This window comes from Pinus tabuliformis, chromosome 1_1, assembly GCF_031772625.1.
Source record: "Pinus tabuliformis cultivar Carrire ecotype Pingquan chromosome 1_1, CPIR1, whole genome shotgun sequence".
NCBI lineage: Eukaryota > Viridiplantae > Streptophyta > Pinopsida > Pinales > Pinaceae > Pinus > Pinus tabuliformis.
Window position 1 is genome coordinate 118,085,692 of NC_142297.1, and position 72,089 is coordinate 118,157,780.

The following is a 72,089-nucleotide window of genomic DNA, read 5'->3' on the forward strand; positions in this document are numbered from 1 at the left end:
TCTGTTTATCAGATACAAAGCAACGAAGATATCCTTCCAAACATTTGTTTACTATCTCAGTTTGCCCATCAGATTGAGGATGATAAGATGAGCTATGAGCTAACCGAGTACCAAGACAAGAAAATAATTCTGTCCAAAAATTTCCAGTGAAAATGGGATCTCTGTCACTTACAATAATCTTTGGGTTTCCATGTAGCTTTTGAATTGTTTCCATAAATGCAGTAGAAACTGTACTGGCTTTAAATGGATGTGATAATGCACAAAAGTGTGCATACTTGGTAAGTCTGTCAACTACCACCATGATGACACTCTTTCCCTCAGACTTGGGTAAACCTGTGATAAAATCCATTGAAACCTCTTCCCAACGTTGGCTTGGAATGGATAAAGGTTGTAATAGACCCGGTGTCTTAATTGTTTCAACTTTATTTTGTTGGCAAACCAAACATTCCGCCACAAACTTTTGAATATCTAATTTAAGGCCATCCCAAAAAAATTCCTTCTTAACCCTGTGGTAAGTTTTTAAAAATCATGAGTGCCCTCCTAAGGGAGAAGTGTGCAATTCCATAAGAATCTTTTGTTTTAGCTGGGAATTCTTACAGAGGTATAAGCGATCTTTGTACCATAACGAATCATTTTTCCAACTAAATGTATCAGACGTACTGGAATCTTGTTGTAGCTTTCGAATAAGTGCCCACACTTCTTCATCATTCTTCCATTCCTCCCTTGCTTCATTTATCCAATCTGGTTGGATAATAGAAATGGCGCACAACAATGCTTCCACATCCTCATCCTTTCTTGAGAGTGCATCTGCCACCACATTTTTCTTCCCTTTTTTGTAGATGATTTCAAAGTCATAACCTAACATCTTTGTGACCCACTTTTGTTGCTCTTCAGAGGATAATCTTTGTTCTAAAAAATATTTAAGGCTATCATGATCGGTTTTTACCTTGAAGTGTCTTCCCATTAGGTAGGGTTGCCATTTCTTAAGTGCATGCAGTATTGCCAACATTTCCTTCTCATAGATAGCTTTGCTTAAAAACTTTCCCTTGATTGGATGACTTTCAAAAGCAATAGGTCTTTCATCTTGCATTAGAACAGCACCGATTCCATTTCCTGAAGCATCACATTCCACAATAAAGGTTTTTGTGAAGTCCGGTGTAACTAAGACTGGTGCTTGGCACATTGCCTCTTTAAGATGTTCAAAGGCCTTTGTTGCTTCCAGAGTCCATGAAAATGCATCTTTCTTCAATAATGTTGTTAGAGGCGCTGCTATTCTTGTAGGAATTTACAGGGTAAGTTCCTCAGAAAGAACACCAAAAGGACACCGCTCACAACCAGATCACAGATCAATACACCAGTATTTTTGACGTGGTTAAAACCCTCAAAGAGGGAAATAGTCCACGGCCTGTCCCAACGTGGGTACTACAGGCAATTTATTAATCAAAGAATGAAAATTTACATAAGCTTCTCTCATGCATGGATTACCCGAACAATGACCCTCCATGCGCTTTAAATAGAACTCATGGACCAATCGGGTGTCAAGCCACGGATCAAGTGTTGGTAATACCGAGGTGAGAGTGAACCGTCGGATCACTACATATCGTGACCGTCGGATTGTAAGTTACAAAATGTACAACGGTAAAGAAACAAACTTTACCTAACTCTACACTAGACCAAGTTGAACTTAACTATATCCTATGTGTCGGAATATCCTAACATCCCCCCTTAAGAACAACTTGGGATAGGATTGAAGGATTTACAAATATGACACAATAGGAGAAGGAAGGAGGCACTAGAGCCTATCCCCCTTAGTGACAACTTCCTGAACTCCAAGCATATATCGAAGTTTAGTGAACTTCGCCTCTATGAGAGCCTTTGTGAAGATGTCTGCAACCTGATCATAGATCAATACACCAGTATTTTTGACGTGGTTAAAACCCTCAAAGAGGGAAACAGTCCACGGCCTGTCCCAACATGGGTACTACAGGCAATTTATTAATCAAAGAATGAAAATTTACATAAGCTTCTCTCATGCACGGATTACCCGAACAATGACCCTCCATGCGCTTTAAATAGAACTCATGGACCAATCGGGTGTCAAGCCACGGATCAAGTGTCGGTAATACCGAGGTGAGAGTGAACCTTCGGATCACTACATATCGTGACCGTCGGATTGTAAGTTACAAAATGTACAACGATAAAGAAACACACTTTACCTAACTCTATACCTAACTCTACACTAGACCAAGTTGAACTTAACTATATCCTATGTGTCGGAATATCCTAACAATTCTCCCATAATTCTTAACAAATTTGCGATAATACCCTGTCAACCCAAGAAATCCTCACAGATGCTTTATGGATGTGGGGATTTTCCATTCCTTAATGGCTTTAATTTTTCTAGGGTCTACCTTAACTCCTTCATGAGATACAATATGACCCAAATATTCCACCTCCTGGACTCCAAAGAAACATTTGGATCTTTTTGAATATAATTGTTTCTCCTCCAATAGTTGTAGCACCTTGTCAACATGTTCAACATGATCCTTCCAAGACTTGCTGTAGATTAGTATATCATCAAAAAATACTAACAAAAATTTTCTAAGGAATGGTTTGAAAATTGAATTCATCAAACCTTGAAATGTTGAAGGTGCATTGGTAAGGCCAAAAGGCATGACCAAAAATTCATAATGACCCTCATGAGTTCTAAATGCCGTTTTCGGAATGTCTTCAATCTTCATTCTGATTTGATGATATCCTGAACGAAGATCCAACTTGGTGAAGTAAATTGATCCATGAAATTCATCCAGTAATTCATCAATGACAGGAATGGGAAACTTATCTTTAATAGTGAGCTTGTTGAGCTCCCTATAATCCAGACACATGCGCAATGATCCATCCTTCTTGTGCACCAATACTACTGGAGTAGAGAAATAAATTTGACTTGGTTGAATTATACCAGCCTCTAGCATTTCTGCAACCCTACGTTCAATTTCACTTTTTTGGACATAGGGATATCTGTACGGCCTGATGTTTGGAGGAACACTTCCTGGAATCATATGAATAGCATGATCATGATCATGCATAGGTGGGAGACCTTTGGGAGTCTCAAATACCTTGGAATGATTGTCTAGGACTTTTTGGAGATCTGGAGAAATAGATGATTCCGATGTGGAAACATCTAGCGAACATAATTGTGCAATTACACCTCTTTGCTCCTTTTTTAGAAGTTTGTCATACCATTAGAGCTGATTATCTTTCCTGGTTTCCCTGCAATACCCCTTAATTCAACTTCCTTTCCTTCCGCAGAAAATTTGATGAAAAGTTCTTGAAAATTAAAAGCTATTGTACCCAAGGATTGTAGCGATTGGACTCCTAGTACAACATCAGCACCTCCCATTGGAATGGAAAGCATTGGGCTAGTCAATACATATTCTCCCATTGATAGCTTGATATTATGGCACCTTCCAGAGCAATTTATTGTTCCTCCATTTGCAATCATCACTTGACACTCTGGTGCTGGATATAGGAAGCTATTCAAATCTTTTGCTACCCTATAATGAATAAAATTGTGGGTGCTTCCTGAATCAATCAACACTATTACCTTTTTCTTCTTGATTTGTCCTTCTATCTTGATGGTTTGAGGAGTGGTAATTCTCACCAATGCATTACAAGATATGGTCGGATTTATTTGTTCTTCATCTACGCTTTGTTCCTGGAGTATATCTTCTTCTTTTGACCTTTCTTGCTCCTTTTCTTCTTCCTCTTCACAATCTATGTAGAATAATTTCTTCTCAGCACACTTATGACTTTTAGTGTATTTGCTATCACAACTATAACAAAGCCCTTTTGCTCTTTTTTCTTCCAATTGTTGTGGTGTCAACCTTATAGGTTGTGGAAGACTAGGGGCAACAACACTTCCGTCTTTATAGTTGTGAGTGGTATGCTTCCTGGTTGCCATAATTTTGCTTTCCATTTTTCTTGCTAACCTGAATGCCTTCTCTAATGAATCAGGTTCCCAAAGGCGAACATCATGTTGGATATTATCCTTTAAAGACCCTATGAACACATAAATCCTATGCTCCTCTGGAATATCTTTTACCCTTATGTTCAATTTTTGGAACTCCTCAATGTGCTCCATTACTGAACCCTTTTGTTTGAGACTTATCAATTGGCTAAAAAAAGTGTTGCTTTTTGTATCTTCATAATGTGCTATCAATTCTTCCGTAAAAATTTCCCAAGTGATAAATTTTTTATGAGAGCAAATCCATTGATACAATACAAACTGATTTGGTTCCAAATATACAGTTTCCATACGTACCTTTTGTGTGCTTTGCACATTATTGAGATCTAAGAACTGCTCCATCTGTAATATCCATGTGGCGGGATCCTTGCCATCAAACTTCCTCATATCGATTTCTGGAATATGGTGGGTCTTCGATCCAAAATTAGAGTCTATGGAATCATGATTAACATTACTTTTGTTCACATCATGAGTTTCATTTACAACCTTTTCACCATTAGTAAGTATTTCTTGTAGAAAATTTGTCAAATCTGTCTTCAAATCTGCCATGTCTGTCTTCAAATCTGTCTTCAAATCTACCATCGAATCATCCATCTTAGCTTCCATGCCCTTTATCTTAGATTCTACTCCATTTATCTTAGATTCCACGCCATTTATCTTAGATTCCACGCCATTTATCTTAGCTTCTGTTAGCTTTTGTGAGCGTGACATTTGTTGCACTTGTTCTTGTAATTTTGATATATCATGTTGCATTTCTTCCTCTTCTTCATGAGTCATGCTAGAGCTTTCAGGTTCCTTACTAGGTGTTTGCATTTTCTTTCCTCGGGGAATTAGTTACCGATAATAATGCTTTACTATGCCCTTTGAATTCCGTTAAACCAAGCTTACACAAAAATTTAAAAAAAAAACTACACACCTTTTTTCACTTTGTAGAAGCCTGATATTGAATCTGATGTATCTCTGTAATTTTGGATCATTCAGTTCTAAAATTGTGACCTGTAGTAGCCTTCTGCGTCCTCTTTCCAATGCCACAATTCTGACCCAAATTGGATTCTCCAAGGAAGAGTTATGTGAAATCTCCCACAGTGACTTGCTTCTAGACTAGTTCAGTAGAGCGAACTTGTACGACATGCCACGAGTCACTGTTTCAACCTTTGGATCTGAAACATGCATAAAAGAAACTACAGTCCATCCTCTTTCTGTACCTTCTTACGAAATTTCAATCCGATCCCCAGAGAGAAAGTTATGACGATTTTTCCCAGGTCACCTGTTTTGAATGTAATTCAGGAGTCTGCAAAAAGACCAACTTCCTCAGATCATATCTCCGCAAATAACACGCGAAAAGCTCTGAAATTCGGACCCAAGGTTCAACGCAATTTCTTCTCAAATGGGTTTTTTTTGCGACTTCTGAAACGTCACAGAAAAAAGTTATAGCGAAAATGCCACGATGACCTGTTTGGAGTAGCGAAACCCTAAAATCCAAAGCTCTGATACCAAATGTTATGAAACCAGCTCAAGAAAAGATAGAAAAGATAGATCAACCCCTTAGAATTCAGCCTCTTCGAGGGGGCAACCTCCTTTACATTACATAAATGAACAATTCTTCGATGATTCAAATGACAAAACCTCCTTTCTATATATAGGAGTCTAAGGAGTCACAATATAATCCAGCCGACCTAACAATAATAATATAAAGCCACAAAAATAACAATAGAGGGATTCTATGGTGCACAGAAATAACAACATGGGGGTAATAGGGGCACAACAATATAAATAAGGGGTATAACTATAATAGTAATGGGGTAATCACTAGTATTATAGGGACCCAACAAAACCATTCTTCTAGGATCTGAGGAATACCAGAACAATGTCAAAGAAGATGGTCTCACATACAAATTTTACAAGGATATCAAATTTTTTTAGGCTTATCAGATGGTTTCTCATTAGAAGTTGCATTCGAAGCAATGGTTGCCTAGTTGCCCCCTTGCTGAATTTGCTTCTTCTTCTTCTTCTTCGTAGACACTTGGTTACGAGTACCAATACTTTCACCAGTTGAAGAGGAAGAAGGGGAGGAAGAAAAAACCAAGGAAGAAGGCAAAGGGTCAACTTTAGGATCAACTGAAGGTTGATTTTGTCCAGTTGGAGGAGTGCTCAATTGTGGAGAAATCACGATATTTTGAACCAAGGAGGTTGAAAACAACCATACTGGCAAGCCAATGGTAAATCCCGGAAGGGACAATGTAGCCATATAAGGAGCACCAATATTTTCGAAAGGAGGAAAAGGACTAGGATTCTCATCAAAAGGAATTCCTTGATCGGTGGACTCTAGAGCTGTTTCCATATGTCTCAACCTAAGATCAACTAAGGAGTGAGCATGGAGGATGTTATCCACAGTTAATTAATTTATTTTAATCAAATAACATAACAAAACAAAAGAGGGATAATCTAGGCAAAAGGATTACCAAGCAACTGTGAACTGCGATATACTCCCTCAGTAAACCAAGGAATTAACATATGTGCAGGCAATCTCCCTGAATGCTATGTGTTGGAAAATACTTGGGGGGGGGGGGTGAATTAGTATTCCTTAGCAATTAGCACTTTTAAATATTTTCAGAGCATTAATTAATCTTCAATTATCATTAATTTTTATGTAGTAATAACAGTGAATAAAAGAACACATGAGGCACAAAATGTTTAGGTGGAAAACCCACTTCGGGTAAAAAACCACTAAATGCTTTTCTAATAATTCTTTAATCTCCAAGTCTAATTGAAAAGAAAGATCCAACTTCCTATAATCTAGAAACGAATTCTTCTCCAGCTCCCACTGGATGGACGATCCAACGCCTGAGATTCTTCAGTAGTCAACTGAACAAATGCCCCAACACCCAATGAGATACAACTCACCCTAGCACCACCCTACCACCTTGAAGTTTTCACAAGCTTGAACCTGTTGGTGACTTCATGCACCAGTCTAGCACCACCTTACCACCCTATAGAAGAATAAAAGAAGAATGGACTCCCGTACCAGGGAAAATGTTCCACTTTACAATAATGTAGAAGAAGAAGACTCACTAGACCATAACCCCAACTATGACACAACCAGCTAATGATGAGCCTAGACCTCCCGAAACTGCCTCTTCAGCTCTTGGTGGATAGACACTTGTACAAATTTTACAATGATGATTTTACAATGACTCTGTAGAATGATACTTTTACAATGGTTATATGCAGTGCTTCCCACTTGAAGACTTCATGTGGTGAACTTCTTGCTGTTGTTCTGCACCTTGATTACTGCTCTTGTCATGCTACCCCTTCTCACTCTTTAGAACATTAGGTTATGCATTGAGTTTTCTCTTTGATGAATATATAATACTTGCAAAAAATCTTCAAAGAAATACCCATGAAATGATAATAGCAAAACTTACCTCATCCTCTAGAACATATGTCAATGCTAAAAAAAAACAACAAATTATAATACAAAGAAACTAATGAAATTAGGAGATGAACATGCATATACAAAAGATACTAACCTGTAGCTTACCTTTGTTGAATCATTTCGCTGCACCTTGCTCTTTGCTACCCTAGAAAGTTTGGTCCTTTGCACCCCTTGACAACACTTGTTCTAGTTTTTCTTTCCTTCTATGAGCACTATATTGAATCTGATGTATCTCTGCAGTTTTATATCCCCAACATGTGATCTTTGGTCCTATAGAAACCCTCTAAGTCTTATTTCCAATGCCACAAGTCTGACCTGATTTTGTCTCTTCAAGACAAAGTTATGCCCAACCTCTCACAATGACCTAATTATGGACTAGTTCAGTAGAGAGAAATTGTACGATGTACCACGTGTCATTGTTTCTTCCTTCGGCTCTGAAATTCATATATAAAAAACTACAGTTTGTGCAATGTCTGCCAATTTTTATCGAATTACAATCCTCTTTTCTGAGAGAGAGTTATGACGTGTTTCCCAAGGTCACTTCTTTGAGATGAATTCCAGCAACCTTCAAAAATCCTAACTTCCATAGATGATATCTCTGACAATATAGCAAACCAAGATCTAAAATTCAGTCATGAAGCTCATCAGGATTTCTAATCAAATTGGTTTTAATTCCAGAATCTAGGACTTCGCAGAAATGAATTTATAGTGAAAATTCCACAATCACTTCATTTGGAGGATATATGAGATTTCCTTTTATAGAGTTGAGAGGGGCTTCTATAAAGAATGTTGTAGGGATTTTAGGAGCTTAAAAAATGACTAATTATCGACTATTCAATGACAAAAACCAATTACAAGTGCCATGCCACAACCCCATAGGGTTTTAACCCACTAACTGGGGTTACTAACTTCAAACATGAATATCTCTCAAACCGTGAAGAATTACTTGCCATACCATATATCAACGGAAACATCTTGATGAGTGGAATCTATCTAGAAGATCCTTGACTCAAAATAGAGTAAGTTGTCAAGTCAAAATCCCCTTGCAAGATCAGGGTAGCCCCTGGTGCTTCTTGGGTTGACATCAATGACAATGTCAGATCATCTTTAGATCAACAATCTCCCACTTTGTCATTGATGGAAACACAAGTACTCCCCCTATGATCAAGGCACCTCTTCCTACTGTCTTATCTCCCCCTTTAACATCAATGGAAAAGGGTAACTCCCCTTGACACACAACCATCCTGTGGACTTGCACACACTTCCACTCCCCCTTTATTTTCTGAATAAGGAAAATCTAATGAGAACTTGGGAGAATCCCAAGCTATTGGCTAAGATATTCAAATGCTTCATGAGGTAAAGGTTTAGTGAAGATATCAACGATTTGTTCTTTTGTACCAACATATTCAAGTTTGATATTCTTTTTAGTGACCTGTTCTCTAACAAAATGATATTTTATCAGAATGTGTTTTGTTTTTGAATTCAGGATAGGATTCTTGGATACGCTGATGGGACTGGTGTTATCACAGAAGATGGGAATAGGCTCACTAAATTATACTTGAAGATATTGCAAAGTTTGTTTCATCCAACGGACTTGAGTACAACAAGTTGTCACTGCAATGTATTCTACTTCTGCTGTAGATAACGAGATTGAGGTTTGCCTTTTTCTGAATTGTGATACGAGACAACCACCTAGATAGAATGCCGCTCCACTAGTACTCTTACAATCATCAATGCTTCTTGCCCAATCTGCATCTGTAAAGGATTGAATAATGAGATTGCTTCCCTTGGGATACCACATGCCATATTCTATTGTGCCCTTTAGATATCGAAGAATTATTTTGACAACAATAATATGTGATTCTTTTGGTGCTTCTTGGAATCTTGCTACTTGTAGAACTGCTTGCATAACATCTAGTCGGGAGGCTGTTACATATAGAAGACAACCAATCATAGATCTATACAACCTCTAATCCACATCCTTAGATGAATCGTCTATGCTCAATTTACAACCTGTTACCATTGGAGTAAGGAAGGGTTTTCAATCTTCCATTTTGAATTTCTTGAGAATTTCCTTGATGTTCTTGGCTTGACATATAAATATTCCTTTCTCTTGTTGAGATATTTGAAGCCCTAAGAAGTATGTCAATTCACCAAGTAAAGACATCTCGAACTGACTTTGCATCTTTGTAGCAAATTTCTTACTTAGTCAATCATCATTGCTACCAAAGATTATATCATCCACATATACATCAATGATTGTTAAATTATCCTTATCTATTTGTACGTAAAGATTGCTATCAGCAGTACCTTTCTTGAACCCTTGTTGACATAGATATCCATCAAGACGAGCATACCATGCTCTGGGAGCCTTCTTGAGACTATACAGAGCCTTCTTTAACCTACAAACATAGTCTTCTCTTTCTGATAGTAGAAAACCTTTAGGTTGTTCGTTGTAAAGTTCTTCTTCTAATTCTCCATTCAGAAATGTTGACTTAACATCCATTTGGTAGACTTTTATTTTTCTTGAGCATGCATAGGTGATAAGCATCCGGATGGATTCCATTCTGGCAACTGGTGCAAATGTTTCATCGAAATAAATTCTTGCCACTTGTGCATAGCCTTTGCAAACCAATCTTTCTTTGTTTCTGGTAACCTGTCCATCTTCATTCAATTTGTTCCTGAACACCCTTTTAGTCCCAACGACATTTTTATCTTTTGGTCATGGAACTAATTCCCAGGTATTATTCTTCTCTATTTGATCCAATTCTTCATTCATAACTACTACCCAATGTTCATTCTGGTTGGCTTCCTCAAAACTCCATGCTTAAAGGTTGCTAGAAAAGCAATGTGAGCTTGTTGTGACGAATGAATTTGTCGACCTTTTCTTGTTCCAATTCCTTCATTTATGTCACCAATGATTTGATTTGATGGATGGTTCTTTCGAATCCATTCTTTTGTTCTCTTTGGAGGAGCTTCTTGTTTTTGTTCTTGTATATCTTGTTGATCATTATATACTTCTTCCTGGTTGACAATTGCTTCTTGTTCTATAATTTTCTTTGTACCTTTTTTAGCCTCTGTCTCAAGTTTCAAAGATTGTAGATCCTCATCATTATTTGTTAGAACACTATCTTCATCAAATGTAACATTTTTGCTCTCCACTATTTGTTTTCGTCTTAGATTATAGCATTTATAGGCCTTTCTTTTGCATGAGTAACAAACAAAGATACCTTCATCAACACGTCATTCAAACTTACCCAACTTTTGATCTTCTCTTTTGTTATAACATTTTCTTCTGAAGATTCTGAAATATTTTACATTAGCTAGTTTTCCTTTCCATAATTCATATGGGACCTTATTGCAATTATTTATGAGAAGAATTCTATTGATAATGAAGACTATCATATCAATTTCTTGAACCCAGAATTTTTCATCCAATTTTGAGTCCTTCAGCATTGTTCTACCCATTTCTTGTACGGTTCTGTTCTTTCCTTCAGCAACTCCATTTTGTTGAGGTGTTCATGCTGTTGAAAATTGTCTTTTTATTCCATTTTCATCACAGTATTGCTGAAATAATTTGGAAGTGAATTCTCTACCATTATCTGATCTTAGACACTTTATTTTTAGGATTTAAGACATCGTGGTTTATATCTTTTGACTTAGTTACCAGAGAATCGATAGTAAAAACCATTTTTCTGTCAATGTTTCAAATCCCAACCGAGATCCATCATTAGGAGTTCTTGAATGCTTGATAGTAGAAGAGCTTAATTGAGGGATTAAATAGTAATGAGGAAAATTTGGTCACAGTTTATCTTTAAATCAGTTTCATTTTCGACCATGTCCTTGTAGATCTTAAAGAACTCAAATGCTTCAAATTTTTTCTTTAGGAAACTGGCGGCTGTCATCCTGGTATAGTCATCTATCATTAACATGAAATATAATTCTCCATCTAAGCCTTGTGTTCCCATAAGACCACATAGATCAATATGTATCAATTCCAATGGATGTGATTCAAAGTGTTTTTTTGTTTTAAATCCGCATTTTGTCTGCTTGCCGTGCCAACAGGCCTCACATAGTGTGTTGGAAGGTTTTGAGATTTTCAGCATTTCTCATACTGCTTCCTTTTTGCTTATCCTGACAAGATTTTCCAAGCTTATGTGACCCATTCGTTTGTGCCATAACCAACTTTCATCTTCTTTAGCTAGTAGACATGATTTAGTTGCTTCATCCAAAACATATATGTCATTTGGAGCTTGACTTGCTGTAGCCACAATTTTACCATACCTGCCTTTCCTAATTTCACATTTTGTGGAGTTGAATAGCATTGTGTGTCCTTGATCACACATTTGTCCAACACTGAGCAAATTGTGATTCATGTTTTCAACCAATAAAACATTCCTGGCTAGAGCATCTTTGCTTCCAAGACTAACGATACCTGATCCTATAACATTTGAAGATCCATCATTTCCAAAGGACATGGTTCCATCCTTCTTCTATTTCAGAGATACAAATTTCTTTCTATCTCTAGTCATATGCATTGAGCAACCACTATCAACATACCACACATCTTTTTTGTTTTGAGCCTTGAGAGCGAGAGCACAATTATCAGTGTTCTTCCTCTTCCATGTTCGTTCGTTCTGTGGCTTCGAATATTCTTCTCGAGGATTTTCAAGTCTCCAGTCTCTGTCTATGTGTCCAAAGTTTCGACATTTGTAACATTCAATATTAATTCTTAAATGTTCAAATCTATTGATGTTTCGTTGAGCCCTGGGAGGTTCATATTTGACAGATTTAGAATTGTATTGGTTCCTAGGGTATGTGTGACATTGTACAGCTTTGTGACCAAATTTTCCACATGAATAACAATAACCATGAAAAATATGTTGGTACCTGGATGGAAATCTTCGTCGAGGAATTTTCTTCCAAGGCTATTCTTGCGAATCTTTTCCAATGAAGTCCACATGCCTGTCAGATTTCATAGGTTCATTGTATTTTGTTGTAGAAGGTACTACTTCTTCTTCTTTGTAACCGAGGCCAGTTCTGTCATTGTAAGATCATTTATTATTGATGAGTTCTTCCAACACCCTTGAGCTATTGGCATAGTTTTGGACAATTTTCCCTTCTTCACTTCCTTACACAGTGAGACTACTTCGAATTCTAATAATTTCATTTCTCAGTTACTTTCTTCCAACTTCTTTTGAAGTGACTCTTCAATACATTTTTGTTCTTCAACTTCAATTTTGAGACCTTGAACTTGTTCTTCAAGAGTGTTGGAATGGATCTTCTCATCCTTGAACTCTTTTATAAGCTTGATTTCCTCCTTAGAAAATTATTCTATGGTCAACCCTTCTTCTTTGTGGTTTGATACCTCTTGTTTATTGTGCTTGGCCATAAACAATATTCTCTCATTGGCTTCTTCTTCACTGTCACTGTCTTCATCAGATGATGAGCTATCTTATTTAGAGAGAAAGCTCTTTTTGAATCCTTTCTTCTTGCATTGCTTGTTGAATTTCTTAAATCATTTCTTTCCTTTTGAGTTTCCATCACTTCTGTTTGGACATTTTGCTGCGAAATGCCCAACCTCACCACAATAGAAACATATCAATGGAAGTTTACCTTTGAATTTTCCCTTACCAATTTTTAGTTTTCTCGTAAAGTAAGCATATTCTCCATCTGAAAAACCTTATTCACCATCTTCCTTTTCTTCAAACTTGTAGGTGCAGGTGCAGATATGTGCCTTTGAAGGTTGTTTGCCCTTATTGGTTTTCTTAGATGTAGCGAATGCATTTTCTAGATGCGAGGTACCCTCTTCTTCATTAAGTCTCATTTCATATGCTTTGAGAACTCCATGTAATTCCTTGTTGCTGAGTTTGTCTAGATTTGCACTATATTCTAAGACCGATACTTTGGGTTGAATCTTCCTCGTAACATTCTAAGAATCTGTCGTATAGTAGTCTTCTCGTCAATACGCTCTCCCAATCCTTCCAAAGTGTTGGTTATTTCATCAGCGTGTTGGAAATATGCAGCAACGTTGTCATCTTCTTTCATTCTGAGTTGCTCAAATTTTTCTCTGTAGATTTGAATCTTTGCTTCTTCGACATTTGAGTCACCTGCATATATATTCTCAAGCTTGTCCCGTACATTTTTGGTGGTTTTACAATGCAACACCTTATGATAAGTAGATTCCATAAGTCCATTGATAATAGTATTCTTTTCTTTTGCATCATTTACTAAATTCTTCTTACCTTGTTCATCCGCAGTTGGTGTAAATCCATTTTGAAAAGTGTCCTATACTTTGTAACCTTGCACCAAGAGATAGACCTCCATTCTTCCTTTCTAGAGTGCATAATTATTTTCATTGAATAGAGGTACACCATTCTTGGTATGCTCCATGATCTCATTGTAGTTGTTAAATTGCTATCGAAGGAACCAAGCTCGGATACCAATCGTTGGAAAATACTGAGAGGGGGTGGGGTGAATCAGTATTCCTTAGAAATTAGCACTTTTAAATCTTTTCGGAGCATTAGTTAATCTTTAATTATCATTAATGTTTATGCAGTAAAAATAGTGAATAAAAGAACACAGGAGGCACAAAAATGTTAGTTGGAAAACCCCCTTCAGGTCAAAAATCGCTGAACGCTTTTCTAATAATTCTTTAATCTTCAACTCCAATTGAAAACAAAGGTCCAACTTCCTAGAATCTAGAAAATCATTCTTCTCCAACTCCCACTGGATGGACGCTCCAACACTTGAGATTCTTTAGTAGTCAACTTAACGGATGCCCCAACACCCAATGAGCTACAACTCACCCTAGCACCACCCTACCACATTGAAGTTTTCAGAACCTTGAACCTATTGGTGACTTCATGCTCCAGCTTAGCACCACCCTACCACCCTATAGAAGAATAAAAGAAGAATGGACTCCCGTACCAGGGAAAATGGTCCACTTTAAAATGATATAGAATGATGTAGTAGAAGAAGACACACTATACTTGGTATAGACATTTTTGGGCACTGCAACCCCAAGAATAAATGTCCAAAAACCAAGGGCTCCTAAGTCCCTAAAGGTGTTGTTCCAACCCCTAAAAGAACAAAGTCAACTGATTACAGCTTCTCCCAGAAGTTCTCCATGGAAAACTACTCAGAACTGGTCAAAACTGGACCATTTCACCTGCTCCATAGGCAAAGTGTATTGCATCTCACCTGAATACACACAGTAGGTGCGTTGCATTTCAAAAAGCCCTTCTATGGGGTGCGATGGGCGAGAAGGGACAAATGGCAGGGTCAATCTACAAGGTGGAGAAGCATGGAATCTTCCAAAAACTTCTCCTGTGACACTTGCCTCTCTGAATTCGACCAGGGATGAGTAAGAGATCATCAATCTCCAAGTGGAATCAAGAACTATCAAAGGGGAGACACTAATCAAATCTTAAAAGCTGACTCACTCCCTTGCAGACATCTATATATGGATCCCTCATCCCAGAGATCCGGAGGCTGGAATTTTGTATCTTGTAAGGAAGTGTTGTTGGTTTATTGGTGCAATATCATAGTGTTGGGTGATCTAAGCTTTTCATGAGGTGAAGAAGGGCTTCTTGCTGAGAGGATGATGCTGGGTCAAAACAATTGGTTGTAACTCTCTTGGCTCTTTCTTGATTATCAATAAAGCTATTGAAGTTTTCCTCCATACTCTTGTATGATTTATGTTTTATGCATTTGTATGGTTAATATACATCTGATCCTATATTGTTTATGTTAATAGATCTATGTTCTCGTATAGTGTTATGCTACTTTGATTCTACAGGTACTCTATGAAGCTGGGTATACAAGAAATCAAGTAGCAAAGGACTATCAGAAGAGAGAGGAATCGAACAAGGAATCAAGCTCAAGACATAGGTTGGTCTCCTTTATTCTTTTCCCATCTATCTCTCATAAAGGAAAACGAAAGTAGTTTTAATTTGTTTGTTTCCAAGGCAGCTACCAGCTTTAGTGGGATTAGCAGTTCAGCATAGACACTTTTCCCTGTAACAAAATGGTGACTCCACTGGGGAGCGAGTAGATTGTTTGTTCATCTACATTTGTTTACTTTATAAACTTACAGACGGAGCCTGAAGTCAAGCCAGCTAGCCTTCGAACTGCATTTTCTATGCAAGTGCAAAGTAGATCAATGCTGCTTCAGTCAATCACCAGGTTTTGTTTATGAATTGAAAAATTGATTTACAAGCTCTCTAATTGCCCTTGTGGTGGCTCTAGTAACCTCCTTAGATCTACCCTTGTGATTGATTTACTGATTAGCACTTGCTCGGCCAAAATTCCTGAACTGAACTGCAAATTGTGACCCGGAACCCAATCAAAGTCTCGTCTCTGGTCCAGCGCACTGTCTGTTCTGTGAACTTCAAATGCAGTGAACTTCCCGAGTGTAGCAAGTGCGTTGCATTTCAGTTTCAATGTGTTATAGGTGCGCTGATCAGACAAGGCCTTGTTCCTAAATTTTGGTTTCTGTGTTCATTCTTTTCAGCTCTATTCAGGAGTTTTGCTGCCTGTAGTCAGTACACCTATGTTTGAAACCCCTTTCCTTGTTGTTATTCCGCCTCCATTGTGCAAAGAACTGTAAACGTTTTTATGTATTTTTTGAGTCATTTTCAGTTCTCCTTTACAAAGAAGTAGCGTAATTGTATTATTGTTTCTTGATTTGAAAGTGTCGCAAGTGTCGTCTTCAGTCATAGAAGAGAATCTGATTGTTCTTGATAGTCGGTTACCCCGTTACTCTTGCATTTGATCTGAATTAGTAGTTTTTCTAGTGTCGAAAGCAAGTTTTCAATTCCAAATCGCAAAGTGTTGTCACTGTCCTCATTTTTTCTTGGAAAGAAACTTGTTAGTAATTGTCGCTTTGAAAAATAATTCAGATTTGCACATTAACTTTCTTTTTATCATTCACATATTAAGAAAGCTGAAAACAAATACATGCATGTGCATTTGCATTTGGACTGTTTGTTGGTTTGATTTAGGACAGTGCATATAGTGTGTGCTCTTTTCTCTATGCTGAAAGAACGCCATTTCTCTTTCCTTAGTAGCTAGGATTTTCATTGCACAAAGAAGATAAAACGACTATTTATCATCTTAGATTGCATTTTAGGAATTGTACATCTACATCACGCGGTGAACCTGAAAGGAAAATTTCTTAAGCAAGATCAACTATAAAATAAATTTAATGAATCTAACAACGCTTTGGAACCTAATGCACAACATCTAGAAGTCTAGGCTAGAGACGTATTCCGGCATCGTAAAGCCTGGTAACTGTTGTTTTCACTGTTGGTTGGGTGATTCCTCCACTTTGAGACGATAAGTGCCAGTACGGACTTGTGCTCCCACGTACCGTCGAGTATATTTTGGGAGACCACAATAGGCTCAATCCTTTATCCATAGGAAGCTGTGTTTGCCACCCTATCGATCGCAATGCACTGAACACAGCATTCGGGAAGATTGACTACCGTACCGTAAAAAGTATTCTGCAGTTTTGCGATTGGTTTGGTAATCCCTCTGTCTAGATTTCTAGAGCAGTCCCTTTCGTTCCTTTTCAGACTCCTTAATGGAAAAGGTCCATCTGAGCACTTGTCACTTCAAGCTCATTAAAAATCGAAGGCGACTAGAGTCATCTTTTGTTTTTTCTCGACTCTTAAAAATTGAAAAAACAAGTTGTGTCAAAGCATCTAAAATTCATCTAATTCGGAAACATACTTCCCCTTGATTTTTAGTTGATCGAGTAATCCGCAATCGTGGAAGAAAGTCAATTGAAACCCCGTCGTTCGCGGAGGCTTACGAGTCAACCGTCTTTGTCTCCAGAATCAAAACTATTACGGACAAAGCAAACTTGTTTAATCGGTTCCAAATCTCCTGGTAAAGTTAGAACAAGTGTTCCAACACCATCAGAGACTCCGGTTACTCCAAACATTTTTGGTATCCCTGCCTCTACAGAAGAAGTTCAGCAGCCACCAAAGGACAGTAGCACTGATCCTAGGGTGAGGGTAAACACTTGTGTTATTGAACCAGTTCCATCCACAACTGATTCGGGGGGTGTTATTCCCCAAGCACCTGTCACTGCAGATTCCATACCTTCTTCGGCACCAGAAATATTTTATGGGCTAGATGGTCTACCTCTTCCACCTGGTCTGATTGCTATAGAAGAGATTGTGGAGGATCCTCCATCTAGTACTCCATCGCAATTTGGAGTCGGGATCACTCTGTATCCTTCTTCATCAGAAATTAGTCTACCACCATCGGAAGCTCCTGTAGAATCGCTAGGCAATCTTTTGGATAGACTAGAAATGTCTGAACAACCGTCGACATCTAGGACTGTGTCGTCTGACACAGTGACGACAGAACTTCCTGCCATCACTCCAACAATGTTCGCCGGTATAACATCTGTCCCACCTAGCTCTCAATCGCTAGAAAGGGCCCACTCAGGGGCTATTTCGACAGTATGGTCTGTTCCTGTTTGTTCATCCGGAATAGTATCCGGAAACTCTTATGTTGAGTCTCAAAAAATTGATCCTTCAGGGTGTCAATTTGGGCAGTCCGGTCCTCAAGGGCAAACAATTCCTTTAAGTACCGGATTACCGCCGTATGGGGGGCAGTATACCCTTTCATTGTCTCCTCCGGGAGGACAACCATACAGGAGTTCACAACAAAATTCAGGTTATGCTGGAATTACATCTAGTGGTTGGGTGCCGATACTGCCTCAACAACCAAGAGTTGTGTATTCAATGCAACAATGTTTACCTATGTCAAATATACCAACTACGCCAGCTATTGTGATGGTGTCGCAAGTACAAGCGTTGCCTGTTGTATGTCAACCTCAGGTTTCTCAGGTTGTAATGCAACAGCCCCTTGTCCCTGCAACTCAACCACAATCGCCAACTAGTGGAATGACACAGGCCCAAACAGGTACAATTACCCCACATCTTGGTCAAACAGTCAGTATTGGACAACAGAACATGGCTTCACAACCATGGCTGGTGCAATACCAACAACCGCAATTCCAACAAGTATACCAAGGATCTGAGCAACAAATATTTGCAAATAGTGGGCAGCTGTATATTCAAAACGGTCAAAATCAACCATTCTACAATGGTTATGCCCATCAACCTTACCAAAGTTACTAGCATCAAATGCATTATGCTGGTATGCAAAGACCAACTGCTCAGGCGATTCCATCTTATCCTGGGTATGCTTGGCCTAACCTAAATCAACAGTTACCCTTCGTGGCAACTTTAGAGTTACCGGATCTAAATCGGTTAACAAACGATCCAATCGCTTACGCCCCTTGGTGGCCAGCGATTCCGCATAAATTTCCATCAGATATTCCTAAATTTAATGGAAATCCGGGTGAAGATTCGTCGAATCATGTGATGACCTTTCATCTGTGGTGTTCATTAAACACCCTAAACGATTATTCGATTAGGCTTCACCTTTTTCAGAGGACGTTAACTGGTCTGGCAGCAAAATGGTGTATCGAATTATCCAGAGCTTCGTTTGACAACTTCAGTACCCTAGCCACAACCTTTTTAACCCATTTTCAGTTACCGATAAGGTACAAAATAGGAACGGAACTTCTTACCAATTTCAAGCAAACAACGGCCACTCACATATCCGATCATATTCATGAGTGGCGACGTCATCGTAGAATGGTAAAAACGTATGTTCCTGATCAGCTTTTAGCTGAATGGTTTATTAAGTATTTGTTACCTTCCATTACAGAAGATGTGACAAAAGGAGTCGTTACCGAAGAGCAAGTTATTGCTCGTGCGCAATATTTAGACTTGATTTACACTCAGTTTGGCACGCTCTATGATAAAATACCTAACGCTCCCAGACCGAAATTTTCGATCCCCCCTCCTCCTAAATCGAACAATGACTCTCATGACAGCAATGGTGTGATTGGCACGACAGACACGAAATCGACAAAGGCTACATCTAAAAAGACCCGTAAGATTTCCAGTCAAAATGCAAATGAAGAACTTCTCGCCTTGGAAGTAAATGTCGTGTCGACCGACAAGGGCAAACAACTGAAGCAACCAGGGGGCAAGAAGAAAAAGAAAGGGAGAAAAAAGAAGCATGATGAGTCATCTCCTGAAAAACCTTCTGCAAACCCTTCTGGGCAAAGGAAACCCCCTGGAGGGTGTCAGATATGCGATGAGGATCATCGGACAAGAGATTGTCCACATAAAGCTGAAGTTAAGAAACTCTTTAAGAGTTCAAAAACCTCAGTAGTATTGACTGATCCGTTTCCAAACTCGGGAACCAAACTGGTTGCTAATCAAAATGCTTCCCGATCCCAAGTGCTTATGTTGTCTATATCAAAGCAGCAAAATGATGCTTTGACAAGGAATAAAGATTACCGAAATCCACAGCTATCGAATAACAAGGCTAATGAACAACCTAGTAGTTCGACAACAACTTTGACCGAAGTTGTGCCACCCATCATTCCTAAACCAATGATAAAGCCGCCAAAGGGAGTAGTACACAAATCGACATTTAATCCTCATGCCAAAGTAGCACAGAATCATAACATAGTAGAGGACCTGGCCCAATCGTTGTCCGCTATGTCGACACTTGAGGTACTGCAAAATTGCCTCTCCCAAAAGCAGGATCTATTATCAATAATAGGTGGGATTGACCCAACAGATTCCAATCTTGTATCCTTTAATCACAAAGGATATGACCCTCAATTACCAGCTCAACTAGCTTTCCTTATTCAAGTGAAAGCCCTCAACAAAACTGTTCATCGAACAATTATTGATGAGGGGGCATCTACATGTATTATGTCGATGAGTTGCTGGAAAAATTTAGGCTCACCACCCTTGTCGCGATCGTCAACAATGTTAAAAGCATTTGATGGATGATCATACACTCCATACGGGATTTTAAGTAACTTTCAAGTTGAACTAGGGGGCAAAACAATAGAAATTGATGTTGAAGTAATCGACGGAAACCTCAATTACAACATCCTACTGGGAAGGCCCTGGATATATGCCATGGCCGCAGTTGTGTCGACCTACTTTAGGAAGATTGCATTTCCCTTTCAAGGAGGAATTACAATCGTCGACCAACAAACATTTCTCCCCAACAGTTCACAAGTTACAAGAAGCATTCCAATGATCCATGGAAGCAATCATTCGCTTCAAAATATCAGAGTAGGTCTCCTAAAAGACCCTGCCTTAATGGGTACTTTTGCCCTACCGCCTCCGATTAATCTGGCGGAAGTGGCCACAGTGGAAACGTGAAATATGAAATCTTCTATATCTAATGGATTCGGAAGATTCCTAAACATTTTGTCAGCATGGATCATCACCATTTTAGAAATATTGTAGCAATCAATTTTCTTAGCCTGGGGGGCAAACCCAAATCAATGCTCATCGAGTGTTTGGATAGATAGGTCTAAGGAATATGGTACCTCTTCAGATCCTTGGTCACATGTACATTCTACAGACAAAGGAATCATTCAGTCAATGATGTTAGGAGAGGCACCATGGAAAGATTACCACCATCACTCCCATCTTCCACATTACCACGAAGATTATTCCAGCAACCTTAATCATCTTTCAATTTTTGATTTTCTATCAAATACTGTAAATACAGTGGATACCGAGGACGGTTCTTATCTTGTGTCAACCTCATTAAAAAATGAAACAACTCCCTTTCCAAATCAAGTCTTTCAAAGATCTCGAAGGTGAACCTTCATTCCAACCACCGAGTTGAATGCAATGAAGCTTGGGGGGCATGCACCTTGATTTGCGTTATTATGCTGGGGGCATGAAAACTTATCATGAGTAGTGTTACCGCAGGGTTCAAGCTCGTTAAAAAATAAACCCACATCGAGCAGTTTTAACGCGGACTTCATGCTCGTTAAAAAATAAACATAAGCAATGAGAAAGTGTTTCTCCCAGCATTTAAGCTCATTTTAAAATAAAAAATGAACTAATTTCCGGTAAATAACCGTCGTGAATGTAGTACTTCAGCCTTTAAAGCCTTGGTCGTGTTCTCATCATCACCTCCACTCTGTATTGGCCGATCATTCACCTCCACTTGATTGTTTACCCCTTTTGAGGAACAGCTACGAAGAGTGATCCTGTTAGCCATCCTTGTAACACTGTCGTGATTGGAAAATTCCAAGCCTTACCTGGAATCAGCTGCTACCCGAATTTATCACTCGTTCCTCAAAGATGAGTCTCCTTTAAGCTCTTTTCAACTGAATCGTAAAATATGAAAAGATTTCCGAGCCATTGGCCTCTCCAGCTCATTAAAGTGACCGGAAGTGCTATCCCTCCTTTAGATTTTAATCTTTTTGGACTTGAGGGATTATTGCACAAAAAGATCGAGCGCTTGTTTTGTTAAGCTCGTTAAAAGTACCGAAAATTCATCCCTTCTGTATTATTTTATACTTTTTTAGACTTAAGGGATTAGATGACGAAAAAGGATTTTTGGAGTTTCCTTTACGTCCCTTTTCAGACTCTCTAAAATTGAAAATGACCGAGTTATCTTTGTTGTTAAACTCGTTAAAACCTAATAGCGACAAACTTGTCCATAACAGACAAGAACGAGTTTCACTATCGCTAGGCTCGTTAAAACATAGCGATGGGTTTTCCCGAAGGGAAAATTATAGAACAAGCATATGTTATCCTCCTCAAGCTTGACAAAAATAAAGAGGTACTGGTCAGCAATGACTGGGGAAAATTTGGGAAGAAAACTTGAAGAAACTTTGTTGGTAGCAAGTCGCCCTTGAACATGACACTTTCACTCCGCATCCTAGTCGGGTTGGGTTGTTCCATTCACCGGTCACATCACCATGGTTCCATCACACCATCCACATTTGGGGTTAATGCTACCAATCCATCATGTCAGTGTTTCTGTTATGTTCAAGAGAAGTCGCTCAGAGAATTCACCTGTGTCTCACCCATTGCAATACATTTACGCTCCATTCTTTCATGACCGCCACCCTAAACCTTATATCACCAGATTGTTTTCACCTCAATTAAAATAATTTTCTCTATTCCGTGTCATTGATGTGGGATTCATTAAGGCCCTCCTATGACGGATCGCTTCTTGTCGACATCAGCTCATTATCCAAGAAGTCGATCTAGGAACAACCCTTTCAGTACTTTGAAGCTTGCATGACTCAATGGCAAGTTTCTCACTTCCGGCGACAGGTTTACATCAATGACCTTCGACCGAAAGATTTTGCGTGGTGTTCGACGCCAAGTCCTTTATTCACACCACGTGAATTGTACTGTAGTACCTTGAGGGTCATCATCATTATCAGTGATTCCTCTCACACCTGTTAACGGCTTACATTAATGGCTGGTAATCAGGCGATGTCTTTCCATGTTCGACTCCAGAACATCTCTCACATGGATCAACTTGTACTTTGAGTGAAGATCGAATGAGATTGAAGACCCTGGATCTAGTTTCATCCATCTGGGCTGCGATATATATTTAGGAAAAAAAAGACATCAAATGTACATCATTGCTGCATAGATAATCATCCAATCTAAGGGATGATGGCTCTACCAGAATCATCAGTCTACACTCAAACGATTGTCTGTCTCATATACATGAAAATGAATTTATAAAGCTGAGCATGGGAATGCCCGCCTCAGCTAGATCATGAAAATATTATGAAGATAATGTATTGTATTGTATCTTATTACAAGTCTCCTTCCAGCTTGAAAGAACTTCAGATCCTCATGATAAAGCATTTCACCCGACATCAAAAAGATTAACGACCTCATGCTTTAGGGGGCAACTGTTATAGACATTTTTGGGCACTGCAAACCCAAGCATAAATGTCCATAAACCAAGGGCTCCTAAGTCCCTAAAGGTGTTGTTCCAACCCCTAAAAGAACAAAGTCAACTGATTACAGCTTCTCCCAGAAGTTCTCCATGGAAAACTACTCAGAACTGGTCAAAACTGGACCATTTCACCTGCTCCATAGGCAAAGTGCGTTCATCTCACCTGAATACACACAGTAGGTGCGTTGCATTTCAAAATGCCCTTCTATGGGGTGCGATGGGCAAGAAGGGACAAATGGCAGGGTTAATCCGCAAGGTGGAGAAGCATGGAATCTTCCAGAAATTTCTCCTGTGACACTTGCCTCTCTGAATTCGACCAGGGATGAGTAAGAGATCATCAATCTCCAAGTGGAATCAAGAACTATCAAAGGGGAGACACTAATCAAATCTTAAAAGCTGACTCACCTCCCTTGCAGACATCTATATATGGATCCCTCATCCCAGAGATCCGGAGGCTGGAATTTTGTATCTTGTAAGGAAGTGCTGCTGGTTTATTGGTGCAATATCATAGTGTTGGGTAATCTAAGCTTTTCATGAGGTGAAGAAGGGCTTCTTGCTGAGAGGATGATGCTGGGTCAGAATAATTGGTTGTAACTCTCTTGGCTCTTTCTTGATTATCAATAAAGCTATTCAAGTTTTCCTCCATACTCTTGTATGATTTATGTTTTATGCATTTGTATGGTTAATATACATCTGATCCTATATTGTTTATGATAATAGATCTATGTTCTCGTATAGTGTTATGCTGCTTTGATTCTACAAGTACTCTATGAAGCTGGGTATACAAGAAAGCAAGTAGCAAAGGACTATCAGAAGAGAGAGGAATCGAACAAGGAACCAAGCGCAAGATAGAGGTTGGTCTCCTTTATTCTTCTCCCATCTATCTCTCATAAAGGAAAACGAAAGTAGTTTTAATTTGTTTGTTTCTAAGGTAGCTACCAGCCTTAGTGGGATTAGCAGTTCTGCATAGACACTTTTCCCTGTAACAATACCATAACCCCAACTATGACACAACCACCTAATGATGATACTAGACCTCCCGGCACTACCTCTTCAATGCTTGGAAGATAGACACTTGTACAACTTTTACAATGATGATTTTACAATGACTCTGTACAATGATACTTTTAAAATGATTGTACACAGTGCTTCCCACTTTAAGACTTCATGTGGTGAACTTCTTGTTGTTGTTCTGCACCTTGATTACTGCTCTTTTCATGCTACCCTTTCTCACTCTTTAGAACTTTAGATTATGCATTAAGTCTTCTCTTGATGAATATATAATGTAGGTTTTAACCCTGTACAAAAATTACCTGCATACAAATTCTAAGAAAAGAAAATAAACAATGTGAGAGAATAACACATAAAGTACATATACACAGAGATTTTACCCTGGATCCCAAAACCGGGACTACCAGCTTGATTTTTCATTATGTTCATTTCAATGTTACAATACATATTTATAAATGTCAAAGCATCCAATACCATGGACCGAAAACCATTGCGTCCAAAACCATGGACTGAAAACCATTGCATCCAAAACCATGTGCAAAAATCATGCACAAAACCATAGGTAGGTCTGCCCAACCTAATATAGGGTCCTAAAAACAAAATTTTCTGGGGCACTACCCCGAACCCCATAGAGGGGGGTTACCTGCACCGCTCAAACCCACTGTGACCCCCCTGCTATGCAATCGACGCAATGAAGGGGGGGCTTCGCCCCCCCTCTTACCCCTTGGTTAACTACGTGGGCTAGTCATGGAAAGAATATAACACAACCCAACATTCTCCCACTTGTTGTTTTCTTTCCATAGGGGGCCACAAGAGAGCTTAGTCATTTATCCAGCCCTGCAATGCCCATTTTTTCTCTACACCAAGAGGAGTTCTCAGAGCTCACTGATTTTGTCAATGCATCTATAGTATTCTTCAAAGTGTCCACCTTTACCAGCAACACCTTTTGGTCTTCTATCATATCCCTCACAAAGTGATACTGAACATCAATGTGCTTTGTCTTTGAATGATATGCAGGGTTCTTTGCCAAGAAAATTTCACTTTGGATGTCATAGTCTATCCTTATAGCTCCCTCTACTAACCCCATACTTGAACACAATCTCTGCAAAAAAATTGATTCCTTGCTTGCATGAGTGGCTGCCATGTATTCTGCCTCTATAGTTGATAGTGCCACTACAAATTGTTTCTTACTCATCCAACTGATTACACCTCCAAATAGGTTAAACACATACCCACTTGTAGATATTGTCTAATCCAGATCTCCCGCCCAGTCTGCATCAACAAAGACATGAATATCCAACACTCCATCCAATCCTAGTCTTCCTTGGTAGCACAAACCACAATCACTAGTGCCACGCAAATTCTTGAAAACTCGCTTCATTACTCTCAAGTGCTCCTTCCCTGCTTTTGACATAAACCTGCTCAATAGTCCCATTGCATGTGCAATGTCTGGTCTAGTACAGACCATTCCATACATCAGGCTACCGACTGCACTTACATATGGAACACAAGACATTTCCTCTTCCTCTTCTTGTGTCTTCGGACACTGTTCAATAGATAACTTCACACCTATAGGAATAGGAATAGGAACCTTCACCAGTTTACTATCGTGCATATTAAACCTCTGCAGTGTTGTCTCGACATACTTCCTTTGGTTTAACCAGAGCTTCCTCTTTGCTCGATCTCTTTTAATTTCCATGCCCAAAATATATTTTGCAGCACCAATATCTTTCATGTCGAATTTAGAGGACAATTGGGTCTTCAAATCCTAGATAATTTCTTTGTCATTTCCAACTAGCAACATATCATCCATATACAAGACCAGATAAATAACATGGTCACCAATTAATTTAAAATACACACAATGATCTTCTTTTTTTTTGGTGAAGCCAAATTCCCATATAAATGCATCAAATTTTTTATACCACATCCTTCGTGACTGTTTTAACCCATACAGAGAGTTCTTTAACTTGCATAGCAGTTATTTCTTACCCTTCACTACAAACCCTTCAGGTTGCTTCATGTAGATTTCCTCTTCCAGATCCCCATGAAGAAATGTTGTCTTCACATCCATCTGTTCTACCTCAAAATCAAAAGCAGCAGCAACATATAAATGTAATCTAATAGAAGTTACCTTAGAAACAGGAGAAAAAATATCACCAAAATCAATTCCCAGTACCTGAGAATAACCTTTTGCTACCAACCAAGCTTTGTATTTCTCCACCTTTCCTTCTGAATTTGTCTTCTTCTTGAACACCAATTTGCTGCCAATGGGTTTCCTTCCAGCTGGCAACTCCACCAGATCCCAAGCCTTAGTTTTGTGTAAAGATGTCATTTCATCAACCATGGCCTCTTTCCAGAGTTTTCAATCCTCTGAATCTACTGCTTCCTTCATAGTTCTAGGATCATCATCAATAATAGATAAAGAAAAATTTGAATAGAAAGCAGATGGAATATACCTTTCTGGATGCCTTCTTTCTCGAATTAATCTTCTCACACTCGGAGAATGTGGCTCTTCATCTTCTGATTCATCCTTTGTTGTAGAGCCTAATTCTTCCTCATTAAGCTCAAACTCTATCTTCTCATGTTCCTTTGGTTGGAATTTCATGTTTAATAACATCTTTTACCTCTCTGAACACCACATATCGGTTGTACACAACATTCCTTGTTACTAGGTTCCAAAGCTTATAACCCTTTAAACCATCCTTATACCCAATAAAGATGCACTTTTAAGATTTACTATCCAACTTGGTTCATTTTTCCTTTGGAACATGTACATATGCATCACATCCAAATACCCTCATATGTGAAAAAGAGGGTTTCTTACCAGTCCATACCTCTTGTGGAGTCTTATCCTCCAACATTGATGAAGGTGATCTATTGACGAAGTAACATGTTGTCTCCACTGCCTCTACCCAGAATTCCTGTCCTAACTCGGCACCACTGAGCATGCTTCTTTCCTTTTCCATCAACGTCTTCTTCATTCTTTCTATAACTCCATTTTGCTTAGGTGTTTATGGAGTAGTCTTCTGCCATGCTATACCACACTTCTTACAGAATTCTTCAAATTCCTTACTGCAAAACTCTCCACAGTTACCTATCCTCAACACCTTTATCTTCTTCTTTGTCTAATTTTCCACCAGACCCTTAAATTCTTTAAACCTGTCAAAGGCTTCAGATTTCTTCTTAAGGAAATATATCCATGTATTCCTTGAGAAGTCATCTATAAATGCTACATAGTACATAGACTTACCCAGTGATGGAACCTTAATAGGTCCAAACACATCACTGTGCACAAGTTCTAATATATGTTTCACCCTCTTACCACCAGAGGGGAAACTCACCCGATTCTGCTTCCCATATACACAATTTTCATAGAAATCAAAATCCAGAGAGCTATTACTCATACCTTCTACCATAACATTACCATGAAGTATTCAAAGGCCCTTCTCTCCAATATGTCCAAGCTTTTGATGCCACAACATGGTCTTCTCTCCAGAGACCACTAGATTTTCTACTCCACTTTCAGGAACCACAGAGTTGTTGCACCCATCAACAATAGTGCTACCTTGGGGCTTGTATAGAGTTCCTATTCGAACTCCTCGCATCAATACCAGTGCCCCCCGAGCCATCTTGTAAGTATCCTTCTCGAACACTGTTTTTACACCTGCATCATCTAGCTTCTTTCAGAAATCAGATTTCTGGCCAATGCAGGAATATGCAGAACACCTGGAAGTGTTCTAACCCTTCCACCTTGCAACTTCAACTTTACTTTTCTACAACCAATGATTCTAGCCTTCTTATCATCCCCTAAGAAGAAATCACCACCATCGTATTTCTCATACTCACAGAACCACTCTCTATGGGAAGTGAAGTGAAAGGATGCACCTGAGTCACCTCATGATTTACATGTGTACTTGAAGAAGCCAAGTACACATTCCCACCTTCATTTGAGGTGGTTTTGCCTCTGTAGAAGGAGCATCATCAGATTCCTTTCCTCTATCAGGAGCTTTAGACTTACAGTCCCTTTTGTAGTGCCCTTCCTTTCCACATTTCTAGCACACCAGCTTTACAAGTTTTCCCGGAGATTTATATCTCCCACTAGATTTGGATCTCCCACTCGATCATGTATTTTTGTTTATGTTCTGGGACCATCCTCATACAGAAAGCCATCACCATTCTAACTCTCCATATTTTTCCATCTCATCTCCTTTGTCAGCAAGGATGAGACTATTTCATCAAACTGCATGGCAATGGCATTGCTACCTATTACAATAACAAGACTATCCCACGAATCTGGTAGAGAACACAAAAAACTGATGCACTTATCTTCATCTGAAATTTTAATATCAACAGATAATAACTAACTTACCACAACATTAAATGCGTTCAGATTCTCTGTCACTAAGTCTCCATCTTTCATCCTCAAGTTATACAGCTATTTCCATAGGAACAATTTATTCACCAGAGACTTAGATTGGTACAAAGTCCCTAACTTGTCCCACAAAGCCTTAGTCGTAGCTTCTCCTTATACATTCAACAATACTGAATCTGAGACAAAAAATCTTATTGTGCTCTTTGCCTTTCGATCCAACTTCTTCCATTCTTCATCGGACATTCCCGTTGGTTTAGTACCTAGATCTACCACGATCCACTGATTTTTATCCACCAATAGATCCTCCATCTTGTGTTTACATAACTCAAAAATTTGACCATTAAATTTCTCGATCTCTTTATTTCCACTGCTCACCATCTTCTTTCACCACCAGAATCGATCTCATAGATCTCCCACTAAACAGGGTCTACCACAGGCCCAAGCAAAACCCCTCATCAACAAAGGCATCCCCTTGAAGCCAAAACAACTCTGATACCAAATTTAGGTTTTAACCCGTACAAAAATTACTTGCATATGAATTCTAAGAATAGAAAATAAATAATGTGAGAGCATAACACATAAAACACATATACACAAAGATTTTCCCTTGGATCCCAAAACTGAGACTACCAACTTGATTTTTCATTATGTTCCTTTCAATGTTACAATACATATTTATACATGTCGAAGCATCCAATACCATGGACCGAAAACCATCGCGTCCAAAACCATGGACCGAAAATCATCACATCCAAAACCATGTGAAAAAATCATGCAAAAAACCATAGGTAGGTCCGCCCAAACTAATATAGGGTCCAAAAAAGAAAAATTTTCTAGGGTGCTGCCCTAAACCCCATAGAGAGGGGTTACCTGCACCCCTCAAACCCCTTGTAACCCCCTTGTTATGCAATCGGCGCAACGAAGGGGGGGCTCCGCCCCCCCTCTAACCCCCCAGTTAACTATGTAGGCTAGTTTTGGAAATAATATAACACAACCCAACATATAATACCTGCAAAAAGTCTTCAAAGAAATACCCATGACATGATAATGGCAAAACTTACCTAATCCTGTAGAACATATGTCAGTGCTAAACAAAAACAAGAAACTAGAATACAAATAAACTAATGAAATTAAGAGATGAACATGCATATACAGAAGATACTTACGTGTAGCTTACCTCTCCTGCATCATTTTTCTACACCTTGCTCTTTGATGCCCTAGAAAGTCTGGTCCTTTGCACCCCTTGACAACACTTGATCTAGTTTTTCTTGCCTTCTAGGAGCACAATATTTAATCTGATGTATCTCTGTGATTTCCGATTTGCAACATGTGATCTTCAGCCTTGTAGAATCCCTATGAGTCTTCTTTCCAATTCCATAGGTCTAACCCGATTTGGACTCTTCAAGACAAAGTTATGCCCAATCTCTCACAATGACCTAATTATAGACTAGTTCAGTAGAGCGAAATTGTATGACGTACCACGTGTCACTGTTTCCTCCTTTGGCTCTTAAATTGATATACAAAAAACTACCATCCGTGCACTATGCACCATGTTTTATAGAATTCCAATCCTCTTCTCTGAGAGAGAGTTATGAAGTTTTTCCCAAGGTCAGTTATTTGAGATGAAATTCAGCAGCCTGCAAAAACCCTAACTTCCACAGATCATATATCAAACAATATAGCGAACCAAGATCTGAAATTCGGTCATGAATTTTTTCCAGATTGTGAATCAAATGGGTTTTCATTTAAGAATCTAAAACTTCACAGAAATGAAGTTATAAAGAAAATTCCACAATCACTTCATTTGGAGGATATATGGGATTTCTTTTTATAGAGTTGAAAGGGGCTTCTATAGAGAATGTTGGAGGGATTTTAGGAGCCTAAAAAATTATTAATTGTTGACTATTTAATGACCAAAACCAATTATGAGCGCCATGCCACAACCCCATAGGGTTTTAGCACACTAACTGGGGTTACTAACTTCAAACATGAATATCACTCAAACCGTGAAGAATTACTTGGCGTGCCATATATCAACGGAAACATCTCGATGACTAGAATCTATCTAGAAGATCCTTGACTCAAAATAGAGTAAGTTGTCAAGTCAAAATTCCCTTGCAAGATTAGGGTAGCCCCTAGTGCTGCTTGGGTTGACATCAATGACGACCTCATATCATATTTAGATTAACATTGTGTTTGGTGTATCACAGTGTACAAGGCAGCCAACTTAGTTACCTAAGGATGGAGAGCAACCTAATGTAGTCCTCGCATATATACTTGAAAGTACGTGGAGGCCCAATCCGTGAGAGAGATGTCTAATGCGAGACCGCACAGTGAAAGAATTCCTTTATTCTTTACGTACTGTAACACCACCCTATATGTTATCACTCAGGTTGTCCTTAAGCTAGGGAAAGGATACGGCCGAGGTAACCACAGACCAACTTTGGACTGCAGGTCCTAGCCTACCTACAGTCAGAGAGGGCTCTCTCTTTATGATTTAGCTTTGCTGAAAAGGATTTTAGGCTAGTTATTGGGTTCAAGGGGTTTTATTTGTAATTTGGTGGGAAGGAGAATACTTTCAAACAGAGAGGCAAGGTATAATCTGGTAAGTTTCAAACCATTGGGCGTGGAGTAAAAGAGTGAGACTGCTGGAGCGTTTTCTTGGTCACAAGACAAACATGGAGCAAGATAGCTGCATATGAAACAATCTTTCAAGCTAAAAAGATGGAGTAAGAGCTAAGGCATGAGAGGCAATAAAGAATCTCTCAAACATGTTTAGCAGAGGGAAGATGAATGAACTCTGCCTAGGAGCAATTAAGAATTCCTAGTTAACAGTCATTCATGTGTGAAATAGGTTAACATGAGCCATAAAGGAATTCATATTCATGCCTAAATCAGGAGGAAAACATTAAGAAACCACAGAAACTGAGCATAGAGTGCAAATATGCAAATTCTAAACCAATCTTTCTTTCTGTGATTTGAGCATATATGGAAATAAGATAACAGAGGTAAAGAACACTTATTGATTCATACAACAACGCAGGAATTCCACATTCACGTCTTTAACCATTAAACACAGTGCAGACAGTCGTTCTCCAAACTTTTGAGCAGTCTTTGATTATAGAAAAAGCATTAGACATACAGTGCGAGTCTCCCCTGAAATACATTAGCCGACCAACCCTTTTAACAATGCTGAGGGTGGTATTTATACAAAAATTGGATATAAAATATCTAGACGAGAAGTTAATAGCTGATAACTTCTCTACCAACTCTTAAGGAGTAGTTGATGAAAAGTAAATGCTGAAATAAATACAAATGCAACAGCTGCTCTTTCTGTCAGTGAGTGTTGACTTCTGAGTTGTTTTGAGTTGGCTGGGCTGCATTCTTAGAAATCCGCGCTCTTAGGTTTGCCATCTCATCATTTTTTCTTTGTGACTGCCTCAACCTGTTCTGCGTGCTCTGTAACTGCTCTGTCTGGTCTCTCGTGCCATTGTCCTGTGCTTGCTGATGACCTGTAGCTGACTGTGATTTTGAAATAAACAAAAAGGAGAAAAAACGGACGCTACCTGGGCAAGACGGCCAGCATTTCCTACCACCAGTTCTCAGAAGGCAACTGATGCCTTTATATTTTAACAAGTGTTTCATCGCCCTTTGTGTATTTGTAATAATTGGGCAGCATCTCAAACAGATGATTGACCTCATGCTCCAGGTAAAATAAGCTTTCCAGTTTGTCGTAGAGTGTCTGTCCTGTAGGTGGCCCTGTCTCTGTTGCAGAACTTGATGCAGCAGTAAGCTGATTAGTGACAAAAGTATTGAGCCTGGTGGTATATTGGTCACATGTCAATAACTTCCCAGCACTGGTCAGCAGGCAGGGCAATCCTCTAATCTGTAATGCAGCAAGCTTAACGTCAAAATTGTCCACATCCCTTTGTATGTCCCGACATCTTGCCTCCAGAGTTTGCACCAAGCTTCTCAATGTGAGCACACTTTTTGCTGTTAATATGGCATCTGTTCTGTTCATGATATGAAGTGCTGCCAAGTCTTCCCTAGTCTGATGATTTAGAAAATTGATCATTCTGTTAGCCTGCTATGGCATGTTTCGTAATGCTGCTTTGGCTCTCTGGCTTTCAACCTTAGCATGGCCAAACAGTTCCACCTGTTCATATACTGCCCGAATTGACCTCCATTGGCCAGTGATTGACTGATTTATTTTGGCCCACAGAAGTTTCTTTATTTCAGCAAAGGTTTTGTCCAATGACAGCGATTTCTCCAATGTTTTGATTCTGTCCTTGAGGGCCTAGATTTCCCTTGATTGCTCACCCACTGTCATTTTGGATTTATCATATTTTTCCTCCAGCTTGTCCAGCCTTTCTTTGGCCTCCTTTATTTCTGTTGCCTGAAGTTTAAGTTTATTGACAGCTTCTGTCAAATCATTCACGCTTGTGCTAGACTCAGGAACTGTTGTTGTTGCCACTGTAGCTTCTGTAGCAATTATAGTTGCTGGAACAGTTGGAAGGGCTGCTGCGGCTTGTGATGGAGGAACAGCGACAGCTGGGATTGTTTGAGGTGGCTGGGAGGTCGACTCTCCCTGCTTTCCTTGCAGTACTTTCTCCAATTCCCCTTCCAAATCAATTACTCTTTGGTTTTACTTCATCATTAAGTCCAGTTGATCCTCGGCCTCTTTTTCTTTCTGCAGTTCTCCTGTCTGAGGATGCTCAATAGGAAGCAACCTCAATCTCTTCTTTAATGCAGCGATGTCATCATCTTTCTTTTTCATAAGGGTCCTCACACCCTTAGGATCTTTAGGATCATGTCCTAAGTCCACAATAATCTCCTCCAGTGTTTTGATTCTATTATTTTTGGCTGTAGAGGACAATCTTTCAAAATCCAGCTGAGTGTTAGTATTCTTCAATGATTCTTTCAACTCATGGGCCAATGTGGCCTTCTCTGCAAGGGTGGCATAAATCATTTATGTTGTTTTCTTGTGTAGCTCTATTTGGTCCATGGGGTGAATGTCTTTGGACAGGACCTCTAACCTTGTCTTGACAAAATCTGCAGCTGGCTGTGGTTGCTGAATTTTGGGCTTGAAATGGCTGAGAATCATTTTCTCTTGTTTGATGTCAAATGCTGCCATCAATCTTTATTGTTTGGCAGGCGTTGCTTTTAAGAATTGCTTATACAATTGTACTCTCAGTTGCTCATTTTGAGCTTTGATTTCTTTGAAGCTGGCCTTGGTGCTAGCTGGTTTCTTGCCTTTTTTTGCGGAGGAAGACACCTCCATGCCGTGTTGTTTACCTTGCTCTTGCTGCCTCTCTTGCTCTTGCTGAAAAGAGCTTGTTGGTGTATGCTGGCTTGCTTCCCTTCTCGGGCTTTCTATAACTTCTTCACTGACCTCATCCTCAATTGGAGAATCAACCCTTTGCCTCTTAGATTCAGGCTGCTGCATAGACCCACTAGCAGGTGTGGAGTCTTCCCGGTCTCTCCCTGCCTCTCTCTTCATGGGCAAGAGTCTGCAAAACTAGTATTTGGGCTACCTCTGCTTGCTGTGGGGGGGCTTGCCCCTGAGTTTGTTCCATTGAGGTGACCGGCTGTTCTGTGAGCACTTCTTCTGTCTCCATCGGCTCCTTCCCTTTGGCTGTACTCGTTGCTGATGTAGAAGCTCCTTGGGCAGATTGTGCAGCTACAGCTGTAGAAGTGCCCTCTTCTATTTGGTAACGTAGATTGAAGTTTACCTAGTCAGCAGAATCCAAGTCAAGAGTCTTTTCAAGATCCTTAGCAGTTTGCTCCAAAAGTTCCTCTTGAGTAAATTCTTCAACTAAAGTCCCATGTGCCCATGCATCTTGATTAACATATTTTTGAATGTGTGGTTTTTTGTTGTGGTCATAGGGTGTCAACCTATATTTGACTCTTCTAGCACTAATAAAGCAAAAAGGGTCATAAGGGACCCACCAGAAACTCCTTTTCAGCTTAAGTTGATCCTTGAGTATCAGGTCAGCATCTTGCCAACCATCCTTCTTATTCATGATGAAGGGGCCTAGCTGGTCTTTGAATTTCAGTTGTGCCTTCTTCCTGGTGCTGTGGAAGTGAGTCAAATCTGAATTTATAAGCTGTCTGTAGTATTCTAATGCAAACAGCCTCATGGGGACATATCTCGGGAGCCTGTAAGGACAAAGCTCGCAGCCATAAATTCTGATGACAGTATGGTCTTGATATAGGTACCAATCACCTAATTTATAGTTCTTAGACAGCTGCAAGATCTTTTTCATTTCATAGGTTATTCTAGGAGGAGGGACCTTCATTAAGAGGCAGGAAACAGGATATACAAACTGGTCAATGAATTTCATAGTATGAATAAGGAGAGTGCTGGACTTGATGAAACACAGATGACCAGAAGATAACAGATCTTTTTTCCCCCTCTGAATCCAGTTTCTTGACGGGGCATTGGAAGATTTCAGACTGATAAAACATGAACAAATGATAGATATAGGAGGAATATTTGAAAATTCCCTGCCTATCAAGTCTAGTGAGTTGGTCATGGATTTTATTTGATATGAACCTGGCATAATTATACTTGACAGCAGGAGGCTATCCTTGGCTGAAAGTAGACAGTATAACCAGCACTGTCTCATCTACAAGTTCACTTGATGTGAAGCCTAACACATAGGATATCAAATCCACCAGTAGTTTGCCCACCTCATTGAAATGATCATAAGGAAATGGAGGTGGGTCCTTTGGTTGGCAATCTGCCCTCATAAATGTCTCAGCAATATTTGCAATCTTGCTACCAGGGAACCAAGGGGCATCTTCCAGCAAATCATTTATGGAAAAGGGCAATAGTGACTGAGTCTTTTTAAAGTTCAACATCTGGTTGATGGAACCAGGAATGGTGTAGAAAAGTATGCTTCCAGATGAAGACTTAATGGCCCTCTGACTTGGCTCATAATTTGCAGCACAGAGGTGAATAATTTCGGGAAAAATATTCACAGAAGGGAGGAAATAGTGGGGCAGGTTGGATTCCCATATGCCATACTCGTCAGACTTGTTTATGAAACTGTTTCTCAGCTGACAGTAGGTGTGTAGATGATTCCTCTTAGCAACAAAGTCTTGAATCAGATAATCTGTATCAGCCAAGGGCATGGACTCAAGCTCTTTACTTGGCGGGTTGACGGGGGTAATGTTCAGAGCAGACGGAGTGGCCATTATGAAATTTTAAATACTGGAGCTGATCGAAGGGCTAATGCAACAACTGGCTAACAAATTTGCTTGAAGAAACTAGCAGGAGTAGGCAAACTGAACTCAAATGTAACAGTGGCTGGACAACTTGAGAGCTTATGCTGTAAGAGACCAATTTTCGCGGAGCTTTGGGTCAATTTCTCTTTTTTCAGTGAATTCTCTGGAGTTTAGCGACAGTGAGGACCAATGCAAAGGAGCAGAAGATAATTTACAGTTTCAGTGAATGGATTTGAACAGCGGAACTGGGTAAAATAGGGCAATGCTGAACTGCTGAGAGATTTTTGCTGGGGCCGAGCTCTGAACAGAATTTTGGCAGTAAAAGTGCAAATGGGTCCAGGGTTTCCAAGGCTTTTCTGAAGTGAAGGGTTTCCAGTAGGCTTAATGGAGTCTTAGGCACAGCAGAGTCACAAATTGGGAAATTCACAGGCTTACAGTGAGTGTACTGGATAAAATGAAGGAACAGAAGCGAAAAAGGGGAGGATATGACAAATACCTGGTTCAATCGGTGCCGAGAGTGGACAAATTGGTGCGCAGGTAGGCTATGGAGCCGAATTGCAGGTCGCAGCACCTTGCTTGGTTGATTTCGAGCCTTGGGAGTGAGAAAATGAATGAAACAGGGGACCGGAGCGTTCAAATGAACCAATAGAAATGAAATGTAACGGTCGTTAGCGCGCTTCTTTTAAGCAAAAATGGACATTTGGCGCTTTTTCGGGATGACGTCAGCATGACGTCATTAGTGGGTCCCAGGGTACGGATGGATGATGTGGAGGAATGACGTCATCATGTACGGACGGGTGACGTGGCAGTGCAGTGGCAGGGACACAGTGGCAGGGACATGGTGGCAGCGACGTGGCACGGCAGCGGAGCGCGGAAGGTGACGTCATATGGGAAGACGTGGCACTGACGTCACGCAGGCGAGGGTGGTAAATGGTTTTGGGCGCACCGCCTTAGCGCCTGGGCAGTTTTGGAGGGAGGGGCTCCGCCATAGCCCAGCGGTTGACGCGTGGCGGGAGTACGATGGTAAAACCACCGAACTCCCAGACGCTAACCGTCGGGCAGTTGGCGCGCGGAAAGGCCCGCCCACCGTAGATCCTGGGTGGGCCAGATCTAATGGCCGGCGGGGGATTTAACACAGTGGAGGTTTAATGAGGGCCCGCGACGTTAATGCATTTATTTATTGATATGGCAGGGAGCGGTAAACATAAATAAAATGGGTTTTTTTGGGTTTTATACAGCGCGCGGGGGTTTAAACGAAAGTTTAATGTTTTAACACAATAATGTAAACATTTAAACTTTTAAAATAGTGACTGCGGGGGAAAATGAAATGGTTATCAGCTCAACGGGGGGTTGACCGATTCCAAGGGGAGAATGAGGGAAGGGTTAAATATAAGTCCCGGATGGACTTAATATTTCCCCAGATTTAGCACATATGGCTATAGTGCCTAGGGAGGGCTATTTAATATTTTTTGGGGATTTTTATATAGTTTTTAGTAGAGAATGGGGATAGGGAATGATTTAGGGAGCTACATAGTACAATTAGGGGTTAATATGGATTGTGAGGTGAAAGAAGAGCAGAGGGCTAAGTTTCAACAGCAAAACTTAGATATAGGGGCAAAATGAAAGTGAAAAAGTGATTTTAGACAAGAAATGTGGCTTCTTTTCATTAAAGAAAGCCAACATTTTGACTTGATGCTTCACAGAAATGGAGTGGAACCAGGACTTTTTGGGCAGATCCCAGGGTCCTTTGAGGGGATGTTAGTAAGGAACTTTGAGGGGGAGTGAAGGGAAATTAGACATGCATCCAGATTTCTGCCATTACAACACTGCTTTGGTACCTCTGCCACCGATAAGATGATCTTTCTTTGTCAAAGCTAAAACTAAGGGTGAGCCTGCTTCTGCAACTCCAAGCTACCTACCCTTTTTACAACACCTACCATTTTTTGTTACTTCAGGTAGGGTGCACTTAGACTTGCAAACCCTGATTGCCTTTTTCTTTTAAACTGCCTTCCTAACTAAAACTACCCTTATTTCTGCCAGGGGCTCAGCTTAAACTGTTGAGCTCCTAAGATTCTCTACCTATCTACACATCTGCCAAGCTTAAACTGTTTGGACAGATTTTCTTTCTCTACTCTATAGCAGCAATTTAAACCTAGGGAAACCAAGCTTAGGCTGTTTGGCTTTCCGTTAACTGAGAAATCTTTCAAAAATGGAACTTTTGCAACATGGAAAAATGAACATTTTTGGTACTTCCACTGCCAATCATGAAATATGAAACCTGTTGCAATAGGAGGCTAACAGTGGCTCCACTTGGGGATGGCTTTTCCTTGTGAAAAGCCAAGAACAACAGGTCAGACTGCCTTAGCTTTCAACTGCTTTTGTACTCTAAAAACTTTTCCTTTTGCTGGCTGTTTTATTTGTATATATAACAACAGGGTTGAAGAGCTTAGGACCTTCACTTCGGGCTTCAACTGCATCAAGCTGCTGCCTAAACAGGAAACTGAAAACCTACGTACCTACCCTAATCAGCAGTTGTTTGCTGGTTAGGTAAAATGAAACAACTAGTGCAACCATTTTATCACTTGTAGAAAGAAATAGATTGTTTGAGTGACAGCTGGTGAAATCAGAAACATTGTTTGGTCATGTGCTCCTATAATCAAGATTGTGACATATGAAGGCATTTGCTGAAATTCTTGGTCTTTATAGAGAAAATTTGTTAAAGATTTTGAGTTGATCATATCTTCCATGTAATCTGCTACAGGATCCAAAAAAGTATCAGGTGGGAGATTATCTTCTAGGCTTTCTTTGCCTGATGAAACAGCTGCATCCTCAGTAACCACTTCTGCAGCCAATACTTCATTTTTTCTCTTTAAAGCAGGACTTTCTTCAATCTGTGAGTCATAAGGTGATATAATTTCCTGATGATCTTGGAGAAATCTTTTGGGATCATGAAAATCATAGGACATGATTTGAGAATTCAAAAGTTCAATCTCATTTTCATGTTCATTAACCAGTAGATCCAGAAAACACATTCTGACTTGAGGTTGCTCTATTGTTTTGACCTTTAACAGAACAGATTTAACAAACTATTCATCAAGCTCATATTGGGATAACAGCTTCCTGAATTCATCTAAAGCTTGCTATATTGCAAGATCTTCCACACACCCAGTCATCCTGTCTCACTATCAGTTTTTTGACATGGGACTACGTGGCTGTAGTAGTGTTTCTGAAACTTGAAGCTTTAGATCACTAAAAAAAATTTTTTTAGGCACTTCCCTTTCAGGTTCACTCCTCCAGTGGAGTCTTGTTTGAAAATAAGGTGGAGTCGCCAGGTGGACGATTCATCTCTGAAGTGCCTGATCTCTGTCCACCATCACAGATCAGAACTGAACTTTGTAAAAATGCTTCTGAAGGTCTGTTTATCTCAAGGGAGCTTTCCTACCTTCTTTGTGAAACTATCTGAGGATGTTCCCCAGTCGAGTCGCCATTATGTTATCACTCAGGTTGTCCTTAAGCTCCGGAAAGGATACGGCCGAGGTAACCACAGACCAACTTTGGACTGCAGGTCCTAGCCTACCTGCAGTCAGAGAGGGCTCTCTCTTTATGATTTAGCTTTGCTAAAAAGGATTTTAGGCTAGTTATTGGGTTCAGGGGGTTTTATTTGTAATTTGGTGGGAAGGAGAATACTTTCAAACAGAGAGGCAAGGTATAATCTGGTAAGTTTCAAACCATTGGGCATGGAGTCAAAGAGTGAGACTTCTGGAGCGTTTTCTTGGTCATAAGACAAACATGGATCAAGATAGCTGCATATGAAGCAATCTTTCAAGCTAAAAAGATGGAGTAAGAGCTAAGGCATGAGAGGCAATAAAGAATCTCTCAAACATGTTTAGCAGAGGGAAGATGAATGAACTCTACCTAGGAGCAATTAAGAATTCCTAGTTAACAGTCATTCATGTGTGAAATAGGTTAACATGAGCCATAAAGGAATTCATATTCATGCCTAAATCAGGAGGAAAACATTAAGAAACCACAGAAACTGAGCATAGAGTGCAAATATGCAAATTCTAAACCAATCTTTCTTTCTGTGATTTGACATATATGGAAATAAGATAATAGAGGTAAAGAACACTTATTGATTCATACAACAACGTAGGAATTCCACATTCACGTCTTTAACAATTAAACACAGTGCAGACAGTCGTTCTCCAAACTTTTGAGTAGTCTTTGATTATAGAAAAAGCATCAGACATACAGTGTGAGTCTCCCTTGAAATACATTAGCCGACCAACCCTTTTAACAATGCTGAGGGTGGTATTTGTACAAAAATTGGATATAAAATATCTAGACGAGAAGTTAATAGCTGATAACTTCTCTACCAACTCTTAAGGAGTGGTTGATGAAAAGTAAATGCTAAAATAAATGCAAATGCAACAGCTGCTCTTTCTGTCAGTGAGTGTTGACATCTGAGTTGTTTTGAGTTGGCTGGGCTGAGTTCTTAGAAATCCGCGCTCTTAGGTTTGCCATCTCATCGTTTTTGCTTTGTGACTACCTCAACCTTTTCTGCGTGCTCTATAACTGCTATGTCCGGTCTCTCGTGCCATTGTCCTGTGCTTGCTGATGACCTGTAGCTGATTGTGATTTTGAAATAAAAAAAATGGGGCAAAAACGGATGCTACCTGGGCAAGACGGCCAGCATTGCTTGCCACCAGTTCTCAGAAGGCAACTGATGCCTTTGTATTTTAACAAGTGTTTCATCGGCCTCTGTGTATTTGTAATAACTGGGCGGCATCTCAAACAAATGATTGACCTCATGCTCCAGGTAAAATAAGCTTTCCAGTTTGTCGTAAAGTGTCTGTCCTGTAGGTGGCCCTGTCTCTGTTGCAGAACTTGACGCAGCAGTAAGCTGATTAGTGACAAAAGTATTGAGCTTGGTAGTATATTGGTCACATGTCAATAACTTCCCAGCACTAGTCAGCAGGCTGGGCAATCGTCTAATCTGTAATGCAGCAAGCTTAACGTCAAAATTGTCCACATCCCTTTGTATGTCCCGACATCTTGCCTCCAGAGTTTGCACCAAGCTTCTCAATGTGAGCACACTTTTTGCTGTTAATATGGCATCTGTTCTGTTCATGATATGAAGTGTTGCTAGCTCTTCCCTAGTCTGATGATTCACAAAATTGATCATTCTGTTAGCCTGCTCAGGCATGTTTCCTAATGCTGTTTGGCTCTCTGGCTTTCAACCTTAGCACAGCCAATCAGTTCCACCTGTTCATATACTGCCTGAATTGACCTCCATTGGCTAGTGATTTACTGATTTATTTTGGCCCACAGAAGTTTCTTTATTTCAGCAAAGGTTTTGTCCAATGACAGCTCTTTCTCCAATGTTTTGATTCTATCCTTGAGGGCCTTGATTTCCCTTGATTGCTCACCCACTGTCATTTTGGATTTATCATATTTTTCCTCCAGCTTGGCCAGCCTTTCTTTGGCCTCCTTTATTTCTGTTGCCTGAAGTTTAAGTTTATTGACAGCTTCTGTCAAATCATCCATGCTTGTGCTAGACTCAGGGACTGTTGTTGTTGCCGTTGTAGCTTCTGTAGCAATGATAGTTGCTGGAACAGTTGGAAGGGCTTCTGCTGCTTGTGATGGAGGAACAGTGAAAGTTGGGATTGTTTGAGGTGGCTGGGAGGTCGACTCTCCCTGCTTTCCTTGCAGTACTTTCTCCAATTCCCCTTCCAAATCAATTACTCTTTGGTTTAACTTCATCATTAAGTCCAGTTGATCCTCGGCCTCTTTTTCTTTCTGCAGTTCTCCTGTCTGAGGATGCTCAGTAGGAAGCAACCACAATCTCTTCTTTAATGCGGTGATGTCATCATCTTTCTTTTTCATAAGGGTCCTCACACCCTTAGGATCTTTAGGATCATGTCCTAAGTCCACAATAATCTCCTCCAGTGTTTTGATTCTATTATTTTTGGCTGTAGAGGACAATCTTTCAAAATCCAGCTGAGTGTTAGTATTCTTCAATGATTCTTTCAACTCATGGGCCAATGTGGCCTTCTCTGCAAGGTTGGAATAAAGCATTTCTGCTATTTTCTTGTGTAGCTCTATTTGGTCCATGGGGTGAATGTCTTTGGACAGGACCTCTAACCTTGTCTTGACAAAATCTGCAGCTGATTGTGGCTGCAGAATTTTTGGCTTGAAATGGCTGAGAATCATTTTCTCTTGTTTGATGTCAAATGCTGCCATCAATCTTTCTTGTTTGGTATGCGTTGCTTTTAAGAATTGCTTATACAATTGTACTCTCAGTTGCTCATTTTGAGCTTTGATTTCTTTGAAGCTGGCCTTGGTGCTAGCTGGTTTCTTGCCTTTTTGTGCGGAGGAAGACACCTCCATGCCGTGTTGTTTACCTTGCTCTTGCTGCCTCTCTTGCTCTTGCTGAAAAGAGCTTGTTGGTGTATGCTGGCTTGCTTCCCTTCTCAGGCTTTCTATAACTTCTTCACTGACCTCCTCCTCAATTGGAGAATCAACCCTTTGCCTCTTAGATTCAGGCTACTGCATAGACCCACTAGTAGGCGTGGAGTCTTCCCGGTCTCTTTTCCTGCCTCTCTCTTCATGGGAAGGAGTCTGCAAAACTAGTATTTGGGCTGCCTCTGCTTGCTGTGGGGGGGCTTGCCCCTGAGTTTGTTCCATTGAGGTGACCGGCTGTTCTGTGACCACTTCTTCTGTCTCCATCGGCTCCTTCCCTTTGGCTGTACCTGTTGCTGATGTAGAAGCTCCTTGGGCAGATTGTGCAGTTGCAGCTGTAGAAGTGCCCTCTTCTATTTGGTAAGGCAACTTGAAGTTTACCTGGTCAGCAGAATCCAAGTCAAGAGTCTTTTCAAGATCCTTAGCAGTTTGCTCCAAAAGTTCCTCTTGATTAAATTCTTCAACTAAAGTCCCATGTGCCCATGCATCTTGATTAGCATATTTTTCAATGTGTGGTTTTTTTCTGTGGTCATAGGGTGTCAACCTATATTTGACTCTTCTAGCACTAATAAGGCGAAGAGGGTCATAAGGGACCCACCAGAAACTCCTTTTCAGCTTAAGTTGATCCTTGAGTATCAGGTCAGTATCTTGCCAACCATCCTTCTTATTCATGATGAAGGGGCCTAGCTGGTCTTTGAATTTCAGTTGTGCCTTCTTCTTGGTGCTGTGGAAGTGAGTCAAATCTGAATTTATAAGCTGTCTGTAGTATTCTAATGCAAACAGCTTCATGGGGACATATCTCGGGAGCCTGTAAGGACAAAGCTCGCAGCCATAAATTCTGATGACAGTATGGTCTTGATATAGGTACCAATCGCCTAATTTATAGTTCTTAGACAGCTGCAAGATCTTTTGCATTTCATAGGTTATTCTGGGAGGAGGGACCTTCATTAAGAGGCAGGAAATAGGATATACAAACTGGTCAATGAATTCACAGTATGAATAAGGAGAGTGCTGGACTTGATGAAACACAGATGACCAGAAGATAACAGATCTTCTTTCCCCCTTTGAATCCAGTTTCTTGACAGGGCATTGGAAGATTTCAGACTGATAAAACATGAACAAATGATAGATATAGGAGGAATATTTGAAAATTCCCTGCCTATCAAGTCTAATGAGCTGGTCATGGATTTTATTTGATATGAACCTGGCATAATTATACTTGACAACAGGAGACTGTCCTTGGCTGAAAGTAGACAGTATAACCAACACTGTCTCATCTACAAGTTCACTTGATGTGAACCCTAGCACATAGGATATCAAATCCACCAGTAGTTTGCCCACCTCATTGAAATGATCATAAGGAAATGGAGGTGGTCCTTTGGTTGGCAATCTGCGCTCATAAACGTCTCAGCAATCTTTGCAGTCTTGCTACCAGGGAACCAAGAGACATCTTCCAGCAAATCATTTATGGAAAAGGGCAATAGTGACTGAGTCTTTTTAAAGTTCAACATTTGGTTGATGGAATCAGGAGTGGTGTAGAAAAGTATGATTCCAGATGAAGACTTAATAGCCCTCTGACTTGGCTCATAATTTGCAGCACAGAGGTGAATAATTTCGGGAAAAATATTCACAGAAGGGAGGAAATAGAGGGGCAGGTTGGATTCCCATATGCCATACTCGTCAGGCTTGTTTATGAAACTGTTTCTCAGCTAACAGTAGGTGTGTAGATGATTCCTCTTAGCAACAAAGTCTTGAATCAGATAATCTGTATCGGCCAAGGGCATGGACTCAAGCTCTTTACTTGGCGGGTTGACGGGGGTAATGTTCAGAGCAGACGGAGTGGCCATTATGCAATTTTAAATACTGGAGCTGATCGAAGGGCTAATGCAACAACTGGCTAACAAATTTGCTTGCAGAAACTAGCAGGAGTAGGCAAACTGAACTCAAATGTAACAGTGGCTGGACAGCTTGAGAGCTTATGCTGTAAGAGACCAATTTTTGCGGATCTTTGGGTCAATTTCTCTTTTTCCAGTGAATTCTCTGGAGTTTAGCAACAGTGAGGACCAATGCAGAGGAGTAGAAGATAATTTACAGTTTCAGTGAATGGATTTGAACAGCGGAACGGGGTAAAATAGGGCAATGTTGAACTGCTGAGAGATTTTTGTTGGGGCCGAGCTCTAAACAGAATTTTGGCAGTAAAAGTGCAAATGGGTCCAGGGTTTCCAAGGCTTTTCTGAAGTGAAGGGTTTCTAGTAGGCTTAATGGAGTCTTAGGCACAGCAGAGTCACAAATTGGGAAATTCACAGGCTTACAGTGAGTCTACTAGATAAAATGAAGGAACAGGAGCGAAAAAGGGGAGGATATGACAAATACCTGGTTCAATCGGCGCCGAGAGTGGACGAACTGGTGCACAGGTAGGCTTTGGAGCTGAATTGCAGGTCGCAGCAGCTTGCTTGGTTGATTTCGAGCCTTGGGAGTGAGAAAACGAATGAAACAAGGGACCGGAGCGTTCAAATGAACTAATAGAAATGAAATGTAACGGTTGTTAGCGTGCTTCTTTTAAGCAAAAATGGACATTTGGCGCTTTTTCGGGATGACGTCATCGGTGGGTCCCAGGGTACGGATGGATGACGTGGTGGGATGATGTCAGTAGATGACGTCATCATGTACGGACGGGTGACGTGGCAGTGCGGTGGTAGGGACACGGTGGCAGGGACATGGTGGCAGCGACGTGGCATGGCAGCGGAGCGCGGAAGGTGACGTCATAGGGGAAGACGTGGCACTGACGTCACACAGGCGAGGGTGGTAAATGGTTTTGGGCGCACCGCCTTAGCGCCTGGGCGGTTTTGGAGGGACGGGCTCCGCCACAGCCCAGCGGTTGACGCGTGGCGGGAGTACGACGGCAAAACCGCCGAACTCCCGAACGCTAACCGTCGGGCAGTTGGCGCGTGGAAAGGCCCGCCCACCATAGATCCTGGGCGGGCCAGATCTAACGGCCGGTGGGGGATTTAACACAGCGGAGGTTTAATGAGGGCCCGCGGCATTAATAAATTTATTTATTGATATGGCGGGGAGGGGTAAACATAAATAAAATGGGTTTTTTTGGGTTTTATACAGCGCGCGGGGGTTTAAACGAAAGTTTAATGTTTTATCACAATAATGTAAACATTTAAACTTTTAAAATAGTGACTGCGGGGGAAAATGAAATGGTTATCAGCTCAACGGGGGGTTGACCGATTCCAAGGGGAGAATGAGGGAAGGGTTAAATATAAGTCCCGGATGGACTTAATATTTCCCCAGATTTAGCACATATGGCTATAGTGCCTAGGGAGAGCTATTTAATATTTTTTGGGGATTTTTATATAGTTTTTAGTAGTGAATGGGGATAGGGAATGATTTAGGGAGCTACATAGTACAATTAGGGGTTAATATGGATTGTGAGGTGAAAGAAGAGCAGGGCTAAGTTTCAACAACAAAACTTAGATATAGGGGCAAAATGAAAGTGAAAAAGTGATTTTAGACAAGAAATGTGGCTTCTTTTCATTAAAGAAAGCCAACATTTTGACTTGATGCTTCACAGAAATGGAGTGGAACCAAGACTTTTTGGGCAGATCCCAGGGTCCTTTGAGGGGATGTTAGTAAGGAACTTTGAGGGGGAGTGAAGGGAAATTAGACATGCATCCAGATTTCTGCCATTACAACACTGCTTTGGTACCTATGCCACTGATAAGATGATCTTTCTTTGTCAAAGCTAAAACTGAGGATGAGCCTGCTTCTGCAACTCCAAGCTACCTACCCTTTTTACAACACCTACCATTTTTTGTTACTTCAGGAAGGGTGCACTTGGACTTGCAAACCCTGATTGCCTTTTTCTTTTAAATTGCCTTCCTAACTAAAACTACCCTTATTTCTGCCAGGGGCTCAGCTTAAACTGTTGAGCTCCTAAGATTCTCTACCTATCTACACATCTTCCAAGCTTAAACTGTTTGGACAGATTTTCTTTCTCTACTCTACAGCAGCAATTTAAACCTAGGGAAACCAAGCTTAGGTTGTTTGGCTTTCCCTTAACTGAGAAATCTTTCAAAAATGGAACTTTTGCAACATGGAAAAATGAACATTTTTGGTACTTCCACTGCCAATCATGAAATATGAAACCTGTTGCAACAGGAGGCTAACAGTGGCTCCACTTGGGGATGGCTTTTCCTCGTGAAAAGCCAGGAACAGCAGGTCAGACTGCCTTAGCTTTCAACTGCTTCTGTACTATAAAAACTTTTCCTTTTGCTGGCTGTTTTATTTGTATATATAACAACGGGGTTGAAGAGCTTAGGACCTTCACTTCGGGCTTCAACTGCATCAAGCTGCTACCTAAACAGGAAACTGAAAACCTACCTACCTACGCTAATCAGCACTTGTTTGCTGGTTAGGTAAAATGAAACAACCAGTGCAACCATTTTATCACTTGTAGAAAGAAACAGACTGTTTGAGTGACAGCTGGTGAAATCAGAAACATTGTTTGGTCATGTGCTCCTATAATCAAGATTGTGACATATGAAGGCATTTGCTGAACTTCTTGGTCTTTATAAAGAAAATTTGTTAAAGATTTTGAGTTGATCATATCTTCCATGTAATCTGCTACAGGATCCACAAAAGTATCATGTGGGAGAGTATCTTCTAGGCTTTCTTTGCCTGATGGAACAGTTGCATCCTCAGTAACCACTTCTATAGCCAATACTTCATTTTTTCTCTTGAAAGCAGGACTTTCTTCAATCTGTGAGTCAGAAGGTGATATAATTTCCTCATGATCTTGGAGAAATCTTTTGGGATCATGAAAATCATAGGACAGGATTTGCGAATTCAAAAGTTCAATCTCATTTTCATGTTCATTAACTAGTAGATCCAAAAAACACATTCTGACTTGAGGTTGCTCTATTTTTTTGACCTTTAATAGCACAGATTTAACAAACTCTTCATCAAGCTCATATTGGGATAACAGCTTCCTGAATTCATCTAAAGCTTGTTGTATTGCAAGATCTTTCACACACCCAGTCATCCTGTCTCACTATCAGTTTTTTGACATGGGACTACGTGGCTGTAGTAGTGTTTCTGAAACTTGAAGCTTTAGATCACTAAAAAAAAAAAAAATTAGGCACTTCCCTTTCAGGTTCACTCCTCCAGTGGAGTCTTGTTTGAAAATAAGGTGGAGTCGCCAGGTGGACGATTCAACTCTGAAGTGCCTGATCTCTGTCCACCATCACAGATCAGAACTGAACTTTGTAAAAATGCTTCTGAAGGTCTGTTTCTCTCAAGGGAGCTTTCCTACCTTCTTTGTGAAACTATCTGAGGATGTTCCCCAGTCGAGTCACCATTATGTTATCACTCAGGTTGTCCTTAAGCTCCGGAAAGGATATGGCCGAGGTAACCACAGACCAACTTTGGATTGCAGGTCCTAACCTACCTGTAGTCAGAGAGAGCTCTCTCTTTATGATTTAGCTTTGCTGAAAAGGATTTTAGGCTAGTTATTGGGTTCAGGGGGTTTTATTTGTAATTTGGTGGGAAGGAGAATACTTTCAAACAGAGAGGCAAGGTATAATCTGGTAAGTTTCAAACCATTGGGCGTGGAGTCAAAGAGTGAGACTTCTGGAGCGTTTTCTTGGTCACAAGGCAAACATGGAGCAAGATAGCTGCATATGAAACAATCTTTCAAGCTAAAAAGATGGAGTAAGAGCTAAGGCATGAGAGGCAATAAAGAATCTCTCAAACATGTTTAGCAGAGGGAAGATGAATGAACTCTGCCTAGGAGCAATTAAGAATTCCTAGTTAACAGTCATTCATGTGTGAAATAGGTTAACATGAGCCATAAAGGAATTCATATTCATACCTAAATCAGGAGGAAAACATTAAGAAACCACAGAAACTGAGCATAGAGTGCAAATATGCAAATTCTAAACCAATCTTTCTTTCTGTGATTTGAGCATATATGGAAATAAGATAACAGAGGTAAAGAACACTTATTGATTCATACAGCAACGCAGGAATTCCACATTCATGTCTTTAACCATTAAACACAGTGCAGACAGTCGTTCTCCAAACTTTTGAGCAGTCTTTGATTATAGAAAAAGCATCAAACATACAGTGCGAGTCTCCCTTGAAATACATTAGCCGACCAACCCTTTTAACAATGCTGAGGGTGGTATTTATACAAAAATTGGATATAAAATATCTAGACGAGACGTTAATAGCTGATAACTTCTCTACCAACTCTTAAGGAGTGGTTGATGAAAAGTAAATGCTGAAATAAATACAAATGCAACAGCTGCTCTTTCTGTCAGTGAGTGTTGACTTCTGAGTTGTTTTGAGTTGGCTGGGCTGCGTTCTTAGAAATCCACGCTCTTAGGTTTCCCATCTCATCGTTTTTGCTTTGTGGCTGCCTCAACCTGTTCTGCATGCTCTGTAACTGCTCTGTCTGGTCTCTCGTGCCATTGTCCTGTGCTTGCTGATGACCTGTAGCTGACTATGATTTTGAAATAAACAAAAACGGGCAAAAACGGATGCTACCTGGGCAAGACATCCAGCATTGCCTGCCACCAGTTCTCAGAAGGCAACTGATGCCTTTGTATTTGAACAAGTGTTTCATTGGCCTCTGTGTATTTGTAATAACTGAGCGGCATCTCAAACAGATGATTGACCTCATGCTCCAGGTAAAATAAGCTTTCCAGTTTGTCGTAGAGTGTCTGTCCTGTAGGTGGCCCTGTCTCTGTTGCAGAACTTGATGCAGCAGTAAGCTGATTAGTGACAAAAGTATTGAGCCTAGTAGTATATTGGTCACATGTCAATAACTTCCCAGCACTGGTTAGCAGGCTGGGCAATCCTCTAATATGTAATGCAGCAAGCTTAACGTCAAAATTGTCCACATCCCTTTGTATGTCCTGACATCTTGCCTCCAGAGTTTGCACCAAGCTTCTCAATGTGAGCACACTTTTTGCTGTTAATATGGAATCTGTTTTGTTCATGATATGAAGTGCTGCCAGCTCTTCCCTAGTCTGATGATTCAGAAAATTGATCATTCTGTTAGCCTGCTCAGGCATGTTTCCTAATGCCGCTTTGGCTCTCTGGATTTCAACCTTACCACGTCCAATGAGTTCCACCTGTTCATATACTCCCTGAATTGACCTCCATTGGCCAGTGATTGACTGATTTATTTTGGCCCATAGAAGTTTCTTTATTTCAGCAAAGGGTTTGTCCAATGACAGCTCTTTCTCCAATGTTTTGATTCTGTCCTTGAGGGCCTAGATTTCCCTTGATTGCTCACCCACTGTCATTTTGGATTTATCGTATTTTTCCTCCAGCTTGGCCAGCCTTTCTTGGGCCTCCTTTATTTCTGTTGCCTGAAGTTTAAGTTTATTGACAGCTTCTGTCAAATCATCCACGCTTGTGCTAGACTCAAGAATTGTTGTTGTTGCCGCTGTAGCTTCTGTAGCAATGATAGTTGCTGGAATAGTTGGAAGGGCTGCTGCTGCTTGTGATGGAGGAACAGCGACAGTTGGGATTGTTTGAGGTGGCTGGGAGGTCCACTCTCCCTGCTTTCCTTGCAGTACTTTCTCCAATTCCCCTTCCAAATCAATTACCCTTTGGTTTAACATCATCATTAAGTCCAGTTGATCCTCGACCTCTTTTTCTTTCTGCAGTTCTCCTGTCTGAGGATGCTCAGTAGGAAGCAACCTCAATCTCTTCTTTAATGCGGCGATGTCATCATCTTTCTTTTTAATAAGGGTCCTCACACCCTTAGGATCTTTAGGATCATGTCCTATGTCCACAATAACCTCCTCCAGTGTTTTGATTCTATTATTTTTGGCTGTAGAGGACAATCTTTCAAAATCCAGCTGAGTGTTAGTATTCTTCAATGATTCTTTCAACTCATGGGCCAATGTGGCCTTCTCTGCAAGGGTGGCATAAAGCATTTCTGCTGTTTGCTTGTGTAGCTCTATTTGGTCCATGGGGTGAATGTCTTTGGACAGGACCTCTAACCTTGTCTTGACAAAATCTGCAGCTGACTGTGGCTGCTGAATTTTGGGCTTGAAATGGCTGAGAATCATTCTCTCTTCTTTGATGTCAAATGCTACCATCAATCTTTCTTGTTTGGCAGGCGTTGCTTTTAAGAATTGCTTATACAATTGTACTCTCAGTTGCTCATTTTGAGCTTTGATTTCTTTGAAGCTGGCCTTAGTGCTAGCTGGTTTCTTTCCTTTTTGTGTGGAGGAAGACACCTCCATGCCGTGTTGTTTACCTTGCTCTTGTTGCCTCTCTTGCTCTTGCTGAAAAGAGCTTGTTGGTGTATGCTGGCTTGCTTCCTTTCTCAGGCTTTCTATAACTTCTTCACTGACCTCCTCCTCAATTGGAGAATCAACCCTTTGCCTCTTAGATTCAGGCTGCTGCATAGACCCACTAGCAGGTGTGGAGTCTTCTCGGTCTCTTTTCCTGCCTCTCTCTTCATGGGCAGGAGTCTGCAGAACTGGTATTTGGGCTGCCTCTGCTTGCTGTGGGGGGGCTTGCCCCTGGGTTTGTTCCATTGAGGTGACCGGTTGTTCTGTGACCACTTCTTCTGTCTCCATCGGCTCCTTCCCTTTGGCTATACCCATTGCTGATGTAGAAGCTCCTTGGGCAGATTGTGCAGCTGCAGCTGTAGAAGTGCCCTCTTCTATTTGATAAGGCAGCTTGAAGTTTACCTGGTCAGCAGAATCCAAGTCAAGAGTCTTTTCAAGATCCTTAGCAGTTTGCTCCAAAAGTTCCTCTTGAGTAAATTCTTCAACTAAAGTCCCAAGTGCCCATGCATCTTGATTAGCATATTTTTCAATGTCTGGTTTTTTGCTGTGGTCATTGGGTGTCAACCTATATTTGACTCTTCTAGCACTAATAAGGCGAAGAGGGTCATAAGGGACCCACCAGAAAATCCTTTTCAGCTTAAGTTGATCCTTGAGTATCAGGTCAGCATCTTGCCAACCATCCTTCTTATTCATGATGAAGGGGCCTAGCTGGTCTTTGAATTTCAGTTGTGCCTTCTTCCTGGTGCTGTGGAAGTGAGTCAAATCTGAATTTATAAGCTGTCTGTAGTATTCTAATGCAAACAGCCTCATGGGGACATATCTCGGGAGCTTGTAAGGACAAAGCTCGCATCCATAAATTCTGATGACAGTATGGTCTTGATATAGGTACCAATCACCTAATTTATAGTTCTTAGACAGCTGCAAGATCTTTTGCATTTCATAGGTTATTCTGGGAGGAGGGACCTTCATTAAGAGGCAGGAAACAGGATATACAAACTGGTCAATGAATTCACAGTATGAATAAGGAGAGTGCTGGACTTGATGAAACACAGATGACCAGAAGATAACAGATCTTCTTTCCCCCTTTGAATCCAGTTTCTTGACGGGGCATTGGAAGATTTCAGACTGATAAAACATGAACAAATGATAGATATAGGAGGAATATTTGAAAATTCCCTGCCTATCAAGTCTAGTGAGCTGGTCATGGATTTTATTTGATATGAACCTGGCATAATTATACTTGACAGCAGGAGGCTGTCCTTGGCTGAAAGTAGACAGTATAACCAACACTGTCTCATCTACAAGTTCACTTGATGTGAACCCTAGCACATAGGATATCAAATCCACCAGTAGTTTGCCCACCTCATTGAAATGATCATAAGGAAATGGAGGTGGGTCCTTTGGTTGGCAATCTGCCCTCATAAACGTCTCAGCAATCTTTGCAATCTTGCTACCAGGGAACCAAGAGGCATCTTCCAGCAAATCATTTATGGAAAAGGGAAATAGTGATTGAGTCTTTTTAAAGTTCAACATCTGGTTGATGGAGTCAGGAGTGGTGTAGAAAAGTATGCTTCTAGATGAAGACTTAATAGCCCTCTGACTTGGCTCATAATTTGCAGCACAGAGGTGAATAATTTCAGGAAAAATATTCACAGAAGGGAGGAAATAGTGGGGCAGGTTGGATTCCCATATGCCATACTCGTCAGACTTGTTTATGAAACTGTTTCTCAGCTGACAGTAGGTGTGTAGATGATTCCTCTTAGCAACAAAGTCTTGAATCAGATAATCTGTATCGGCCAAGGGCATGGACTCAAGCTCTTTACTTGGCGGGTTGACGGGGGTAATGTTCAGAGCAGACGGAGTGGCCATTATGCAATTTTAAATACTGGAGCTGATCGAAGGGCTAATGCAACAACTGGCTAACAAATTTGCTTGCAGAAACTAGCAGGAGTAGGCAAACTGAACTCAAATGTAACAGTGGCTGGACAGCTTGAGAGCTTATGCTGTAAGAGACCAATTTTCGCGGAGCTTTGGGTCAATTTCTCTTTTTTCAGTGAATTCTCTGGAGTTTAGCAACAGTGAGGACCAATGCAGAGGAGCAGAAGATAATTTATAGTTTCAGTGAACAAATTTGAACAGCGGAACGGGATAAAATAGGGCAATGCTGAACTGCTGAGATATTTTTGCTGGGGCCGAGCTCTGAACAGAATTTTGGCAGTAAAAGTGCAAATGGGTCTAGGGTTTCCAAGGCTTTTCTGAAGTGAAGGGTTTCCTGCAGGCTTAATAGAGTCTTAGGCACATCAGAGTCACAAATTGGGAAATTCACAGGCTTACAATGAGTGTACTGGATAAAATGAAGGAACGAGAGCGAAAAAGGGGAGGATATGACAAATACCTGGTTCAATCGGTGCCGAGAGTGGACGAACTAGTGCGCAGGTAGGCTATGGAGCTGAATTGCAGGTCGCAGCAGCTTGCTTGGTTGATTTCGAGCCTTGGGAGTGAGAAAATGAATGAAACAGGGGACCACAGCGTTCAAATGAACCAATAGAAATGAAACGTAACGGTCGTTAGCGCGCTTCTTTTAAGCAAAAATGGACATTTGGCGCTTTGGCGCTTTTTCAGGATGACGTCAGCATGACGTCATCGGGGGGTCCGAGGGTACGGATGGATGATGTGGCGGGATGATGTCAGCAGATGACGTCATCATGTATGGACAGGTGACGTGGCAGTGCGGTGGCGGGGACACGGTGGCAGGGACATGGTGGCAGCGACGTGGCACAGTAGCGGAGCGCGGAAGGTGACGTCATAGGGAAGACGTGGCACTGACGTCACGCAGGCAAGGGTGGTAAATGGTTTTGGGCGCACCGCCTTAGCGCCTGGGCAGTTTTGGAGGGAGGGGCTCCGCCACAGCCCAGCGGTTGACGCGTGGCGGGAGTACGATGGCAAAACCGCCGAACTCCCGGACGCTAACCGTTGGGCAGTTGGCGCGCGGAAAGGCCCACCCACCGTAGATCCTGGATGGGCCAGATCTAACGGCCGGCAGGGGATTTAACACAACGGAGGTTTAATGAGGGCCCGCGGCATTAATGCATTTATTTATTGATATGGCGGGGAGGGGTAAACATAAATAAAATGGGTTTTTTTGGGTTTTATACAGCGCGCGGGGGTTTAAAAGAAAGTTTAATGTTTTAACACAATAATGTAAACATTTAAACTTTTAAAACAGTGACTGCGGGGGAAAATGAAATGGTTATCAGCTCAACGGGGGGTTGACCGATTCCAAGGGGAGAATGAGGGAAGGGTTAAATATAAGTCCCGGATGGACTTAATATTTCCCTAGATTTAGCACATATGGCTATAGTTCCTAGGGAGGGCTATTTAATATTTTTGGGGATTTTTATATAGTTTTTAGTAGTGAATGGGGATAGGGAATGATTTAGGGAGCTACATAGTACAATTAGGGGTTAATATGGATTGTGAGGTGAAAGAAGAGCAGAGGGCTAAGTTTCAACAGCAAAACTTAGATATAGGGGCAGAATGAAAGCGAAAAAGTGATTTTAGACAAGAAATGTGGCTTCTTTTCATTAAAGAAAGCCAACATTTTGACTTGATGCTTCACAGAAATGGAGTGGAACCAGGACTTTTTGGGCAGATCCCAAGGTCCTTTGAGGGGATGTTAGTAAGGAACTTTGAGGGGGAGTGAAGGGAAATTAGACATGCATCCAGATTTCTGCCATTACAACAATGCTTTGGTACCTCTGCCACCGATAAGATGATCTTTCTTTGTCAAAGCTAAAACTGAGGATGAGCCTGCTTCTGCAACTCCAAGCTACCTACCCTTTTTACAACACCTAGCATTTTTTGTTACTTCAGGAAGGGTGCACTTAGACATGCAAACCCTGATTGCCTTTTTATTTTAAACTACCTTCCTAACTAAAACTACCCTTATTTCTGCCAGGGGCTCAGCTTAAACTGTTGAGCTCCCAAGATTCTCTACCTATCTACACATCTGCCAAGCTTAAACTGTTTGGACAGATTTTCTTTCTCTACTCTATAGCAGCAATTTAAACTTAGGGAAACCAAGCTTAGGCTGTTTGGCTTTCCCTTAACTGAGAAATCTTTCAAAAATGGAACTTTTGCAACATGGAAAAATGAACATTTTTGGTACTTCCACTGCCAATCATGAAATATGAAACCTGTTGCAACAGGAGGCTAACACTATATACTTGGTATCGCACTCGAAATGTATCGCAAACAAGTTAATGACAGCTACTATGCTTTACGACACTGGAATGCATCTCTAGCCTAGAACCTCTAAATGTTTTGTGTTAGGTGACAATGCTCCATTAGGTTAATTGAGATTAATTTTAAGTTGATCTTGATTAAGAATTTTCCTTTCAAGGTTCACCACGTCATGTCTTTGAAATTCCTAGAATGCAACTAATATGATAAGCATTCTTTTCATTCAAATTTAACAATTAAAACCTTAGCTAGTAGGAATAGAGCAATCATATTCTTTTAATAAAGATCAAAGAGCATACCTAATGCAATTTCCCTACCTATTCCTATCAAACATTCACAAACTACAATATGCACAATGCAAGTTTTTATTTTCAATCCCTTTAGTGTTTAAATGAACAAAAGGAAACTAATGCACATACAATCAATCAATCGTTTTGCAAGAACGAAGACTTTACGATAGTTCCTTTTCAAAAGAAATGAAGACTTTTACGACACTTTCTTTTGAGCAAAGATTAATTGACTATAAACTAACTTTGTCAATGAATTGGTAGTGATAAAGAAATAATTTAAGAAATAATAAACAATCAAGGACAAAGTAGTGCTAGGAAAGGAAACATAAATTGATTTCAGAAGTACAACAATCATTGATCTTTCAGCAAGCCAACACAGAAGGAAATTTGGGAAAAATCAAGTCAAAGGTGGGATTTTTGACATAAGAAGGATCATCGTAGCCTCAAATGGGAGAAAGTTAACTTCAGAGCACTATCCTTAAGCCAAGGGTGGTCTGGAGCGCTCTATGTCCTGACCAAGCCTGCGTTGGTGCCCGAGAGGCCATTCTAGGGGCTTTCAAGCACAACTTTTTACCAAAAAACACTTCAAAAATGCTGAAACAAGATTAATGGAAGCATGTAAAGTCTACTAGGTTGTACTAAGATGAAGGTAAACTTTCTGGAATGATGGTTCTTCCCCAGTGGAGTTGCCAATTTGTTATGTAGAATTTTGCATCTACGGATAAACACAATTTCCCTAGGCGGGTAGCTACACCTAGAACAATAGAATTAAAGCGTTTAACCTTTTTCTATAAAAGATAAATAAGAAAAGGGACCTACTTGTTATCTTTCACTTTCCCTTTGTCTCCTTTGAATGGCTTCTGTCACTCCTTCTTGAACTTAATCCGCTCAACAAGTTCCTGCAATCATAAACAAAGGACAAAAACCAATCAAAGCAAGAGATCTATCTACTATAAACAAATGGAATCGAAAGCATTTACACATATAATCATCATACATAAAGACAAGAATATGGGAAAAGTTGTAAACATATATATTAAGTAGAAAGAAGAGTTACAACCACGAAGTCCAATCCAATGCCACTCCTCTAGCTTGAGTTCCATCCAACATCACATCAAAAGCACAACACTCTGGTAGCATAACAATACTTGCTTACAATCTCAAACCTCACATGAGCAGTATCCCCTTACAAACTCTCAAAGTCCATCCCTTGATTACTTAGATGAGTGCTCAATTTATAAGAAAATGGAGGTGGTTTGGCCATAAATGAGGGAATTGAATGGCCTTCCAAACTTAGAGTTAGTTTCCATGGAGGAAGGGATGAGAGGATAAAAGGTTACTTAACTCATTCCCTGTCCAATTTCGAGCTCATAGGAGATGATAAGTGTGGGAATCTTCTAGAATGCTCCAGAAGATAAGAATATTCCTAGAATCCTATGAAGAATTCACTCAATCTCGCCTAGCGCAGGTCAAAGTGGGCCTAAGTGCACTAAAATGCACCCTTACATGGGCCTACCTACACTAAAGCTTGTTTACCACTAACCAAGGCTACGCTAGTCCCTCAAGGAGGCTTTTCTTGAGGGCTTCAAGCCAAGAAACTTTCAGGGAAGGGGGCATTCAAAGTGATGACTTGTCTAGGGCATGTAGCAACTAGATTAGGGTTTGACGAGCCCTAATAGTACTGATCTGAATGTTGGGAGTGATGTGCCAAAATGGATCTGTAACATATCTTGCGGTCACTGGCAGAGAATGGAGTAAAAAATACCAGTTTCTCCCTTGAAGGCTTGTGCATACGACTTGAGAGTTTCAGTAGAAATCAAGTAGATATGCTAGTTCCCATGGGTCCAATTGAGTGAAAAAGAGGCTTAACTTAGGTTTTGGGCACCTAAAAGGGTGGGTTATTGCTTTGGGGTCCTGTAGCACTTGGGGGAGGTTAGTAAGGTTTGGTTGAGTCAATTCCACTTCCTTAAGGGGATCTAGGAGGTTGACTCATATCATAGTAACTCTTCATCACATATTTACCCTAATGGACCTATAAGATTAGGTATGTGTGGGAGGAGGGTGTTACAGAGTGTTATCAGAGCCTCCAAGTTCAACACTTGGACTAGATGGGAAAAATATGTTGTCTTTCATACATGTCATTTGGATATGTGTTCATTATCCTTGTGATCTATGTGCTTGTTATGTATGCATGGTGATGGCCAATGTTACAATTGTGTTTCCATGTAGCAGTTGAAGATGTTATTGTTGGGATGTGTTTGTTATGCATACATGTTGACTATATATGTGTGCTCATTATGCATGTCAGTGTTAGGTGGTTTTTATACATGTATGGTTATGGTTCTGATTGTTGTGCATGAGACCATTGTTGCAGTTGTGTCGTCACACATAGGTTGACGTTGACATGATGAATCCCCTTCAACTTCACTGAGTACATTTGATTATGTTTAAATGTTTGGTTATCTGACATGGTATGTTTGTAGGAAGAAGAGAAATATGACTAGAAACATAGTAGACTATAGTTCATGATATTCTCCCTACATATCAGATCAACAACATGGTTATGAGTACTCCCCTCATATAACAAAAACTTTGATAAGCTTGAAGGAAACGATAATGATTTGCAAAGCATGTAATTACAGAATAATTTAGTCACAAGAGAGACTTACTAGGGCACAAGAGAAACAAGCAGAGGTCAATGCAATTATCCTTTAGAGTTTTTCAGACTTGCAGAGATAGGGACTACTTAGTATTAGTCATGAATAAGAAGACAATACTAATGGATTATATGGTAGAAGGTCTAATGGTGGGCATGGGTTAGATAAAGATGACATGGTCAAATATGGTAGGTTCTTGGATACACCTGATGGACAAGGTAGTGGACATAGGTTTTACTCTAGTTCTGGTTCAGACAAGAATCATGGTCATCATTGTCATCATTCTTATAGGAGGAGTGATAGGTGATATTTGTTGGATGAGTTCAAGAAAGACAAGCCACGTACATTTGATGGAGAAATGAATAAGTCATAGGATGCAGAAGTGTGGTTACTTGGGATGAATAGGTTCCTTCAATTGTATGATTACCTAGAGAACATGAAGGCCATAACAGCTACTTTCAGTCTTAAAGGTAAAGGACACATTTGGTGGGAAGATGTAAAGAATTTCAGGGAAATTTTGTAAGAGGAGTTGACTTGGAGTGAGTTTGAGAGACCTTTTAGGAAGAAATATTTATCTTAGAGATATTATGATGATAGGGAGAAGGAATTCTATGAGTTAAAGATGGGATCTAGGACCGATAAGGAGTATACTAGTAGGTTTTTAGAGTTGTTGAGATATGTGCCTTACCTCAAGGAAGATAAGGCCAAGATTCAAAGATTCATCAGTGGGTTATTAGTAGCATTCTATATTAGCCCCTCCCAAGTCTACCCAAAGTAAACATGTCAATCGGGGTAAACATGAGAAGATAGGCTACTATGATTATATTCCACCTCCTATCTGACCTTAAGGAAGTGGAATTGATGGAACATCACACATAGTCACCCAACATCATCAACATACCCCTATGGAGACAAGTCAACCACTGAGACATCATATACATGGGTCCCACTATTATTCTTCTTCTCTTAGTCCATAGTCGCTCTCATGCTATGGGCAAGGGAGGGAACAAAAACCTGAGGTCGCTCTCAAACACCTGTCTACCAACGACTATGGATTGAAATTTCTAGTTTTGTTCCAGTGGCCCTAGGATTTAAGCTACTTTTCTAGCCCAAAATCCTGGCCTATGTCGAGAACTTGTAACTTTCAGAATTCATTAAGGACATGATAACAAATATGTTAAATGCAAATCAACCTTAGGACTATCCCTAAGCATCCCCAACCATGACTGACATTTTGTCAAACACTTGGCATCAATGCAACCTACAGGACTAGTGATCTAGGTGGATATTGGTGGCCACCCACCAATTCCACTTGGACCCCCACTATTTATTCTTTCAGTTTTTTAGTTTCCTTAATTATAGCAAAGTTTACTATTTTTAGCAATTTTTCGAGTCCTAAACTTCCGGAGCCGTTTTGAGGCCGTAAACGATGTTTTTTGGGAAATATACCACTAGCAATTTTTTGTCTAAAATCATCATTTCTATCGTAGTCCTCGGAGAGATATTTCCAATGGGCTATCATGTGCGTCAAATGGAGATAATATGACCAAGTCGCGACCCCGAGAAGTTCATTGTCCAACTCACCCCAACAGGGCCCATAAACTCTTGGTGTTACATCTCCTCGAGTTAGGGTTTTGGTTGTTTAGGGTTTGCTCTCATTGTTCAATAATAAAAGTGCCATTGAGCCTCATTGTAAGATAGTTCAAAGGCATGTAGCCGCCACATCTCTTCTCAGAGATAAGCTACCATCACCCTAGCTGGTTTATTTCCATTCCTATTTGTAAGCATATTTCAGTATTTTACATTAATGAAATGAAGTATTATTTCCGCTGCATCTCTGTGTTCATGATTATCTCTATACTTTGTTGCGTTCCTATTTAAATTTGGATCAGTGGTATCAGAGCAGTCTGCTTTTCTTCTCTTTTTTCTTTGCATGTCCCCAACGAGGTTGAGATATAAGGAGTTAGGGCTTGAATTGGTCGAACCTTTGCAAGACCATCCTCACAAATCCCAACAGCCTCCCATGGCGGATGGAAAGAAAGATGAGATGGCAGGAGATCTTATCAAAATCTTGCTCGAAGAAGCCCTCGAGCGACAAAGGAACGCGATGATGGAAAACTTTGCCCAGATCCTTCAGCGACTACCCAGGGGCAACACATTAGCTTCCAACAGCAACTCTGGAAACACCACACCGTTTAAGGTACAAGTTAATTTTGAAATCCCCATATTCGAGGGTCAGATAGATGCAGATGCTATCGATAAATGGTTAAATGTGCTAGAGGGTTATTTTTCTATTCATGATTTTTCTAGTTGGGAGAAGATTATTTTCGCTCTTCTCAAAGTAGCCCCCCACGTTAAGGATTGGTGGGAAACCTACTACGAGCAGAAGGATGAAAGTACAGGCTCACTATTTTCAGCCGCACTCACTTGGAATTCTTTTCGGGATGCCATCAAGGAGTAGTACTATCCTGTCGGAAGCTATGAGGATCAATACATAAAGTGGACCATGCTGCGATAGGGAAGGGACCAAGACCTGCCAGAGTTTACCAATATTTTCCATACCCTTTGCACAAAGTTGGGTATCAAGGATACAGAGCAGCATTTGGTACTCAAATACCGTGGCTGCCGGCACAAGTACATCCAGGAAGAAATATAATTCTAGAACATCTCCCCATTTGGCATGGCATACCGGTATGCCGTCAAGGTCGAGCAAAAGTTTAAATAGAAGAAGCGAGACTTTGGATCTGCGAATCTAAAACAAGGGAAAGGTGCCCCCAAACCATAGAATAAAGGACAAAGCCAAGGTGGGGTGGCCCAAGACAACCCGCCAAATCTACAAGCAAAGAATAGTGCCGCGATGCCAAAAATGACACGAGAAAGTGGTGTGAGTTCCATAAGAGCTCCACTCACAACACAAATGAGTGTCGGGCCAAGCAGTCACTGCTGGCCGAGCTAAAGGTTTCAGAATCAGATGCATGTTCTGACTGTGAGTCAGAACCCGATAAAGGGAATGACAAAGGGAAGCAGATTATTGATGCAGAGCTCAGTGCCACTGTTGCCACCACTAAGATCCAGACGGAGGAACCCGAATATCCAGAGGAGGAGGAGCATCTCTTCCACTCCCAGATGTGGGTAAAGGGCTCCCCGCTATAGTTCATTGCCGACAGTGGGAGCCAAAAGAGCCTCATTTCGGCAGAGGTCGTGAAGTGGCTAGGCTTATCGACCATAACACATCCACAACCATACACCATCGGGTGTGTTCACCAAGGACGGGATCTTCACATGAGCCAATAGTGTCACCTTCCATACAACATCAAGCCCTTCACGGATGAGGTATTGTGTGACATTGCTCCCCTTGAAGTTTGTGATGTATTATTAGGACAACCATACTTGTGGAAGCGACATTCTATGTATGAATCAAGGTCCCGTGCTATTATTGTTACTTTGGGAAATAAGTTGTACAGGATACCAGAGGTAGCACCACCTACCGCCATCTATTTGGTTACTGCAAAACAATGTTGTAAGCTCATTTCCAAAACTGGAAAATTTGTTTTCCTGATGATACACCCTCAAGGAAATAAAAAGGCAGTGGCCACGACCTCCAGACAGGGCCCCTCTGCACGATAACTATAGATGGACAAGGTCATGGAGGAGTATGAGGACATCTTCACCTCCCCCATAGGGGTTCCTCTACATTGTTAGGTCCAGCACTCCATTGATCTTACCCCGAGTGCGCCACTGCCCAATGGACCAATCTATCGGCACTTCGTTATGGAGAACGATGAAATCAAGAGGCAAATTCAGGAGTTGTTGCAAAAAGGTCACATCCATCCGAGTTCATCACCCTGTGGGAGCCCGATCGTGTTGGTACAGAAGAAGGATGGGACTTGGAGACTCTGTATTGACTATCGGGTGCTGAACAAGATCACTGTCCATAATAGGTACCCAATCCCATGGATTGATGACCTCCTGGACCAACCGAAAGGGGCAAAATATTTCAGCAAGATCGATTTGAAGTCAGGATATCACCAGGTACCAATCAAACCCTCTAATGTGTGGAAGACTGCCTTCAAAGCTAAGGAGGGCCTTTTCAAATGCTTTGTTATGCCTTTCGGATTGACGAATGCTCCTGCAAACTTCATGAGGCTAATGGATGACATCTTGTGGAAATTCACAAACTCATTTGTAGTGGTATACTTGGATGACATTCTAATCTTCAGCCAGAGTTGGGAAGAGCAGCTCCACCACATCCGACAGGTTCACCAAATATTGTGGCAACACAAGTTATCTGCCAATTTGGAGAAATGAACTTTTGGCATGACCCAGGTTCAGTATCTATGATACATTATTGATGAACAGGGGGTGCATGTGGATCCAGCCAAGATCCAAGTCATTTAGGATTGGCCATCTCCAACCACTCTAACAGAGCTTCGCAACTTTCTAGGCCTTGCCAACTTCTACCGCAGGTTCGTGATGGGATTTTCTCATATCACTTGGCCCTTGAGTCAAGTCACCAGGGGAGGAACAAAAGAAAAATTCTTTTGGTCCAAATCTCAATAGAAGGTATTCACAGAGTTGAAAGATCACCTCTACTCGGCACCAGTTCTTGCATTATCAGACTTGCAACAACCATTTGAGGTCAAGACAGATGCCTCTGACTATGCTATTGGTGCATTCCTTACTCAACACAATCACCCAGTGGCATATCACAGTGAGACACTTTCAAACACAGTCCAGAAGTATCCCACTTATGATAAAGAGATCTATTCCATTGTGCAGGCCTGCCGACAGTGGAAGCATTACATTTTAGGGAAGGAAATGGTCATCCACATAGACCACCGACCCCCTACAGTTCATGCAGACCCAAGGGAAATTGCAGAATGATCGCCATTAGAAGTGGTCCACATACCTACAATAGTTCCATTTGAATATCAAGTATAAGAAGGGCAGCACCAATAATGTTGCAGATTGCCTCAGTTAACCTCTGATCATGGTGTTAACCACTGTGCTCAACTCTTGTGGGCACGAGAATTCTGATTGGGCACTTCTTTACAAAAGTGACCCAGAATTTGGCCACATATATCAGACACTCTTGGAGGGTTAGCATGTTCCATATTTTCACCTCCAGGATGCCCTATTATGCCACCTAGGTCACCTTTGTGTTCCATCAAGAGAGCGTGCCAAGATGATTTGGGAAGCACACTACAGTCGGGCTGCTGGGCATTTCGGGGTTGAAAAAATGGGGGCAGTACTGTAGAAGTATTTCTATTGGCCGAATCTTCGACAAGATTTCGGGAAGTACATCAAATCATGCACTAGCTATGCCATTGCCAAACCGACCATCAATAAGCAAGGCCTCTATACCCTGCTGCCTACCCCTAGTCGAACTTGGGAATCCATCTCCATGGATTACATGTCAGGCCTTCCTTCCACTAACCATGGAAATGACTATGTTTTGTGGTCGTCGATAGGTTCTCGAAGATGGCCATTATGGTGGCCTGCAAGAAGAATATCACAGCAGAAGCCACTGCTAAACTCTTCTTTGAAAGAGTGTGGGTACACTTTGGGATCCCATAGTGTATCATATTAGATCGAGATAGCAGGTTCCTCAGTACATTTTGGTCCAGTCTCTAGTCGATGATGGACACCAAACTCACTAAGTCCACAACCTTCCATCCTCAAACTGATGGTTAGACAGAGGCTATTAATGGGATGATCATACACATTCTATGCATGTACAACTCAAAGCATCCACACACATGGGATGAGAGCCTCCACTATGTTCAACACAGCTACAACTGGGCTCTCCACATCTCGACTGGCCATAGCCTTTTTTAGGCGGGCTTGGGATTCCAGCCACTATGTCCCATTGATGTGGCCATGCCATTTGTAGCTACTTACACAGATTTGGCTCATGTCCAATCCGAAACAGATAAGGAAAACAACTTCATTGAGCACATCCAACATATTTGCCAGCAAGTCCATGACATTTTGGAGAAATCAAATGCCAAGTACAAGCAGCGACATGATCAACATCGGGTGCCACACAAGTTTCAGGTGGGTGACAAAGTCTGGTTGCATTTTCAAAAGGAACACCTTACCGGAGCCTATCGGAAACTCAGACCACTCTGATATGGTCCTTACACCATTACCAAGGCTATGGGAGACAATGCATTTGAGCTCAACATTCCCCCATTCCTTGGCCTGCACCCAGTGTTCAATGTGGACCACCTTCGGCCATACTTTCCACCATTACTAGACACATCCGACATTGCAGAACAACTCACACCCACAGAGTTAAATCTAGATTGCATGGAACAAGCTGCAACTGATCAGATCATGGACACACAGATCAAGCACACTCGCCAGTAGAATATCCAACTGTATCGAGTTGTCAAAGCAGGCCAACTCCTTCACCAGCGCAAGTGGCTCACCAGGGACCAAGTTCAGCAGAAGTTCCCTCATCTCATGGAGGAACTCAATGCAATGGGGACCATTGCTTCCTAAGGGGGGAGGAATGATCTAGGTGGATATTGGTGGCCACCCACCAATTCCACATGGACCCCCACCATTTCTTCTTTCAATTTTTCAGTTTCCTTAATTATAGCATAGTTTACTATTTTTAGCATTTTTTCAGGTCCTAAACTTCTGGAGCCATTTTGAGGCCCTAAACGACATTTTTTGGGAAATCTACCATCAATGATCTTTTGTCCAAAATCGTCTTTTCCATTGTAGTCCTCGAAGAGATCTTTCCAATGGGCTATCACACGCGTCAAACGGAGATAATATGACCAAGTCGCGACCCTGGGAAGTTGGCTGTCCAGCTCACCCCAACGGGGCCCATAAACTCCTAGTGTTACATCTCCTCAGGTTAAGGTTTTGGTTGTTTAGGGTTTTCTCTTATTTTTCAATAATAAAAAGGCCATTGAGCCTCATTGTAAGACAGTTCAGAGGTATGTAGCAGCCACATCTCTTCTTAGAGATAAGCTACCATCGCCCTAGCTAGTTTATTTCCATTCCTATTTGTAAGCATATTTCAGTGTTTTAAATTAATGAAATGAAGTATTATTTCGGCTGCATCTCTGTGTTTACGGTTATCTCTATAATTTGTTGCGTTCCTGTTTAAATCCAATTCAACTAGGATACAAGATAGAGCATAAATGACTAAAACAACTTAAGAAGATCACCACCTTCTCCATTGAACTATTGAAGCATCAATTAAGTCTTTTATTCATCCATTTAACAATTACAAGTAAATGCATAAAGTAACCATGGCATGAAATAGTAACATAATCATGCTTATGACATAAAACCATGTAAATATCAGCGACAAGATAGCCATTGAATCCATATATAAATCAGTGCAAAAGTAAGAAAACTTAGCTTTTATTATTCATGGGAAAATCCGACTAGGTTTAGGACTTTCATGTACCACCCAACCATAGACATGGCTAAAACAAATCTCTCTTTAAGCTAGTTACTCTCGTTCCATATTCCAAGCATGAATGTGCGATCGCATAGAACAATGATTCCAAGAACAATAAAGGGAATCCAAAGGTTAAACCACCTCCACCCTCATCAAACCATGATCACACCAAATCGGTGCTCCAATCGTAACCATAAGGAACTTGGAATGCCATCCGAAATCCATCACTATCCTCCAGGAATTTTCTATCTCCTTGTCTCTCAGGCTTTACCGCAATCCAAACCGGGATCACTAGGCCCTAAACTGACACTGCTCCCTCAGGATTTACTGTGTATCCTTCCAAAACTGGTCAAAGGATTACTAGGCCTTTGGGAATGGAACTTAAGACCACCTCTACCCTAGATTCTAAATTCCATCTGGCAAACCAAAGCTCAGAACTGAAATAAACATCCCAACACACCATGGCATATAGAAAAAGGAAAGGTTAGGATGAAATCCACTGTCATAACTCGAAAAAACCATGTAACCGACAACAAGAGAACAATACACCAACATGAAAAGCCATGCATTTCCAAACCAGCTAGGAAATCATGCATGAAAAATATTACCTGCAAGTATTCGTGTTGAAGCTACTTGATCCTACTTTCCTTTCCTTGATCCTTTCTTGCTTTTCCTTTCCTTTCCTTGCTTTCCTTTTCCTTGCTCCAAATTAGAGTTCTCCAAGAAAACTCTAAGTGACCAAGAGTGAGAGAGAGAGAAAATAATGAGAGAGATCCAAACATGAAATAACAAAAAGTTAGCCAAAAGCTTGTCAACTAATCCTCATAAGCCTTTTTATGAATGAAGCCTCTAATTTTTTCATTTTCCATTATTTTCCTTCAATTTCCTCCTCACATGCAACTTGTGACCTTTTACCTTCCCTTTCTCCTAATTTCCTTTATTTTCATAAATAAATGTGCCAAAAATGCCTTTTTTCCTTTTAAATACCTTTTCCTTTTCCTTTGCCAATTTCCTTAGCCAAAACACACATCCAGTGATGCCCACTAGGATATCTTTGCCCAACATTCAGCTTGGAATACGTCTCCCTTACCCGTGGTCTTATTTGTTTTCCATTATTTACATTATTACATGAACTTTTCACCAAGGCTATTATAGAACCCTCCCCCTTGGGGAACACCATCCTCTGTGTTAAACCACATAATGACCTCAGTAAAACTGCTAAAAAGCAAACATACTACCTATGGATCTTTATAACTTAGCTCACTGGAGAATTTACAATGAAGTATATGCTCAAAGAAAAACCTCATGAGAACATGACTACATACTGCATAATGGAGCTTTATAATGTAGCTCATTATGATATTTACATCCATATACATATAGAAAAACATCAGCAAAACATATGCCAGTATAAACCAACATCAAACCAAAATTGCTTTGCCTCAGCCAAAAAACAATGAAGGATATAGGGCCCGCATCTAATCCACCATCTCCCATGTAGCTTCTTTAGGCCCAAAGTGCTTCCATTGCAATTTAACTTGCTTTTTGGCTTTGTTCTTGAGCATGAGATGCTTCCATTGTAGTATGCACTGAGGCTTTTGTTAACACCCAGGTTGTTCCCTATGACTCCCAAGGGAATACGGCCGGGGTAACCACTAACCAATCTTTGGATTACAGCTTCTAGCCAGGCTGTAATCAGAGAGGGCTCTCTCTTTAAGGTTTAGCTCTGTTTGCGTATAAATTTTAGACTAGCTATGATGTTCAAGATTTGTTTTTGGAATGTGTTTGGTGATGATTCCAGTCAATATATATAGGTGCTTACTAGCTTGTCTTAGTCCGTTGTGCATGGAGTCAGTGGTCCTTTAGTTTGCTTGATGTGCTATGTGATACTGTAGTGATGCTGCAGAGCCAGGTTAGTGTCTAGGAAAAAACGTTCATAATAGTGATTGAGTGTGGTGTATCTAGTTTATGCAAGGCAATTAAGAATCTTACAATAAACTGCTAAAGAAAGACAGTGAGAATATTATGCTGGAAGCAATGAAGAATTTCTAGATAACATTCATACTTATAGAATTAATAGAAACATGAGCAATTAAGAATTCATGTCCATGGTTAATTCTGAAGACAAACATTTACAGCAGTAAAAATTGAGCGCAAGGTGTAATAAAACAAATCTTGCACTATTCTTTTTCTCGACTGCTAGTTTAGTGTAACATGAGTATGATTTAATAAACATAAGAAGACAAGAAAAGAGATTGAGGAAAACTTGTTATTTCATCAGGCAGCATAGGAATTCTGCATCAGCAAACATAGCATCATCCAGACATCAAATATTTCAGGAAATCACTGAGCTGGTCCAGCCCTTTATATTAGATCAACTGGAAGCATACAATAGATTTGCCTTAGAGTCAAAATTACCAACCCCTCATACGTTACTAAGGGGAGTATATATACAAATTTTACATGAAAAATATCAAGGAAATGAGTTAATGGCTCATTGATGTTATGCCAACTCCAGGAGCGTTGTAGCTGAGAAAGTTAATGCTGTAATAACTCTTCAGTGCTTTAGATGTCCAAAATAGTCAGAAACTGTTGACTTGGTGGCTGTTGGAGTCGGTTGAGGCTACGCTGTCAAAATATGCGTATTTTCTTATCCTTTAGGCTAGTTGTCGTTGTCCATGTGCTGAGTCACTTTTCAGCTACCTTAAATGCTAACCTTTTTCTGCTGTTTGTCTTCTAGTGGGCTGGAGAGGGCAGTGACCGAGCAACTGAGGCTACCGTGGCAAAATTTGAAGTATTGCTTGCCACCAATCCTCCTTAGGCATTTGATGTCTCCGAATTTTCATCAAAGTCTCATCGGCCTCTGTATATCTATAAAAGTTAGGAGGAGTTTCAAAAAGATGATTTACCTCATTTTCAATAAAGAACAGGCCTACAAGTTTATCATATAAGCTCTGTCCCGTTGGAGGCCCTGTTTCCTCAGAAGTACTGGCAGATGCAGTGATTTGATTTTCAATATAAGTCGCCATTCTGTTGGTGAATTGATCTCGAGTGATCAGTTTTCTTGTACCAATTAGTAGGCTGGGCAGTCCCTTTGCTTGCAGTACTGCCATTTTGACTTTATATTCCTCCACCTCAGCTTGTATTTCATGGCACTTCCTCTCCACAGTCTGCACATAATTCCTGAGAGTGAGTACTTTCTTCGCTGTGAGGACGGCCTCTGTTCTGTTGACTATGCCAATGGCTGCCAGCTCCTCCTTTTCTTGCTTGTTCAGAAAATCTATCATTCTGTTGGCCTGCTCAGGTCTGTCTCCTAGTGTTGTTTTGGCCCTCTGAATATCTGTCTGTGCTTGGCCCATTAAATCCATCTGCTCATGTATAGTTTTGATTGACCTCCATTGTTTGTTGATGGATTGGCTAATTTTGGCCCATAGAATTCTTCTTATTTCAGCCATGGCACTTTCCAGATTCAGCTCTTTTTCCAAGGCCTTTATCTTTTCTTTTAGGGCCTTTATTTCTCTACCTTGTTCTGCCACTGTCATCTTTGATTTGTCATACTTGGCATTTAATTCTGCCAATTTTTCTTTGGCCTTCTTTATTTCATCTGCCTGGAGCTCCATTTCTTTAATGGCCTTGGTTAATTCTTCCACACTTGCACTGGAACTTGGAGCTGTTGCTGCTGCTTTTGTTGTGGGAGCCACTGCTGGTTCTGTAGTTGTTGCAGGGGTTGAAGTAGTTGGGGGGGCTTGGGATGTGGATTCTCCCGGTTTGTCTTGTAATGCCCCCTCAAGCTCTTTCTCCAACTCAAGGATTTTCTGATTTAAGTGCATTATGAGGTCTAGCTGCTCATCGACCTATTTTTCCTTCTGTAGTTCTGCTGTCTGAGGATGCTCTGTGGGCAGCAGTTTTAGCCTCTTCTTTGATGCATTTAGGTCATCTTCTTTCTTCTTCAGAAGGGCCTTTACACCCTTTGGATCACTAGGATCATGTCCTAGATCAATAATGATGTCCTCAAGTGACTTTATTCTATTGTCTTTGGCCAGGGAGGACATTCTCTCAAAATCCAACTGTGTGTTGGTATTTTTCAGGGACTCCTTTAGCTCATGGGCCATGGTTGCCCTCTCCACCAAGGTTGCATAAACCATCTCTCCAGCTTGCTTGTGGAGTTCAATTTGGTCCATGGGATGGATGTCTTTGGCCATGACTTCCACCCTTGTCTTCACAAAATCTGCAGCTGACTTAGGCTGCGGTATTGTAGGCTTAAAGTGACTGAGGATCATTTTTTCCTCTTTAATGTCATACACAGACATTAGCCTTTCTTGCTGGGCTGGTGTTGCATCTAGAAATTGTTTGTACACCTCTAGCCTTAGCAAGTCATTCTGTGCCTTTATTTGCTTGAAAGAAGCCTTAGTGCTTTTCGGCTTCTTTCTCTGCTGAGAGGAGGAGGACACCTCCAAACCATGTTGCAATCCTTGCTCCTACTGAAAGGAGCTTGCACCTGTATGCTAGCTGCCTTCCCTATCTTTCCTTGAACTGTCAAGGAATTCTTCAGTGATGTCTTCTACCTTTGGGGAGTCAAGCCTTTGCCTTTTGGTCTGGGGTTGCTGGGAGGATCCACTAACAGGAGTGGACTCTTCTCTGTCTCTTTTTGTACCCCTGTCCTCATGTGCTGGGGTCTGCAAAATTGGTGCTGTTAGTGGCTCAGTTTGTGGAGGGGGAGTATGCTCTTGCTGCTATTCTAGTTGCTCCTCTCTCTGCTGCTCACTTTGCTGTACATTTTGCTGCTCACTTGAAGGGGCAGGCTTTTCTTTCACTGCTTCTTCTTCAGCACCCATTATTCCTTTTCCTTTGTCTAAACCTGGCACTGCTGTAGAAGGTGCTTGTGTGGCTGGTGCAGTCCTTGAGGCCGAGGTCCCTTCTCCTGCTGAGTGAGGCCGTTTGAAGGGTACCTGCTGCACAGAATCTAGGTCAAGAGTCTTTTCCAATTCCTTGACATTCTTTATCATTATCTCTTCTTCAGTTAATTTGTCAACTAAAGTATCCTGCAGCCATTCATGCTGGTTGGCATATTTTTCAATGTGTGGATAATTGCAATGCTTAATGCCTACTAGCCTGTACTTGATTCTTCTAGCAGTAATGAAGCCTTCAGGGTCATAAGGGACCCACCGAAAACTATATGATAGCTTGTATTTGTCTTTGAGGATTAGGTCAGCCTCTTCCCATCCTTCTTTTTTATTCATGATGAAGGGGCCCAGCTGGTGTTTGAACTTGAGGTGGGCCTTCTTTTTGGAGCTGTGGAAGTGAGTGAGGTCAGACTGAATCAATTGCCTATAATACTCCAAGGCAAATATCCTCATAGGCACATATTTTGGGAGCCTGTATGGACAAAGCTCACAGCCATAGACTCTCCTCATATAGGTACCAATCACCTATTTTGTATTTCTTGGAAAGCTGCAGAGCTTTCTGTATTTCAGTTGATATTCTGGGAGGAGGGGATCTCATCAATAGGCAAGAGACAGGGTATACAAATTGGTCAACAAATTCACAATAGGAATAGGGTGAATTTGAGACTTTGTGATAGACAGAGGTCCAAAAGATAATAGGTCTCTTTTCCCCTCTATAATCTAGCTTTTTGATGTAGCATGGAAAAGCCTCAGACTGATAGTACATGAAAAGGTGATAGATATAGGCCGAGTACTTGAAGGCACTCTGTCTATCCACTGTGCCCAACTGATCATGAATCTTGTTAGCTATGAACTTGGCAAAGTTATACTTGCGGGCAGGGGGTTGGCCTGGGCTGTAAGCAGCTAGCAATACCAGCATTGTCTCATCCACATGCTCTCTGGTTCTGTATCCCAGCACATAAGCAATCATGTCCAACAATAGTCTGCCTACTTCAGTAAAGTAGACATCCAGATAAGGAGGTGGCCCTATAGGCTGGCACTCAGGTCTCATGAATGTCCTGGTGACCTTTTGAATCTCATCACTAGTCATCTTGGCACCAGTGTCCAGCAGATTATTCATGGAGAATGGGAACAGCAGCTCTGTCTGGTCAAAATGGAGCATTTTATTGATGGATTCAGGATTAATGTAAAAGAGGATCCTCCCAGATGGAGAGCTAATAGCTCTGTGCTGCACATCATAGTTTTCAGCACATAAGCGAATGATCTCAGGAAAGACATTGACAGAGGGGAGACAATAGTATGGTAGGTTTGACTCCCATATCCCATATGTGTCCTTGCCATTCAGATAGTCATCTCTCAATTTCCTGTAGGTCTGCAAGAAGTCCCTATTACCCACAAAGTCTTCAATGAGGTAGTCCCTGTCAGCAAAAGGCAAGGCCTCCAGGTCTTTGTTTGGTGCATTTAAAGGAGCAACATGGAGGGATGAGGGTGCAGGGGCAGCCATTGTGTAATTTGAATTTAACAGAGGTGATTACAATGGTTTACAAGGTTGCTCAAAGATTTGAGTGACAGGCTTATTGCAGACAATGCTTGGAATTCTCCTCACAGTTGAAAAGGCAGGCTTGGCAGGCTTGTTTCTGCAGTTTTTGGTAAATTCACAGGGATTGTGAATTGCTAGGGGCAAATTGCAGAGGGTATGTGAGATTTGCTTTGGTAAAAAGCTGCAGCTGGTCTACACCCGGCAAAAGGGGACAATGCCGGGCAAGTTCGAGGCCGAACCGGTAACCTTCGAGCGTGAATTAACGTTTTAATAGCGAATTGCCAGGGCAAAGGATAATGCAGGTGGATTTAATGGTAAATTTGGT